Below are 72,089 nucleotides of genomic sequence, written 5' to 3' on the forward strand. Positions count from 1 at the left end.
CCAAATCCCCCATTGCTGCCCTAAAATCATATCCTCAGTTACCACTGGATGCCTCCCTGGCACCCTCAAGTACAACATATCCAATGCTGGCCCTTTTGCTCAAATCAGTTCTTCCTCCTAACTTGCTCTTATTTTCCTAAATAACCATCCCCTCAGCTACCCAAGAGAAAAAAACAGGACCTTGTCATATCCAATTTTTTATCACCAACATACAGCACCATACCTGACACATAGTAGATACTCATAAATATTTCTTAATGGAATGAACAAACACATTCGTAAGCACTCACAAAAAAAAAGCAAGTAAAAGAAAAATTCAAAAGGAATTGTAGCTCAAGGAGTTAAAGATACTTGGAAGTTTTAACCAACAGCCAAAACATCAATTTAATTGAACACCTACTATCCTCTATTGGACACCTACTCTTCCCCCATTAGATGTTCAGAACTACAGGAAATAGAAATCTGGGGAAGATGTGATTTCTGCCTTTAAGAATCCAGTTAGGGAATAAAAAATAGACCCTTGAAACAATCCTGATCAATACAAGCCATGATCTGCTACCAGCTAAATCTCATAGTACAGACTCTATGTTGTAGACTATATGAGCTTCAAAGAAAAGGAAGTTTTAATCAACAGTAGAAGAATTTGAGAATTTGAAGAATAGACAGAGGGTGTGAACTAGCAGAGCGGGGTAGGAAGCATTCCAAAAGAGGAAATATGGAGAAAAGCAGGACTGAAAATGCAGATACAGGCATGGGTGTGAGAGCGGCACATGGTGAGAGTTTCAGGGGACTGAAGAAACCAGTTAAACTAGCCCATCTCAGCCCTAAGTCATCCTGATGGTGGTATTGCAGGATAAACCTCCTCAGATGAGATGACCAGCCTACTTGGAGGACATTTGGGGAAATCTGATCATCTCTATACCAATAAACACTGGTAGACACTTCTTAATTTTCTAGAAAAAGAAATGGAAGCCTAGCTGCAACTTTCTCACACTCCCTCCTTATAAAAATCTTTAAAATCCTTCTGTAGAGAGAAAATGTTGACTGTATTTATCTTGGTTCCTCCAGGTAATAGCAAACATTATTTGGGCATTCTGATAAATGCATCAGGCCTCATTGGAAATAATGCCATCAGTTGTCAAGCAATGTTAGAGAGGCAACAAGGAATGATTTCACTAGAAAAATTAGTTTGGTATCATTTTCAAAAATGTAAAATAAGACAAAAGGAATTTATGCTGTTTCTACTGCTCCATCAAAAAATATTTTTAGAATGTCCCTGTGCCTAATAAACTTGGAAGGGGATTTGTTTTCTCTTAGAAATATAAAAAGTTGACTACAACTTAGATGGATTTGGGGAAAGTGCTATGCTATTATTGGTTCAATTGTGTATTTCACTTCTATGTATTTTGCCATATCACATTTGATTGAAGGACAACTTTGACATTTAAAACAATTACTCTTCCACTATCTCAATTTATTATTTTGAAATGTTTTATATCTTACCCCCCCACTCTCCCCAGCCCCCCGCCTCCCCTTGTTCTAGCCTTCTAGCCATCATGACTTCCACTCTATCACCTCCATCTCTGATGAAAGGCTGAATTAGTTAGGAAGCATGATTGGATGCTGAACTAGACGCAAAGTAAAAGTGGATTAAACAAGAGAAAAGATTTTCTCATGCTTATGTTTGGGTATAAGTCAATAATATTGAATTTGATGTAGGTTTGATCCAGCATAATCATTGTATTGAAACCTCAGGCACCCTCTCTCTTGAAGCTCTGCTATCATTAAGTGTCAGTCTGGTCTATATCTTCAGAGCTAGTCTAATGCAGATCTGGGGTATTGCCAGTGGGAATGGAGGAAAAGAGAGACCATGCCCCTTCCATTTAACATTAGGATTGAGACGTGATATGCATATTTCTGCTCATATTCAATGGGCCAGGATGTTACCCTTAGCTCCAAGGAAGGCTGGGGAATGTAAAGTTCAGCTAGGTGGCTAAAAATCTTATCACCATGGAAGCAGATGATCAGGGGAAATAACTTTCATAGAGTATGTTGAAAGATTCTTTTCCTAAATATCTAATCATACCCTTATCTCACGCTTACGTTCCAGGTGGATTACAAATCTACATTCATTGTCACAAGATAAAATAAGTTGAAAACTAAAAGGAAACAAATGCAATAATATTTAAAATATAATATATCCAAAAGGATCTCAAACTGTGTCCTGCCCCCTGAAGTAATCTCGAGAATGACATTCAAATTGTCCCAGGGAAAGGGAGACTTGAAAGAGAAAACTATCACTGGGGGGTTACAGCTAAGGATAAGGAGAAAATTTATGAGGGAAGAACTAGCCTTACTGTGAAAGCTTGGCTGACAGATTTAAGGAATCTGCTATCCAGTTGTTTTCCTTTCTTGTTTTGTAATTCCTTGAGTCATCCTCAAACTGTAATCCTCTGTACTTGAGGAATAAAGGATGGTGGAAGGTTATAGTTTTTAACCAGTTAGGAGAAATACTTTTTAACGGGGCAGACATGAATGAGGGGCTGGCCTGGAGCAGGGACCCTGAAGGAGGGATGACATGCAATCATCAGGAGGATACAAACACTCTTGGGAAAGCCCAGAAATACTTCCGAGAGGACTTTTTTCAAGTCATGCAGGTGAAGGACTGGTTTTATTGTTGTTGTTGTTGAGTTTCGTCTTGTTTTTAGAGAAATTATAGGTTTATAGAAACATCATGCAGAAAACAGAGTTCCCATATATCCCCCACCATTAACACCTTGCATTGGTGTTGGTTACAATTGATGAAAAGAACAATATTCTAATTGTACTCTTAACATAATCCATGGTTTACATTGTTTCCCTGTTTTGTAAAATCCTGTGATTGTTTGTTTTAAGTTTTATTCTAGTAACATATATCAACCTAATAGTTTTATTAGGGACCAGTTTATTGCTAATTGCACAAAAAATAAGATAAGATAGAGTTGGGGGTCAGTCATGGTACACAAAACACAGTGAAATAATTATGCACTTACTACAGGTAGATTGCAAATTCAGCATCACCCTTAGGCAGAGCTGCCAGTCTTTTTCTATTTCTTTCATCACCCCACCTTCTGACCATTTTATGCTCTGGGCTGAATTGAGACTGATAAAGCCACAAAATAAACACCTCTTATATGGATTCCATGTCTGGTGGATGCTGCAGTGCCCCCCACCCCCACCCCCGAGATCTCCCTCACTAGGAGGGAAGGTATGCATGACTGGCACATAGGTACAAAATACTGGGTCTCTTGCCCCCAGATAGAACCTGTTCTGTGGGGCAATTTATCCTCCAGGTTCCCCATGGGACCAGGCTGAAGCTAGTCTCGAGCTGAAACCACATCCTTGCTTTCCTTTCTCCCTCTGGTCTTTCCTGCTTCTCTCATACCCCCTTTCTTTTAAGAGCCATATAACACAGGTCACAGCAGGAAGAGAATGGAATCTGGGCAGGGTATATAGGGAATGGAGGAGAGACAGGAGGAATTTTGAGGCTTGTTAAGAGGCAGGGGATAAATAAGGCTCAGGGGCCAGACAGTTGGCTGAAAGGCAGTGGGAGCTGTGAGTGGAGAAGAAGGGAATATCTGAAATCAGCAGCACCAGAGGCACCATGTCAGCAAAGCTATTTCCTCTGTAGCCCAGGTCTCCACTGGGGACACACCCTCCCACTGTCTGGTAGGTGTTGTTCTTACCTCCCAACAGAACCAGACATTTCAGGGACTATTCCTGCTTGAACTTGTCTGTTCTGTCACGGTAAGAGGTCTCCAGCTGATTCATTTGTTAATCCCCTGGATTAAGCTCACATAAAGAGTGAAAACACCACTAGGAGAGAATTCCTACAGCTTCCTGCTTGCAAACAAGACTTGCCTGCAGCTAATGGGCATGCCCACTCAGACAGCTACTATAAACCCTGAGTAGAGTTTGCAAGAAAAGAAAAGGGAAAAGGAGAGGGGAAGACTTTGAGAGGGAGCAGCAAGGGGAAAGACAGAGGAAAGAAGTTGGGGGAGAGGGTCTCTATCTCTTTTCTACTTTGTCCTAGATTGCTTTCTCTGCAATGAAGATGGAAGGAAAGTATTTTTTGATCTTGATCTTTTAGCACCCTTGATGGTCAGAAAATGGAAAGGAAATGCTCAGTCCACTTGATAGTTTTAGCAGAAATGATTTGAGAGAGAAGGGAAGCCTCTTTCCATTTCTTTATGACATGAGTGATCTTTCTCCGCAGCCTTTGTGATATAAAGAAAAAAAAAAACATGGGGAAAAGTAATCATCTATTTTTAAACTTTTGTTGGACTCTAAATAAGAGTCACCCTTAGTTCTGCCATACACTAATGTATCTCTCCATGAATTTTTGCAGTCTCAAACTCAGGACTTAAATGCTAAGAAAGAGTCTCCATGAGGTGTCTTGCTTTTGGGGTGGGGAATGTTAATCAATTTAGAGAACACTGGAGGTAGTAGTATGCTCTCTTGCAAGTTCAGACCAGATTAGTTATTTTAGGTAGTTAAGATTCATTCATTCATTTAACAACTATTTATTGAGCATCTATTCTGAACTAAAATTGTACTGACTAGCGTCAATACAGAGATATGTGGACACAGTTCCTATCCTCCAGGGGCTCACAGTGGAGGAGTGGCACGTAAACAACAGATCATGCTGAGGTATCTCTGAAGCTCTACAGCTATATTCACATCCAGTCACACAGGACTGCTGAACTTCCCACTAAAATGGTAGAATAATCTAGGAGCACAAGAGAAGGCAAATTCTTCAAGTATCTGTGACTGGCATGCCCAGCAATAGGATTCGAGGGAAATACAACTCTATACTGTTCCATGAAGACCTGATTTATCCCACTCTGCAGTTCCTACTCCCCCAGAGAAGTTTCACCATGGTAGAAAGTCATGAAGAAGAAGACACAACACTGTAAGTAAGCCTAGTCCATCCTGAGTTGCCATTGATTTCCCTCTCCTAGGGGTAATGATGAGAGAATCTGACAGTTGGATGGGATTATACATGATCTAATCTATCTCGCCTCTCTTCCATCTCTTATCTCATTAGCCCACCTGCTGCTTGAATGTTGATTTCAGTATCCCACCAGGAAACATTTATCTAAACACTTTCAGGAATGGGGAACTCAGCATTCTCCAATGTAACACCAATCCATTTTTTAATTGGTACCAATGTTTTAAAAGTATACTTTAGATTTAGATGAAATCTGTGAAGGTTCCATCACCAGTTTATTCATGATGACCATCTTTTTCTTCAAGTCCTTGAATATATTCATCATAGCTTCTTTAAAGTTCTTGTCTGATCATTTCAACTTATGAGTCATTTCATGGTCTCCTTCTATTACTTTTTTCTTGATTATGGTCCTATATTCCTTTTTCTTCAAATGTCTAGGAATGTTTGAATGTTTGATTAGATGCTAGATATTGTGAAAGATATACTATTAGATATCTGGATTATATCATCTTCCTTTAAAGGACATTGATTTTGTTTTACAGAAAATTCAATTACTGGAAGATTTTTTGATCATGTTATGTTTGGTTTTATTCTTTAATACAATGGTCTATTCTAGTTTTGTACTCAGATCTAGGACATAGAACTTAGTCATAGGTATGTTTTCATTCTTTTATAAAGCAAAGCCTTTATGGGGTTTCACCTGAATGCCCGAGATCTCTCCCCTGTGGCTGGGTCAGAATTCCAAAATTTGCTAGCACTGTATCACTATTCAGTTTTTATCTCCATGACATAGAGATATTTTTTATGCCATGTCTCGTGGAGTCTCAACCTTCATCTATACAACCCAACCCTCCACCAAGGAACTTTGGTAAATCCACCCACTGACTTCTGGGCCTCCCCTCTGAATAACTCCCTTTTATCTAGAACCTACCCAAGAAATTCCAGCTACTTCAGGAGGCTGGAGCTCTGATCTCTTCTTCCTCTGCTCAGACCATTGTTCTATTTGTTCTCTACTTTCTTATAGAAAGGAACTGTGCAGACAGAAATATATGGCTCATCTTGTGTGCTCCCTTCTCCTAAAAATTACAGTCCCATGACTACAGTCTAAAGCCTGAAAATAATTTCCTCACATCTTTGTCCAGTTTTATAGTTGCTTTTAGTAAAAAGACAAGTTTGGTACCAGTTACCTTTTAATGGTCAAAACATGTCAACTTGCATTATTTTAATAATAGATGTTATTTTCCACATATCCTGACTAGAATGTACCACTGCACATTGAGGAACTAGGGACAAGGCAACATCCTAAGGGAAGATGGCAGAGAAAAAGAAGGAAAGGAACCTAAATCTTTAGCTTAATTTACCAAGCCAGGTATCTCTCACCTCCAAACTTCTTATTAGATGAGAATGTAAATTTTCTCATTGCTTAAGCCACTTTCTGTTGCACTTTCAGCTATTTGCAGCAACTGACACAGTAACTGATACTGTGAGTCATATCTATCTGAGATTTCTATTCTCTAGTCTAAACAGCTCTGGCTCTTTAGTTATTTGTCATATGATATCACAGGAATTCAAGCCCTCTTAAGTTTCTTGTCTCAGTGATAATAGTGTACCATTAACTGAACAGTATGATTGATTCCAATCTCTGTCAGAGAGAGAGAGATAGAAAGAGATATTTTGGTCACTAATAATAGTAAATTCAAATAGACAATAGAATCATATACTTTTTTACCTAGGATAATCCAAACTAAGAGATCATTTATTTGAGGATTCTCAGCCTGGAGTCCATTGACTTCAAGAATGGACTTGGGATGAAATTATATATAATAAATTTGTATGTGCACTTCATTAAGGGAAAGATCCATTGCTTTCATTTTTTGTATGTTTCTCTAACTCCCATGCCCAATAGTTAGAAACCACTGATCTAGATTAAACTTTTCATTTTCTAGGCAGAGGTTATCCAAATTAACATGATGACTTGCCCAAAGTCACAAGGCCTGTGAGTTTCAGAATTGAGACTTTAATCAAGGACACCTGCCTCTTTCAAAGTTGTGTTCAGACCAATCTTACTTTCTGGTACAGTCTTTTCTTCCCTGCTTGCATGAAAGAGATAGATAAGAATATGGGCTCTCCTCTCTCTCTTTCTCTCTCTCTCTCTCTCTCTCTCTCTCTCTCTCTCTCTCTCTCTCTGTCTCTCTCTGTCTCTGTCTCTGTCTCTCTCTAAGTCCAACTCTGCAGATAAAATCATTACCCTCCCCCCTACATGTGACATGACATCCAAGGTGAAAATCTCCCTGGCAATGTGGGATATGACTCCAAGGATTCAGCCTTGTCCTGGCACCATGGGATCAACAATGCCTTCCTGACCAAAAGAGGAAAAATAATTGTAACAAATAGTATCAGTAGCTGAGAGAGTTCAAATAGAATGGAGAGGCTATTCTAGAGGCTACTGTTATGAAAGCTTCAGCTAGATATTGCTATTTACCATGGTTTATCAAATCCCAACTGAAACCATTCCTGCCAACCCAAAAGAACACTTAGGTCTCTATCTGTGATTTTACAAACATTCCAGGCTTTCCAGAAACCTACAACATCCGGATGGGTTCTGTGCTGGTTTGAAAGGATTTATGTACCCTAGAAATAATTGATTTCTCCTAATCAATCTTCTGGGAGTAAGTGCTTAATTTAATCCCTAATCAATAAGGTACATTGGAAACTTGATTAGGTTATCTCCAAGGAAATGTGACTCACCTACTTCTGGGTATTAACCTTTCATTAGAGGGGGATATGACTCCATCCATTCTGGGTGGGTCTTGTTTAGTTTACTGGAATTCTTTAAAAGAGAAACATTTTGGAGGAGGCTTGAGAATAACAGGAGAACAGCAGAGCCAAGAAGCAGAGAGCCCATGCCACCAAGACCTTTGGAGATGAAGAAAGAGTATGCCCCTGGGGGAGCTTCATGGAGCACGAGGCCTAGAGAGGAAGCTAGTAGATGTCATCATGATTGCACATGCTTTCCAGATAAGGGAGAAACTCTGAACTTTACTGGTGTTTCTTGAGTGAAGGTAACCTCTTGCTGGTGCCTTAATTTGGATATTTTTATAGACTTGCTTTAATTTGAACATTTTCATGGTCTTAAAACTGTAAATTAGCAACTTAACAAATACCCCTTTTTAAAAGCCATTCTTTTTCTGGTATATTGCATTCTGGCATCTAGCAAACTAGAACCAGATTTTGGTACCAGAAGTGGGGTACTGCTGCAGTTTGCAAATACCACACATGTTGAAATGACTTTTAAATGGATAAGGGCAAGATTTTGGAGAACTTATGAGAAGCCTGATAGAGAAGGCCTAGAATGCTTTGAAGAGACTGTTAATAGAAATGTGGACTCTAAACATAACTCTGATGAAGCTCTAGACAGAAATGAGGTGTGTGCTATTGCAAACTGGGAGGAAGGTGATCCTTGTTTTAAAATGGCAGATAATATGGCAAAATTGACCAGTGGCTTTGGCTGGAAGGCAGATTTTAAAAGCCATGCACTTAGATACTTACAGAACTAATTAAATGTGGAAAGTGCAGCCTGGTTTCTCCTCTCAGCTACTAGTGAAATGTGATAGGAAAGACATAAACTGAGAACTGAACTCTTGAATACAATGAAACCAGAAATTGCTGATCTGGAAAATTCTGGGGACACCCCAGAGAATAGTGCCCCATGTGAGGATCTGGCCAAATATCGAACCAGTCAGTCATTTCAGATAAAGCCAGGATTGAAGATGGAGTTATCCAGGAAGGATCTGTAGAAACTCCTTATGTCTGATTGGCATGATCTGAGTTTACTACATAGAAAACCAGCAAGAATGTTCAGGATCTGTATAAAGAGAACCACTGCCAGTCTGGACTGAGAGGGACAGAAAAGGGACCCATTGGAGGAAAAATAACTTCAGAGGCAGAACTACAGAAGATAAAGTCTAAAGTCAAGAAACCTCAGGTTAGGAAAGTGGACCCTCAGGCTAGGAGAGGGGACCACAAGTACTTGGAGAAGGTGAGTTTGCCCCAAAGGTAGAGGTTGGGCCTTCCACCTCGTTGCAGTGGAAGAGTTGTGCAGCCTCAGGCCTTGGAGACGGTGGAGCACATTCTTTGGGGATTGAGGAGAGCCTGGTTGCCACCACATGGAGGGGTTGAACATGTACCCTGGAGAAGACAGAGAGCCTGGGTACAGCCCCAATGACTGGAGCAGGTGGAGCTGAGAAAAAGGTGGTCTCCCCAATGCCCCCAAAGTTGCACACTGAGAGAGTTGGGGCACTGCATAGGCCCGTGGAACGCGTGGGACAGCCCTGAAGATAAATGACTCTCAGACTTTGAAATCTAATGGACTTTGCCTTGCAGGTTTTCGAAACTGCTTGGGTCTAATGACCCCTGTGTTTCTTCCAATTTCTACCTATGGAAATGAAATTATGAATCCTATGACTATCCCACCCCATCATATGTTGGCAGCAAATAACTTGTTCTGAGTCTTACAGGTCCAGAGCCAGAGGAGAGTTTTGCCTTAAGACAGATCATGCCTGTAACTGACTTTGATGAGACTTTGTACTGGTTTTAACTTTGTATTGCATTTGAATTGTTATTGAGATGCTTTAAGCCTTTCTGATATTGTTATGGGATGAATGTATTTTGTATATGGGGGAAAAACATGTCTTTTTTAGGTTCCAGAGGGTGGAATGTGCTGGTTTGAAAGGATTTATGTACCCTAGAAAAGTCATGTTTTACTCCTAATCAATCTTCTGGGAGTAACCGTTTATTTTAATCCTTATTCAATAATGTAGGTTGGAAACTTGATTAGGTTCTCTCCAGGGAGATGTGACTCCCTGACTTCTGAGTATTAACCTTTCATTAGAGGGAGATATGACTCCACCCTTTCCAGGTGGGTCTTCTTTAGTTTACTGGGTGGAATCCTTTAAAAAAGGAAGCATTTGGAGGAGGCTTGAGAAGAACAGGAGAACAGCAGAGCCACAAAGCAGAGAGCCCATGCCGCCAGAGACCTTTGGAGATGAAGAAGGAATGCGCCCCTGGGAAGCTTCATGGAGCAACAGGCCTGGAGAGGAAGCTAGTCAAAGTTACTATGTTTGCCATGTGCCTTTTCAGTTGAGAGAGAATTTCATTGGCCTTTCTTGAGTGAAGGTAACCTCTTGCTGGTGCCTTAATTTGGACATTTTTATAGACTGGCTTTAATTTGGACATTTTCATGGCCTTAGAACTGTAAATTAGCAACTTAATAAATTCCCCTTTTTAAAAGCCATTCCATTTCTGGTATATTGCATTCCAGCAACTAGCAAACTAGAACAGGTTCCTAGGCCAGATAAATCCTGAAACCCAGAGGGGCCAACCTCTCCAGAGCATCAACTAGTTCCATTGCCCTATCCCATACTATTGACAGCCCTTTCCAACATGAAAAAGTTAACATGGGGGCAGAGCCCACATATCCCTAAGGATTGGGAGAAAGAACAAAGGAGAAGGTGGTGTTATAACAGAAAAGACAGGTTTTAACAAGTGAGTATGACTGTTGAACACTTATATTGATGCTTCTATTTAATCTGCAGTATCTCGGAGCAGCTAGAAGGAGCCACCTAAAAGTGTGGAACAGTAACCCATATCAAACTCTGAAATCTGTTCTATAACTAATTATTGTGGTATGCTTTGGATTTTATTGCTTTTTGCATATGTTATTTTTCACTAAAAATAATAATAATAATACAGTTGCTCACACACACACAAAAGAATATGGGCTCTCAAGTCAGCCTGACTCTACTACTATCTGCTTGGCTTTGCACAGTGTGTTTGTTTCTTTAAGCCTGGTTTCCAAATCTGGAGAGTAAAATTTAAAATCATGTCTTGATACCTGTTTTAATTTGTTAAAGCTGCCAGAATGCAATATACCAAAAATGGGTTGGCTTTTACAATGGGGATTTATCAGCTTACAAATTTACAGTTTTAAGCCCATGAACATGTCCCACTTAAGGCATCAACAAGATACCTTCTCTGAAGACAGGCTGCTGGAATTTGGGACTCCTCTATCAGATAGCAAGGCACATGGCCAGCCCCTGCTGGTCCTTTCCTCCCGTGTTTTGTGGCTTTCAGCTTCTTGTTCTTTGGCCTTCTCTGAGCTTTCATGGGTCCTCTCTTAGCTTCTCCAGGGCTTTTCTCCCTAAATTCTCTTGAATTTACCTTCTTGTGTTAGTTAGATTCAGTTGTCAACTTGGCCAGGTGAGCATACCTAGTCTTGTTGCTCGGACATAAGCCAATGGTACGTGAACCTCATCTGTTGCCAATTACATCTGCAGTCAGCTAGGAGGCGTGTCTGCTGCAATGAGTGATGTTTGACATAATTGGCTGGTGCTTAAATGAGAGATTGCAACGTAGCACTGCTAAGCAGCTCGGCATTCCTCCTCTCAGCACTCGCAGCTCAGCCCAGGCCTTTGGAGATGCGGAAAGAAGTCACCCCGGGGAAAGTTGTTGGAACCCAAGGGCCTGGAGAGAAGACCAGCAGAGACCATCTTGTGCCTTCCACGTAAGAAAGAACCTCAGTGGAAAGTTAGCTGCCTTTCCTCTGAAGAACCAACAAAATAAATCCCCTTTAATTAAAAGCCAATCCGTCTCTGGTGTGTTGCATTCCGGCAGCTAGCAAACTAGAACACTTCTTATAAAGGATTAAAACCTACTGTAAATGGGGCAGGTCACATTTCAAATTGAAATAACATAACCAAAAGGTCCTACCCACAATAGATCTGCACCTGCAGGAATGGACTAAAAGAACGTACCTTTTCTAGGGTACATAACAGCTCCAAACCAGCGCAACACCCATTAGGGCTCTTTATTTCCAGGATTATAAACTAACTGTGACCAATGGGGACAATAGGGAGTTTATTGCAAGGATATCAAGGAGCACAAGGATAAGACTGGTACATTGCCAAGTGTGAGGAACAGCACAAATATTGCATTTCATGTTTAACAATCATCAGAAAGTCTGGAGAAGCAGACTCAGAAATGACAGAAAGAAAGAGGTCTAGGCAACAGCCAGAAAGACAGCCAAAATGACGTCACAAAAACAGTCTGGTGGGGACTCTGTCCCTGGTGTTGCTGACATAACAGGGCTTATCTACCATTTGCCAACTGGCCCAGGACCCTGTATGCACAGAAGACACCACAGCCTCTGCAGACCCTGGACATTGGTCCTTATAGCCATGTCTGCCACCACTACTTGGGAAACAAATTCCTTATTTTACTGCTTTTAGCATCTCTGGCTACCAATTTTAAGTCTGCTGCATGGACTTCTGCTTGGTGGGGTGCAGGTCATATGTTCACAGCCTAGTTCTAAGGGGGTTGAGGAGGCTGGGAATACAAGTATCTGACATTTTCCTATACCGGGAGTTTCCACCAAAATTTTCATATCTTAGTAAAGCTCTCAGAATAGGAAAAAGACGTGTAGGCTGAACAATACTTCCATGTATTCCATGAATCTACTCTACTCCAAAGGATTGGCATGAGGATTATATAAGCAATGAAGATAGGGTGCCTAGAAATAATAAGTGCGCAGTTAATGTCAATTATTAGTAGTAGTAGTAGTAGTTGTAATATTTTGAGACAAGTCATCTGTTCTTCACAGTTGTCCACAAAATCTGCTGCTGAGAAGCATAACGGAGGGACTTTGAAGTGATATTTTTAACGACTGGAAAAATATAGTGAAAATTAAGAAAATCAGGAGTCATGTCATAAGGGATGAAGATAGAGAAAATGATAGAAAGAGTGGAAGAAGGAGAGGAAATGGACATTGGCTACAGGAGTACTGATTCCTGGGAAATAAATGAAGACTTAGTAATGAGGAGAGTCATGCTCTTCAGAGCAACTCGGGGCTGTAGGGACGACCTTTTGTATCCAGGGTGCCTGTGCGAAAAGAACACCAAGATTAAAGACAAACGGAGAGGCTTAGAAAGAAATGTTCTTAGTCCTTCTTGGAATTAAAGCCCTCATAACTTGCATCAGTTTAGTGCTGTGTGTGCGTGTGTGTTCTAGTTTATTCTGTTTTGTTTTAAATTTACAAAGAATTAGAATTTGGATTTTAAGAGAATTTTGATATTTTTTTGTTTTGACAGCTCCCTTCCCCAACTCTTCATCCTTCCTCTTCGCCCACTGAAGGGCACATGCACACAAACCACAATTGGGACTGGCTGCAACTACAATGCCACTGGATTCATTTTTGGCTTAACAGACTTCTAATACCTGATAGAAGGTCCTAGGTTAAACATTAACAACAAAAAAGTAATAATTCTAAAACAATGGCACCCAAGCTTTAGAAATGCGAGTTAAATCTGAGACCCCCTCTAGCAGTGGATAAGCAAAGCTTATCTGTTTATCATCTTCTCTTTCCTTTGGAAAACTGTCGCCCTCCCAGCCCCTCTCTCTCCATGTGATTCTGGTGGGACTGTAAATCAAGGAGCCGCACTTCACCTTCCCCCACAGGGGTGAGTATGAGATTTACACCAATAACCAATCAGATGCCTTATCAGCCTTAATGCCCTGGTTGGTGTTTCAGTTCCCTTGGCTTCTCATGAAATAGGTTGGGTTATACATTGGGAATTTATTGACTCACGATTTGAGGTTAGGAAAAAGTCTAAAGTCAAGGTGACGCTTTCTCCCCAAAGACAGTGGTGTTCTGAGGCTGGCTGCTGGTAACCTTAGTCCTTAACTTGTCACATGGTGAGGCCTGTGGTGGCATCTCCTGGAGTTTCCCTTCTCTTCTGCTCCCACTGATGTTCAGCTTCTGGCTGCTCTCTCTGCCTTTCTCTCCCTATGTCTAAATTTTATAAGAAAAGGACTCCGGTAATAGGATTAAGAACAACCCTCACTCTGTGGGTGTGGGCCCATTACTTCAGGTAAAACATGGTTTAACTGAAGTAGTCTCATCAAAAGGTCTACTTACAATGGGTGCACACTCACAGAAATGGATTAAATTTAAGAACATGCTTTTCTGGGGTGCATAGCGTTAACCCAGAAATGGATATATAAAGTAGGGCATGCCAATCTAAATTATCTTTTGGAGACTTGCATGGATGCTGGAATAAAATCTCTCTTGAGTAAACAACCTTAAGGACCCCATAGCACGTAGCAAGGTCCAGGTCCACCTCACCCATGGACAAAGCCTGCCTGAGAATGAAGCTGGGCAGAGGCAAACTGTGCTCAATATACCTCTGAATTACATGAGCCAATAATTTCTCCGTTGGGCTTCAATTAGTTTAAGTGGGGATTTTACTACCTGGCAATAGATAGAGTTCCATTTCAAACCTTCCCTCCAAAAAATGTTTCAGACTCCTGTATTATATGAGCTAAACTTTTAGTGGGGCTTAAGAAAGTATATAAGACAAAAATTATCATAAGCTCAGTAAAGTTTTTAAAATAATTTGATATTATTAATCATAATAGCATCTACAGATGGTATTTTTTAAAATAATGTATGCGTGAGACATTACTGATTCAGACCCTAGAGAATGCTTACACAGCAAATGGACTGATGGGTCCCTCACAATAGCTTTATTGTCCCACCATCCAAAGTCAGGAATCACTATTTTCAAGCTCTTCCACTTCCAATACAATACTACAGAAAAAAAAACACTTTTAAGTTTCTCTCTATTTTAAAGAGCTATAAACCCTCTGTCCACTTTTGCAAAATTATAACATCAAAAGAGTCTTTTGTTTTCAGAAAAGCCAAGTTTGGTCTGAAGGCTCCAAAGCCACTATGCCAGCACCGTGTAGACACAAGATCCACTTCAGAGTGGTGAGAGCTCAGGTACTTGCCTGGGAACCACATCTGGGTCACCCCCAGAGGAAGTTGTCAATATTCATGGAAAATCAGATACTCAGAACTGCTGTGGCATGTGGGTTACATTCCCAGCATAAAAACTGTTACTGAGGTTTAAAAGTGGTGCCAGGAGCCATTCATTGGTGATATGTTTGACATTTTATCAGAAAATCCCACCAAAGCTCCCTTTTCTATTAAAAGCAACACCAAAATAAAAAAATTTAAAAAAAGTGGAAACGCCAACAGTAAAAGCAACCATTTACTAGGAAGACCAGCGTACTGTTTTAAAAAGCCGACTGGATGGTATAAAACTCACTAGCTGTTCAATTTCCTTTTTGACCTGTTTTTAAAGTTACAACAATTTTCAAAGGTATTTATATAGCTGAAGATCTCTATAAAAACTTCTACACATTTTCAATTTAACAAAGAGCAGACTGCTAGACCACAATGGGGTCAAAAGGGACGAGGAGCGAGGTGAGGGAAGCCCATTATACACAACTTCAATTTAGCCATGAGAAAAGGGAGTTCTACTGCACTGGGAAAACATCAATCTTTCAAGCAAAAACGTTAGCAGTAAAGTAAAAGGCCAATAAATGCAGGTCCAAGTCCTGTGGCCATTTCATCAAATGCTACCTGGGCCTTTGACGTCTCAGATGATTTGAAAATGGCTCCTTTCAGCCAACAGTAGCTTCAACCAGTCTGCGTTGTGCCTCTTTTCTGCTCCTGGCAACACAATGTGCCAATCTCTGACTTGAACCACCACGGTTTCTGTTGTGGGATCAAATGTTGGGATTTTTAAAACTAAAGTTTGATGTGGATGAACAACTGTCCATAAAACACATTAAGCTCCTTCCCTGTAATGTATTTAATTTCACACCGACTGCCAGTATTGCCCCTGAATGGATTACAGCAGGGGGCTACCATTGTCCCACTAAACCACATGGGCTAAATAATGCTGGGTGTCAAGAACTGCTTCAGGACCATTTCATAGGGCCTAATACATGAAATGAATCCCCAGCTTTTTTGCAAGCAATTTAGCTTTGTTAAAAATAAGGACGCATTGAATTGGTTTGCCATGCGAGATCATTTACGGCACTATTTGGATTGTACTTTTGCCTACAGTAACATTTGCACCTGCATTTTGCCATTCTCAGCAGCAGGGCATAATCACACACTTACTACTCACAGGCAGTTGGTGCTCAGGGTCTATTTATTTAACAGCCCCGGGAATAATACACCACTCCAGGGTCAGCTGCTTCAATTTGGCTCTGTGTTTAGATAATGATACTGCACTTTTTTCCAAATAGGGGGAAATGCTATAGATAAGCTCCAACATCGCCTGCCAGGCTCCAAGTTGATTTGACTATTTTTCAAGAGCACTTTCAAACTTTAAGCACATTTCCAAAGTTATCCCCTCACGTAGCCAGGATAATCACCGAGTTTCATGAAGCACTTCTCAGGCCATAGACACTAGAGTCATTTGAGTCTGAGCCAAATGGGGCCAGGAGGAGGTTTTACAGTGAAGTGGTATTTCCCTCTGTCCTTCAGCTGCACCTGTAACATAAACAGCCACAGAGAGGGAAGTACTTTTAAAGCCACTTAGCTGGGCCTCTGCTACCATGAGCTTAACTTCAGTGTCCACTTTGGTCTGTGACTTGGCCTGGCACTGGGAAGCAGAAAGAGCATTCTGGCACAGGCTTAAGACCCAAGGCAAGCTCACCTTGGGGCTAATTATACAATTGCAGATGCTTATTTTTAAAAGAGGTCTCAAGTGCAAAGAAGTCAAAAGGTTCTTTTATTTCTTCTGTATTGATGTAATAAAAAGAAAAAGTTAGAAAAGTATTGAACCTTTGCTTATCTTTTTTTTTTTCCCTTCCCTTTGCTTTTTGAGTTAGAAAAGAGTGCTGGAAGTCATCGGAGGCCTGGTTGGAATAGAGAGTGTTAATTCTTCCATATCTAAGCCTCTTTGTCGAAATTCCCTTTGTCTCCTGCCCCAAGTCATTAAACACTAATCCCATCACTCTTCCTAATCCTACGCACTGGAGCTGGGGTTCAGTTTCCGAAACTGTCTTTGTTGCTCTCCTAATAGACAGCTCCTCTGGATTGCAGTTGGTTCAGGCGCATTTAGAGCATCCCAGTGCAGCTCCTTAATGAAGTGCCCTTAATGAATCTTTTCCTCCTTCATGCAGTGAGCGCGGCCATCAATTGGTTTAGTGTTAAGTAGGGTAAGATGTCGAGTCATCTCAGGGGCCTTTGCAAAATATGACTATCAAAGGCAAAGCCTAGGAAACATGCCATTGAAGGCTACAGCCACTGAAGTGCTCATTTAATTACTAAGGATTTACAAAAGAAAATCTGCCCTTTGTCACTAACAAAGGGCAAGGAACTAAGAAGAGATAGTAAAGGGTTTTCCCAACAAATGATAAAAGAGGAAACACGGTTGAGTAGAGCCATCAGGGCGTGCAGGGTGCTCTCTCCTGTTTGCTACACAGGCTTATCTTTCTAAATATTAGGTATGCCCAGAGATGAAATAGTCTTTTCTGTCCTGCCAAGTGATAGAGACCAGAGAGTGAGCCTGATAAATTCTTCATGGGCAAAAAGCCACTACCCTGACAATCCACTCCACTAAGTTTAAAACAAAGTATTGTTCATGACATGGTGGTAATCCCAGGGGACTTGAAAAGCAACGTGGAAAAGCCATGGAAAAAACATTTCCAAGGCAGTCCTGCTGCCTCCCTCACCCCCTCTATCTGAGTGAATTGTTTATAGTCTCAACAGTGAGAGTCAGTTTGGATCTAATACCCCCCAGACATGGTGGATTTAAATGAAAACCCCCAATGACACTTGTTCACTTTATGTTTTCAAAATACCTTGAGCCACTTTATGGATAGCTCAGCAATGTTTTTCCTTCAGTGGGAATATTCATTGTGTGTTAAAACCTAAAGGCATTTGTCAAATTATACTTTTAAAATATACATTCAAAATTCTATAGTATCATGTACTATGGCTTTTTTAAAGCACAAGAAGAAAAACAGTTAAGAGGGGAAACACCATCCTAATGATCATAGTTTATTCAGTATTAAAGACATAGGAAAAAATTGGCAACAACTAACATAACCATGATTGAATTCTTTGGTCAGTGTCTACAAGTCAGCAAAATCAAAGCATTAAGTATCCCAAAAATCATCCTCACATATAGTAGACGCTCAATAAATAGTCTTTGTCAGATTAATTAACAGGTTAATTGGGTCAAGCAGACTTACAGATATCTCAGGGTTTTTTAAATAAATGTATAAATGAGACCTAGACTTCATCCTGAAAGCATTTGATAGATTCAATGAAATGAAGATCACCAGGCACAAAAGGCTTACGTTCTGATTTGGCAACCCAGGATGGCCTTGTAAAGATGCTGTCAGAATCTGAAAGCAAAGTCCAGGGTTTCTGAAAACCCAAGTTTCCCTCATTGCCAAGACCCCAAACTCTCTTCATTGTACATGGCAGGTGACATCTTGGCTTTATCTTTATTGAGCATTTCAGTAAAGTTTTGTTTCCTTTTATTCTTATAAGACCTTATAGATAGAAAAAAAAAAAAACCAGAACTTCCAACTCCCTAATGAAAACACAAATCGGATACATTTACTAACCAGATAAATCAGAGCAACGGGATCCATCTCAGAATGAAACTACAACCTTCTCCTCACCGAAAAAACTAGTGCATTTAGCACTTGGGCTGCTTTTCAAATTCCAGAGCATGTCTACTGTTGACAATAAAAGTTACACTTGGACATGGTTAAAATGTGCTCATGTGCGCAGTGCTTCTACTTCCCGTGTAACTGACTTGCCAAATCTTCGTCTTTGGGGAATCATACAGCTCTTACACGCATTGAGGAAAAATTTCCTGTGTCACACGTTTTAAAAAAAATCTAAATCACATCAGTTGAGTTTATGGGAGACATCGAGGCAATGAGAGGCCCACAACATGACCAGCTGAGTGCCAGCTGTCCTTGGGAGTTCCAGTCCTTGGAAGTCAGTATTCCTTGAAGCTGGACTGCCCATGGTGAATTAAATCATGACAGCTACATCCTAGCAGAACTCTTTATTTAATCCTTCTCTTCCTTTCCAGGCCCTAACTTTTTTTGTTGGCTTTTTTTTTTGCATGAGTAAGCTGCTTGAATCTAGTTTCAAATGAAAATAACTTTAAAAAATGGAAATGGAATCCGAGTGGTATATTGGGAAGATCTCCAAAAGCTCTACACTGAGGATTTTTTACATCCCTCTGGACTTCGGTCCCTCAACTATAAAATGAGGGGGGTTGAATTCAATGGCTGCTCTTTTTTTCTAGGGAAGTTATATTTTAGTACTTAGGATTTTCTTTTTAAGAAAAGATGCCTCACTGGGCTTTTGGGTTAATATGGATTGGAGGTAGTAGGTTTTTCCTTTTGTTAGTTGTTAGCAGCATCCATCGACCTAAGCCAGTGTTCTATAGCTCAAATATATCAGAGACACTGTAAAAAAAGGAAGAATGCGAAAGGAATCTTATCAATTATCAAGCTCACACCTTGATGTTTACCCTTCCCAGATAACAGATCAGAAGAGAAAACAATGAAACCCTGACCTATCCCTTCTATCATTTCAGAAACACCATGAGAGCAGGTGCCATGTAACTTATATCCTCTACATCCCTAACACTTGATGCAGTGTCTGACATATATTTCTGAAATGAAATAATGAATGAATGAACATATTAGGCCCTAGGTAGCCAGCAGCATTATCTAAAGAGAAGTTTAAGTTGGATTCCAAAAAGAACTAAGCTAAATCTTTTCACACTTCCTGCAGGATTTCCCAAATGGAAGGTGAGGAAATGGAATGCTCTGCTCTTCTGCATTTGAAAGACAAGCAATTTCATAGAAGGGGAAGTTGAGTGGCTAAGACAGCCCTTAGAGATGACACACTCACTATCAATCAGAGAAATGGGAATTAAAACAAAAGTGAAATTGTATTTTCCACCCATCAAAATAGAAAAGGAATAGAAACATAAAATTTCAGTGGCTTAACAGTAAAGGTTTATTTTTTGCTCATGTAACAGTCCAATTCTGGTAGAACAGGTTGACTGGAGGGCTGTGTGCCATGAATTCATGCAGGGACCCAGACTGTAAGATGCTGTGCAATCTTCAAAATGTATTTTCTAAAGGACTCCCCAGAGCCTGTCTCTATTCCATCACTTGGAAGGGAGAAAGAAAGTGAGAAGTATATAGGCAATGTCTGTTAGACACTTCGACTCACAAACTATTAGCTAGAACTCAGTCAGATGGTCACTGCAAGGGATCCTGGTAAATGTAGTCTAGCTGTGTGCCCAGGAAGAGGAGAAGAAAAGGTAGAGTTTGACCAGCAGGTAGCAGCCTCTATCACAATCCTTATGCGTCATCAGTCAGGCACGAGGCGATCCCAGAGGCAATTGCATGTGTGTTTGAGCTAGTGAATATCACTTAGTTGGTTTTAGAATCCAAGAGAGTAAAAGGAAGAAACAGAAGTGAAGAGGAGAAAGTTATCCCCGTGAGGTTAGTTTCAGTAATGAAATGGAGATTTTATAAGGGGAAAAGTCCTTTTTTAAAAAGTTCAAATATTTTGTAACAATGAGAACTTCAAAATCCACACCTTGGTAACCTGAGTGCCTTTCTGTAAGGCAATATGCGGTACACATCCAAAATACTGAAAGGTTCATAGCATTTTCCCTCCCAGGACACCTAAGCAGGGAAGCTTCGTATCTCAGAATGTGGACTGTGGGGACTACTAGACACATGTTTAAGCCTACGTACTTTCCTCCCAGCTTTAAGGTTTTTTTCTATAAAATAAGGGTAGTGAAAAAATAAAGATAATAAATAAGATAATGCATATAGAGTTTAATGCCTGACACGTAAGGAAGAATTAAGTACATTTCTGAAGAAATGCTCAAGGATATGTGCAAAGATTAGTCTCCAAGGCTATTCACCAGAGATTTGTTACTAATTCTAAATATTAGGGAAATTTTTAGAATGTTCTAAAATAAGAGATTGGTTAAATAAATAATGGCAAATCCGTAAGCATCCCTGAGAAGATATAGAAAACAACTTAATAACATGAAAAGTATTTATATTGTTTTTTTAAAAGATTACAAAACAGCACATAACGTGTGATCCACATTTATAAATAAATGCATGTGAATTTTAATATAGAACACTGACTAGGATATACCCCCAAAATATTGATAGCAGTTATCTCTGAACGGAGGATGGGAACTCACTATTTTTGTGCCTTTTATAGACCAAAACTTTCTAGATTCTCATCAGTGAATAGGTATTACTCTAGATAGAAATAGATTTTTTTTTAATTCTAGGACACACTTTTACGGTAATATGATTTTTCACCCTTTTTGTTAAAAATCCTAAAATATGCAAAAAAGTAGGGAAAACAAATAATATAAAAATCTTACTTTCCCACAACCTACATTTAATAATTACTTTTATTTTATTTTTATTTTACATTTTGCTTCCTCTTTATTCCCTGAAGTATTTAAAAACAGATTATAATTATGAAATTACAGGCTATAAGCCTCTGCATGAATCTCTAAAAGGAAGGGTATTTTCCAACATCATCACAACAAAAAATATTTTATGTTTCTATTGTGTAGAAAAGGTATTTGGGGGAGGGGGGATGCATGGTCCGGGAATTGAACCCGGGTCTCTTGCATGGAAGGCGAGCATTCTTCCACTGAACCATGTGGAAATGGCATTTTTATTTTTTTAATGAATTCTATGAAAATTTAGAAAAATTAAAAGGCAGGGAGTAGAAAACCTAGCCTTTAGATTGACCATGCATAGACTTGCTACACACCCACTAAATATATTGACTCCTTTTTTCTCACTTATAAGACAGAAGGGATTGAGCTGATCCTTTCCAGTTTGAAAAATCATACTTTGAGGACAAAGAAAGGAACAGGTAAATTTCCAAAATTACAGAAATTTGAGAGTGGTAGCAACACCACAGTACTAGCATAAATCACTGAAGTGAGAAAAACTTGAAATGCAGGAATTTGAGACAAAATCCTAATAGATTTTTAAAATTTATCCAATAAATACACACTTGTGACCTTCTATTTAACTAAAGTTAACTCTTGAAAATACTGCCATATCCAGATTTTAAATCTCTGTATTTTTCCCAGTCTTTGCAGAGCCCCTTGACTGCTTCATCCTTGTAATTATTTTTTCCTGTAGCAGGGCAGTCTGGGCAGACCTTTGCTAAGAACATAACCAAGGAGCCTCTGACATTCAGTGCAATCAAAAGAAAAGCTGGGCCAGGGCCCCTTTCTCTGAATTTACATCACAAAGCCCAGCCTTCTTCCACACAGCCCCTCTCAGTAAGAAACTCCCAAGGAAAATGTTAGTTTCAGACTGGACTTGGGGCACACGAACAGGGGCCCTCATTCTTGTTTACCCCCAGGTAGGACAGTGCCCTTAATTCCTCAACTTTTCTACATCCAAAATACAACTAACCTCCCCCCTTCAGAGAGTATGGCAAGAAGTCGCTGTTTTATGCTTTATTCATTGTTTAACAAAGAAAAGTTATAATTTCAGTGTAATGATTTTACTCATGTGTCAACTTGGCCAGGTTATGGTGTCCCATTGTTTGGTAAAGCAAGCTGACCTGATTGTTACTTTGAGAATATTCCATGGATTTAAATTATTAGTCACATGATTGCATCTATGGCTGATTACATCTTCAGTAGATTGCCTTCAGCAATGAGAGAACTAATCTCCTCAGCTGAAGGTCTTCAAGGAAGAATGGAGGATTTCAGTATTCAGAAAGAATTTCTAGGTTTTCTCCAGCCAGCCAGCTTCTTCTGGTGATTTCATTGAAATCCTGACCAGAGTTCCCAGCTTGCTGCCTGCCCTATGAAGTTCTGGCATGCCAATCCCCACGGTCACGTGAGCCAACTCCTACAACAAATCTCATAATATTTACATTATATATATCCTGTCCATTATGTTTCCCTGGAGAACCCTGACTGGTACATCCAGCTTGGGTAGAGATGGTCGTAAACTCTTACTGGACACATGTCACCTCTGTATACATGCACAACTACTATCTACTTCAGGATGGAATGTGTTTCCAGGCTCCTACTATGGAATAACACTGATGAGAAATCTAGAAACCTGGATTCTCATTTATTTTCTGCTTTGAACTGCTGTGTGGATAAATCCCTGAACTTCCCAAAACTCAGTTTCCTCATTTATAAAACAGAACAGCTGGCCCTAATGACTTCTAAGATTCCTTCAGATATACAATTTAACGTTTCTAAGCGTAATTTTTCCCTTTTTGTGGGAAAAAAAATAGTATACCACATGGTTTTAAAAGCTCTTTAAGTGCTTTGAAAACTGCTGCTTCTCTTTCTTTGTTTTGTATATATGTTATATTATACAATAAAAAAGTTTTTTTTAAAAAAGCTCTTTTTAAAAGACTATTTGGAAAACATGCATTCACCAAATTTCCCTCCCAAGAGGCAACTACTTCACTAGTTCTTTGTTTGCATTTCCAAGTATAGTCTATCAAATTAAAAATACACATATTCCAAAATCTCCAGTTTAACATCTAAGAATTATTCTACTGATAGAGTTGAACATGTGGATATATATCGAAGGGCACTTGTTCCAGTACAATTAGTACTAGCAACAACTGAAATGTTCATTGTGATGCATTCATACTAAGGCCATTCAAAAGAATGGGGTAGATTGATAGGTACCTGAATCAGTTAGGAGTCTTTAGGGTGCAAGTAACAGAAAATGCACTGCAAACTGGTTTAAATAACAAAGGAGATTGAGCCACATCTCAAGAAAGGGGAAATGCTCAAGGGTTTAGTTTTTTCGTATCTCTCTGCTCAGCCACGAAGCATGTTAGCTTCATCCCAAGCCCGGTTCTCATTTGGTCGTGGGAGAGTTAGCCATTTTTCAGGGTGATAAGCCTCTTGTTCCATTCCAGGGGAGCAGAGAGCGCTTCTGCCCCAGCATTCCAAGCAAGACTCCATTTCAACCTGACTGGACAAACTTAGATGACACACCAGGAGAATGGAAAGTGTTGATTAGCTATGGTCTGTTGGTTCAAAGTGGCATGCTTCCTGAAGCACTGTATGAAAGCATGGGCAAGCAAATGAAAATCTACGTAGTTCAGGAAAGAAGAGAGAGATTGGATACCAGGTAGATAGCTATCACAGGTCAACTAGAATATGAAATTGTCTCTAAGATACTTTGATAATTATCTCTAAGATAATTTTAATCTCACTCACACATTCACTCATATACAAAGAAAGGATAATGAAAGTACTCAATGGAAAAAGGATAATAATAAAAAGATAACTGAAAAGTGCTAGAATTTGACCATATGTTGAATATTTTCAAATACTAGCTTGGGACACAGGATCTTAAAACACCATCAGAATGCAGAAATTTGAGACCAATGGAGGACTGTCTCCCAACAATAATGAGCACTCAATAAACATTTAACATTTGAGAAAAAAAAAAGGTGGTGAAAACTGAGACTTTCCCCTGTTAGCCTCTAATTATCAGCGGGGTCTTGGGAGCCCGAGAGGTGAGCCTCTATCAGGCTGTTCCACAAAACAGGCATCGTAGTTGGTGAAGGTGAATATTACTCAAGGTGGACAGTGTTTGTTATAACTAAGATGAAATCCTGGGTTTTAAATAAGAGATACTCCCTAAACAAGTAGCTCTCGTTCTCTTGTGTTTTTCAGGGAAGGCACAGCAAGCAATGTATGCATTTAAACCTGGATTTAAACTTGGACCTGGCCCACCCACATATCCCACATGTCCCCTGTTTGCTTGCATATGAGTGATTTGGAACATTTTCATAAAGCTAGTTTTGAAGGAGAAAAAACAAAACAAAACAAAACACCATCAGCAATACATTAACAACCTTACTACCAGTTTTGTGTTCCCGCTCTGAATGATACTATTTTTCAAGGTTCTCAGGGAATGAAGAGCATTCATCAGAAGAAAACAAATTCATCATTAAATGACAAGGTAATAATATACATGTTTTTGTACAAACCAATTTGCAAATGTCACTTATCCTAAAAGAGTTTTTAAACAATGTCCAGTAGTTAATCACTGGGAACTCTATAAGGTGACGTAGATCCATGGATATTTCCTTTCATACTGATTCTCAGGAATACCTAAGATTTCTAAATCAGTCATTCATTCAAAAACTGCAAGGAATCCTGACAATTTCTGATAGTTTTCTGAATACCTTTTATTTTGTGGGTATTAATGCATGCATGGAGTTAGATCATCAGTGTAAATTCTTCTGAAGAAGAACTGGAAAACCATTTATACTGAAGATGTGGCCCCCATCTCAGGGAAGATCGAGAGAACTTTGCATAGCCTGCAGAGCTGCTGAGCAAGAAGCTACTAATGGCTTCAAAAACCCATTGCAAACTCTGCTACCATTATATTTGCAAAAAATAAAATAAATATTTATGTTTGTGTGTGTGTATAAAGTGCTAGACTCAGTATCTTATTTTAAAATAGATTAAAGGATTTGAGATGTTTTTGTAAGTTTCAATAAAGACAAGTTGAGTTAAAAATACGGTGTGGTCAAAACAAATGTTTCCCTTTGACATACAAGAGAGAAGGCTGTGCTTAGAAATAACTAGGCAGTCATTCATTGTTGAACATTCATTCAACAAACTTCTGATTTAACACCTGTTATGTGCAAAGTACCATGCTGGGAGCTCCAAGGAAGCACATATATTAACCACATAGAGGGAAGTACAAAAAAACATATTTAGAAAATTTCTATCTCTACTTCAGCCAGCCAGCTTTTTCTGAGGAATTCATCAAAACCTTCATTGGAGTTCCTACGTTGTAGCATGCCCTATGGATTTTGGGCTTCTCAATCTCCACAGTTATGTGCACCAATTCCTATAATAAATCACTTAACATTTACATATCTCCCACCAGTTCTGTTTCTCTGGAGAACCCTGAAAGAAGCGACATAAATGCAGATGCCCCAAGAGAAGCCAGGAGCTGAGAGAGCTGACACAGACTCAGACATGTGGAGATGCAGAGTCCAGCAGACGTCACTATGTGCCTTTCTATAAGATGCTGAGCAAGCCAGAACCTGAAGAGAGCCAAGGGAAGCCAAGAGATAAAACCCAACCCTGGAGAAGCCAAGCAAGGCTTGTTTCCCCACAGGAAACAAAGTCTGAAAGCAACAGGGTCCAAGAGCAAGAGACCAGCCTTCCCAGCTGACAGCAGTGTTCCAGATGGCATCGGCCTTTCTTGAGCGAAGGTAATCTCTGTTGGTGCCTTAATTTGGACATTTTCCAGGCCTTAGAATTATAACTTAATAAACCCCTTTATAAAAGCCAATGTATTTCTGGCATATTGCATTCCGGCTGTCTTAGCAAATTAATACAGATTTTGGCACAAGGAGATACAATGGTCTATGACTAAACATGCAATTTTTGTGTTCAAAGAACCTGAATGCACAGTCAACGTGCCATTGACAAGCTGTGTTACCTGGTGAAGTTACTTAATCTCTCTGTTCCTGGATCTATATAAGATAAATGGAAACAATACTTTAGCATTGTTACTGCTACTGTTACTACTACTACTGAAGTTTAGTTGTGTCTCTTATTAGCATAATCTGTTTGCCTGCTTTATTTCATTAGACATAAAACAGGACAGATCATTAAAAGTCTTACCAATAATGATTTTTTAAAATATTTTTAATGAGAAATATTCACACACGTTCAGTCCAACCATATTATACAATCAATGGCTCACAATATCATCACATAGTTGTGTATTCTTCACCATGATCATTTTTAGAACATTTACATCTCTCCAGAAAAAGAAATTAAAAAAAAACTCATACATCCCATACCCTTATCCTTCCCCCTCATTGACCCACAGTATTTCAATCTACCCAATTTTTACCATTCATCTCCCCCATTATTAACTTATTTTTTTATCTTTTTTTTTTAACTCATCTGTTCATGCCCTGGATAAAAGGAGCATCAGACACAGAATTTTCACAACCATAGTCACATTGTAAAAGCTATACAGTTATACAGTCTTCTTCAAAAGTCAAGACTACCGAAATACTGTTTCAGGTACTTCCCTCTAGCCCCTACAATACACCATAAACTAAAAAGAGTTATCTGTATAATGCATAAGAATAATTTCCAGGATAACTTATCGACTCTGTTTGAAATCTCTCAGCTGCTGAGACTTCCTTTTGTCTCATTTTTCTCTTTCTCCCTTTTGATCCTGAAGGCTTTCTCATTCCCAATGGTGCCAAGTCCCGTCTCATCCCTAGAAGTCGGGTCCCATGTTGCCAGGGAGATTTACACCCCTGGGAGTCATGTCCCACGTTGGGGGGGGAGGGGGGGAGGGCAGTGAGTTCACCTGACAAGTTAACTTAGAGAGAGAGGCCACATTTGAACAACGAAAAAGGCTCTCCAGGGGTGACTCTTGGGCATAATTATCAATAGGCTGAGCTTCTCCTTTGCAGGAATAAGCTTCACGGGGCGAGCCCCAAGATCAAGGGCTCAGCCTATTGAATTGGTTATCTCCACTGCTTGCAAGAATATCAGGAATTCCCCAAATAAGGAAGTCTAATATATCCTCCTTTTTCCCCAGACCCCCAAGGACACTTTGCAAATACTTTTTTGCAATTATTTTTATTTTTATTTTTTTTTAGGAAGATGGGGAAAGAAGGAAGATTGCTGAGAAACTATCTATTTACATTAAAGTTGTGTTTACATATATTTGTTCGTTAGAAATCCAGCAATTTTACCTCTTTGGTATCACTCTGGTCTCTTAATGTCGACCCTGAGGCATTTTAATGAGCTATTTGGCAAAATGGCTGCTTATAATTTAATTACTCATTTGGTTTCTTCCTACTTTAATTTTGTTTCAAATACGTTGTGTGATTTTAGTCTGATGTTTCTCCACCCTTCAGGTACAATTCCTACACTGTTTTTGAATGGTATTTGCTTTAAAATACAACAAGGTCTTGATGGGCGTCTTTGGTAGGAGTTATGGGATAGAGAGAGCAAGAAAGAAAACTTTGGAAGCAATTTGGAAGTAAGTCAAAGTATTTATTTTCCGGAAGGCTGATTTTATTATTTTTTTCTCTGCATTGCCTTCCTTTTATGAAGCATATAATAAAAAATGTCCTCAAGTCTCCCTAAAGAACACCTTAGAACAGAGCACAATTCAGTTTGGAAACTAAAGGATGCAAGATGTTTATTAATGAGATACAGGCACACTTACAGTGCACTGATTTCCAAGAGAAATGATAGGAAAGCTCCAGAGCACCTCCTCAGCCCTATCACCTAAAAGACTAAAGAGAACAGGAGAGTGTGGAAGAAAGCGCTAAGCATAGGAAATAAAGGGATTGAGAAGTATTCCAGCTGCCCTGTGAATGACAGATGCCAAACCTCGTAAAAAAGTGCCTGGTTCAGAAGACAAATTTTTTGTCAGCCTGAGATTACATGTAAACAAAACATGAGATGACTCATGATCATTTGATTAATCACACCGATTAGGCACATACAGAAAGGAATGAATCTGAGGTTTTTAGAATGTGTCATTTACAAAAATGGTGGGAAATAGTGTGCAAAAAGGGGGGCCATCATGCATCTATGTGATGATGTTAAGAATTACTGATTGCATATGTAGAATGGAATGATTTCTAAATGTTGTGTTAATTTCTTTTTTTTCTTTAATTAATAATAAAAAAGGGGGGGCCAGGATTGAATGGAAATGCCCCTCCCAACACACACACACTTGCACACATCATTGGCACTGCATTTGTTCCTCTGTGTCGTAATTTTTTTCTATCCTTGCTTCGTAGCCTCACTTGCATATCTCTCAATACAGAGAGAGACACAGAGAGAGAGAGCCACGTCATCTGGATCCATTTAGAGACTGAATTTCCTAAGTGTCAGTGAGATAAACAGATTCTATAATATACTTGTCACCTGAACAAACCAATGTTTGATCAATGGTCTCTTTGCCTGGTGGAGTGTGAACTTTGCCTGAGAGCTGAAATGACAAATATTAGTAAATTATTATCATCAGCTATCATCAGACAGTTGGTTCATTATCCTGTGTGGAGTGAATTACAAATGAAGAATCTATATGTAGCTATAAATGATATGATTGGATCATTGAACAATTGACTCAGCTGTTCCATGCTTTCCAAACAGATCAAATTCCTCTTCCAGACCCTTGAATACACAGCAGCATCTCTCCTCCAGAAGTTCTTAAGCACTGAGGTCAATGCCAGTGGTCTTCAGCTTTTTTTTTTTTTTCACATGGGCAGGTACAGGGAATCGAACCTCAGTCTCTGGCATGGCAGGTGAGAACTCTGCCACTGAGCCACCATTACCCACCTTCTTCAACCATTTTTAATTGTATAAACTTATCATTTAAAAAACTCAGTGTGCACCAACAATGTATGTATACTGGTTAATTTGTAACTTTAAAAATCATACACTATAAAACATACATAAAATAGAAATTAGAAGAGGATGAGCTAAGATGAAATAAATACTATGTTATTTACAATCCATAAAACCTTTTACCTCTTACTTAAAATATTAGTATGCTTAGTTTGTAGTCGAACATTTCTCATTAGTTTTCAATACTTTGGTTTATTTTTAAATATTTGCCTTTATTGTCTGTCAAAACTAGAAAAAGTACTTCCCCAAAACATGTAGATCTGAATAGAAGGAGCACATCACTGGTTACACTAACCAAGTCAGTATGTTTAGCCTTAGTTTTCAATCACACCCTCCAAGTATCAACGAGTTTTTGTTGAAATCCTGCAAGTAAATTTCCATCTTCTCTGTTTTGAACGAATCAAAACGTGTGATACATTAACCTCCTTGACACACTGGTCCAAAGCTCACTGAAACTCTATATGGAAGATACTAAACAGGTTAGAAAATTCTAAGTTTCAAACTATAGAGATACACAAGTTTTTAAATAGGAGATATATATACTTGATTCTAAATAGGAGCTATATACATGATTTTGTAGGAATAAAGAAATCCCATAACATTGGAAATATTTCCAAAAAGCCATTTTCAAAATGTCACCTTCAGTACACTGAGCTTCTTTCAAAAGGAAGTTTCTTCTCCCTTAGTGTTAAAAGCATCTTAGCTAAACGGGAGGTTCAGAGTGGATATAAATATGTATTTCAAATCATCTTCCTGATCATTCTGATTCTTTTTTTTTTTCATAAAGTCTGATCAGATTTGAGTAGATCATCATTAGTAAGACTGAAAGTTTGTTGAAGGAGACGAGCTATCCCCAATCCTTGCTCACTTGTGAATTCCTTTTTCATGCAACATCATCTTCACTGTACGGTTTCCTTCATGGAATTTCTTTAAGCCACTTTTCCATTTAATGAGAATTAATTTTAAATAGATATCATTGGCTTTAATTGGTACTTAGGACAGCACAAGTAAACTTCAATATGTGTCTCAGTGCTGAGTGAACAACTAAGGGTGGTGTGGATGACCCAGAGGTTTGAGGAGCCTCCATTCTTTCTTCGGGGTCCTTGCTTACCACACAGAACTGTGGTAATGAATGAAAAGGGCCACCTGTGTTGGTCCATGTTTTTAATACTATTGAAGCTTTCCTTCTTATTTGTATTTAAAGTACTTATAAGTTTTTATTCTTTCTCCCTATAGCTAACTCATTGGGACATCTTACACAGCCTGTTTGGGGACTACTGGTCTATGCAATTCATTTGCCTTCAAAGTTTCTGCACAGGCTATAGTCTGTTGGAACCACTCTGCCCTCCCCACCCCCTTGACCAGTTGAATTATGACTCATCCTTCCAGTTTCACCTCCAACATCACCTCCTCATGAGGCTGTTTCCCAAACCCTCCTGTTCTCTTAGATTAGGCCAAGTCTCTGTTATAAGCTCTCATAAAATTTTATTGCTTTCTTTGTGAGCCATTCATAGCACATAGATACAGATTTACCTTTGTGATTAATAATGGCCTCTTGGTTCTCAAGAAAATGAAAGTTACGTTACACAAGGGGCTACATCTTTTTACTATATGCCAAGCTTTTAACATAGTGTTTCACAAATATCTAGCATCCCATTAATATTTGTAGAATAAATGAATGAACGAGTAATAGATTGTGAATCTGGGACTTATTCATATACAGAACATTATAGATCGTCTCATTTCCCCCCTTATTTTGTTCATAGAAAGCTTATAATATAAGTAGTCCATGTGGTATGCCCCAGGTCACACCGTTAGTTCCTAACAGCATCAGGAAGTAAACCTGAGGCTTTTGATTCCCAAGGCCAGCACATTTTCTATCAATTCCAGAAGATGGGATTCATAGAAAAGCCAATATTAGAAACTGTCTTCTTTATTCAGATTGTTTTTGGTCTGAGACCAAACACTCTCTTGAAAAAACATATAAAATAAATTCATGAAAATAAAGATTTTAAAATAACTAGGCAAGGAACCCAGTAGAAAAATATAAAGTCCATGAACTGGAAATTCATGGAAGAAGAAATATAAATGACCATTTCACATATAAAAATACATACAATGTAAAGGATGTATAATCGAAATTAAAATATGACATTTTCCCCCATCAGAATGATAAAATTTAGAAAAATTGATCATATCCTGTGTCAGCAAGAATGTTAAGAAAGGGGTCCTTCATATACTCTGTGAGGCTACAAATCGTTACAATCGTTTTGAGCCAATTTAGCAATCTTTATTAAATTTTTAAATGTCCATCCCTTATGACCTAGCATTCTTAGGTAGTAAACATACAGATATACTTGAGTAGGTATGAAAAACTATATTATGAGATACTCATTATAGTAATGACCATTATATAACTGGGAAATAACCTATATCCACCAACAGGAAGATCATTAAGTAAATTACTGCTCACCCAAACTATGAAAAATTATGCAGCCATTAAAAGAATGCAGTAGATATACATATATTATTGTGGAAAACTAAGTTACCTTGCTAAATTTAAAAATATATGTCATAATATCCCATTTTTGTTTTAATTAAGCACTAAATTTTAATAACAGTTACCTCTGGAAAGCAAAGTAGTGTGAGAAGATAGACCAGGAGGGACTTCCAGTTTTTACTATATATATTTCAAGATTATTTCCTTTTTTTAACACACATATGTTCCTTTTATGATTTAATTTCAGACCAAATCCTTTATTGCTATTGTTTAGAATCTCCAACTGCAGTTGAGAGAAGAACATTCTCATTTCCTGATTGAGGCACTCATGGAAGACACTAACGGACTGTCACATCATGTCTGCTTGGGTGGTGGAGGACACTGGCTACGTTTCTGCACCTTCTTACACCAACACAGTCAACTACAAAGATGGCAGAAGGACAACTTGTAGCTTCCAAAACTGACAATACTTTCCGTCAACTGGGTCTAGACAGAACTATATATATGCTCTACAGAAGCAGGCAGTCTGCCCACATGGTTATACTTAGAAGATAAGTGTACTCCCTACCTGGGCCTCCAGAAAGTTATAGAGAACTTTGCAGAGGTCTCTAATGCAACTTTCAACATCCCTTTCCACCCAGTGGGTGGGATAGAGCAAACCATGGGAAGCCTGTATCAGGGGTTTCTTAAGAAGCAATAGAGAGCTCTATTATAAAGTTAGTATGCCCGAGCCCTGACAGTGTCGAAGTTAGTACCACACAATAAGAATTGACGTCCCTTAAGACTTTTTTCCTTTTCTTCTCTCCACAAACCCTACACATGTCCATATACAAATCCAAGTCTAATTCCACTGACTCTAAAACTTTCCTGCTCACCTCAGCCTGAAGTAACCTCACTCTCCTGTGTACCAAAGCCATCAACGTTGACTCAGTTAAATTGACAAGTTATTGCTTTGTGACATCTTCTCTCTTGCTTTATTCGATTTTTAAATCTTTGCTTGTTTAAATACATATTCATTTTCTTTTCCAGACTGGGCAGGAACCTAGTTAAACTGCTCCGTACAACCCACATACAACCTTGCCATAACAGACTTTTTTTTTTTTTTTTGGTATGCTGTATGGCGAGGTCACATTTCATTATTTTTCCATGTGAGTATCCTATTATTGCAGCACCATTTGTTGAACTTTTGTTTTGCTTGTTTTGGGGGAAATGCATAGACTGGGAATCGAACCCGGGTCTCCTGCATGGCCATAACAGACATTTAATAAATATTTGTAGATTTGAAAAACTAAGAGCAAGAAGTTCATGAATTCTATTTTTTTTTAGTTTGGTGACACATGCATTTGTGTCTTCACTCCTCTTTCAGAGTTTAATTTTTACTGTTTATAAAAAGGAATTTGACTTTTCAAATGAACGGTGAAATTCATAAATGTTTAGATCAATAAAAAAGCCCAAGAATAGCGAAGACCCTAGAGTAGCCAACAGTGCAAAGTAACAAAGAAAACTCATTTCAACTAAAGAATGATACTCGTTTTTCATATCCAATAAAACATCATGAAAAAATGAGGTGAAAATTTTAAATCATAAGTGGTCTTTCCAAATAGAAATAGGTGGTGTGTGTGTGTGTTTGTGTGTATCTTTAATTTTAAAATGAAATCCAAGCCTCCTCTGCTTAACGAAGCCAGTTCTTTCATCTTTTAAAATGACAGTTAAAGTAAAAACTGGAATTCGAGTGGGGGAGGAGAGTTAGGACCTCCCTTCAGACATTAATAAACACTACAACACATTCTAAAACTATTAAACATAATTTGCCATAATTGCCAATCTTTCCCGAGAAAAGGCATGTTAGTTGTTTTAACTGCTAAGATCTGTTCACAAAGAGAGTAATCACCTCAGTTCGGGCTCAACGTTCATGCTTCAAGAGAGGCACTGTAATGAAACACATCCCTAGCCTTGTTTACTAAAAAACAGAATTTTTATTTTCTCAAACTCACTTTTGGAGTTGAACAGAGACACGGATTTAGTGAGACCAAAAGATATTTTCTGTGATGCTTTCTGTATTGAAGAAAATTCATGCAAGGTAAAGGAAGACATTTGTTTTTATCCCCTCTTAGCCAAATCCCACTCTATGTTTGTTGAATCTTGAAATTGCATAGACCTCAAAAATATTTCACTCTGTGGACATATGCTGCTTTCTTACGGTGAATTTCTCACTAGCTTGTCGCATCTGTCTGATTTAGATCTTAACTCAAGACAGACACCATGTATTTTATAGTGTTTTCTTTAGAGCAATATTATGCTGATGAGTTCAGTAAATCTTAAATAGCAATACATCTTCCATTGCCATTCTCTATGAAATCCTGTTTGTCTACTTTGACTTCTTAATTTTTAATTTCATTGTGTGTGGCTCACTGTACTTTCCCCAAACTATTGGCATGGATAGGAATTTTCTAAGTTTTTATTACTCATTTAAAATCTATTCCCTAGTACATAGCAAAAAGGAAGGAAAGGAGGTAGGAAGAGAGGGAAGGAGGGAAGAGGGAGAAAGTGACGGTCCTGTTGATCAGTATCGATTATAAAGAACTAAAGATACACTTTGTTTCTTCATTGGACCAGACAGAGCCTGTTGAGTGCCACCAATATTTGAAAATAAATAATATATAAACTTTTATAATCTCTAATATATTTATAAGCTATCCTACCTCCTTACCACACTCATCCAAAAATTAACCAATAAATTAAGATATTCCAATGATGAATAAATTTCTTTTTCAAATGTTTGGTTGGAATATTTTTTAAAGTTGCTTTATTCTTATATATACTAAGAAGCACCCAAATTAATCAGAAAAGAAATGCAGGAAATCTTTCTAGGTTTGTAGAAGGCTGTTCTTGTCATGTAAACTTGTTGACAGATGTGTCTTATGGATAGCTTAAGAAACTTCACAATAGAAAATGGTAGCCCTGTGCCAACTATAGTACTTACAATGAATCATAGAATAAATTATTATCATGCACGGAGGCTGCCTCTTTGGATAATTAGCAATTTCAATCTAAGAAAGACACGGTAAAGTACCCTTCAGCTTCGACATCAATAGACAAAACGCTGGCTTAAGTAGCTAAATTAGACTGCTCTTAATACTATCTAGAACTTTTATTTTCCATGATATGCTCTTGGACATTTCTGTTTGAGACAGAATTATGCATGATCCTTCTAACCTATAGTTGCAAACGGAGAGTTCATAAAACAGAAATGAAGTTTCACTATAATTTTAGAAATCATTTGCCAAATAAAATACTTTTTCAAAGTGGAATTTACTGCATAAATAAATAGCATGTAGATATTGTGTCTACCATTTTCATACCTCTCTTTTTTCTGGGGTTGTGTGTGCACTTATAATAATAAGAGATATGGAACATTTCCTCTAATCACTAATTTGATTATATCTCTGTCTATGAATTTAAAGTTGATGGATGTATTTCATTTTAGAAACCCAGTGCTCTAAAGCTGAAATACAGGTTTTATGACCTATGAACCAATTTCTATTTTGTACCTTAAAAAGAACTCTGGAACTTTAGCGATTAGTACTAGGCAGAAGATTCTATGAGACTTTTGATTTCTTGCTACCATGTGACTAAGACTTAAACAAGTAGAATATAATCAAATGTTTTTCAAGCTCATATTTCAACACAATTTCTTATTACAAAGAGTTATAATCAATTATATGTAAATGATCTCACTTGTTATTTCATACCTACACAAAAAAAAAAACAGAAAAAATGAAACATAAACATAATTTGCCCGAGATTTGGAATCAATCAAGAAAAAAATCTTCTCTTAGGCATAATCAAAAATAGACCTAGATAAATTTTAACTCATTGACTTCTCTTTTCTTTTTAGCCTTTCACAAATAACCAGGAAAGTTTCAAACTTTCAAAATAATTACAAAAGAAAAATAATCATTTAATCAGATTTTACTTTTTAAAAAATATATTATTATAAAATATAAAGCAGAAATAATTATACATATACATAAATAGAACAATATTACTTTAACCATATAACATTCTCCAAAATGGATTTTTAATATTAGAACCTTATAATTAGCATTGTAGAAAAGTAGGTGTCCTACATTTGACCATTAGATTTTTTTTAAAGAGGTAGTTTTTTAAACAGCTTTGTCTTCCACTCTTAGAAATGTATTTTAAAATTAAGTGACCAGAAGACATTACCACTGATAAAGTATTAGCAGGAAAAGACCTTGATAAAATTAGCAGTGAGACACTGAATCATTTCTTCTGTTAGTGAAAGTCATAGACAAAAGTTCTAAAATTATACAATTACAAAAATAAATCAAGTCAGTGTGTCATTTCTGCTTTTCTACATTAATAAATTAACCATGTAACATTGTTCAAAATTATGTCAGTTACGCATATAATAATCTTTTAAATTAATGAAGTGATGAAGCAGTTTGATGACACCCATGATTTACAAAGCTGCTTTTAGCTAATGTTAAAAGCCTTTTGTTTAATAAATTGCCCCCTTGAGAAATTACCCAAAATGAATATTTTCCATGCTAAATTTTTCAAGGTTTACATTTTTTCAATGTATTAACAAATGGCAAGGGAGATATACTTTTCAAAATATATCTTCTTTTACATATATTTAATTGAAATTAATTACTATATTACTTCAGAAGGAAACAATTATACAAGATCATTTATGAGAATTTTTGTGAAGTAATAAAGCTGAATTTAAATAATAAAATCAATCATATCCTTATAAAATTTGTATGATAAATTGGGAATCATTGCAAGGATTCTGGAGAATCTATGTCTAAAAATCTAGCTAGTGCTCTTAACCCTTTGTTTAATTATGGCCTCAATTGTATGTTTGCAGTATCTATTAAAATTGAAACTAATTACTAATAAGCTTCAAAATTTCACTTCCATCTAACCATTTCTTCATGAATTTTTATATGTGATTTTAACTCCAGTATATTTCTCAGTTTCATCATGAATAGCAATAATCAGACCTTACAATCAAAGTGTATTATTCCCATTGTATTTTTTACATTGTGTGTTTTTATGGTTCTGTGTGGTCTCAGAGATGTGCATGAATACAAAAGAAATGACATCTTGTACATAGACAGTGTATAAGTTTGCTAGTAAAGCAAAATACTTTTCAGTAAGCCCAGGATATGTTTGCATGTGATAGCGGCTAAATACAACTAGCAAAGAAAGTCTGAAATTGATGCACCTTGTGACTATGGATTCGTTTTTGTAATCCAGAGACTGGTATTTATTAGACCTCTGAATTAGTAATGTGCCTAGAATACAGGGCTGATTTCTTTTCAAAACATTTGCAGCTCTATCCTTGAAAACAAGAATAACTAATTGGTGCTTTTTGAGTCCAGTGGCTGTGCTTTTAGGCATGTAGATGTCAAGGAAATAATTCTTAGAATTCTTATAATTGATGGCAATGTAATGAAGAACTACCTTTTGGCATTTCAAATGGTTTTAAGGAATTTTAAACTTTCATCAATGAATTTTAATGCATACTTATAATGGACACTCTCATGGATTTGCAGTCTATGCTACAAACAGAGCTTTAAGCTTATTATTTTTCTTTAAAAACTGTTTGAAGAAAGTAATAAAAGTATTAGGAATGCAAGACTTTCGATTTTTATAACATATAACTGCATCAAACCAGTCATGAAGGTAGTAATTTTTATAGCCACATTGTCAAGAGTTAATAAAGAAAATTGAAAAATATATATGCTTTTCAAAACCATGTACTCCATGTATGAACATTTGCAGAAGACCTCTATTTACTATTAGAGCTATTTCTAAATTCCTGACTAACACTTTCCCTTAACTAACCTGCATAATCTGCAAAGGTCTCCCCGTACTTTGGAGAAATATTATATAAACTTTAGGGCAAGAAACTGCAAAATATCAAATATCTCAAAGTTTGAAATATCTGATATTGTTAGTGCTTACACTGAACTCTTTATTATCGTTGGGATTATTTCCAGGAGTAACTTCAATGTGTACAAAACTATGTAGATACAGAAACTGATAAAATCCTTGTCCGGATGAACTAAAACCTACTGAAATAACAAGAAGAAAAGTGGAAGGGAGGGATATTAAGAATTCTCAAGGGATCTAAAATTACCAAGAGAAAGGCAGCTGACCCTATTTAAAGAAGGATAAACCTTCTCATGGATCACACCTCATATTCTAATTCCCATTAAAACTATGAGAAATATGATTTTGCATCACTGGACCTTGATTGTAACTGTGCACAAAATGGAATCACTATCTATGTTTAGTGAAAATTACAGCATCTTTTATTTCCTATCTCTGTGGTACTGTAGAAACTCAGTGAAATTACACACAAAATGATTTTTAACGGTTTAAAAGAACTGTGCTATAAAACCTGAGTTTCAAATAACTTTTGATTTTTCCAAGTTTTTGAAAAATAATGATACATAAAACCTACAGATTAAAAATGTATTTATATATATATTTACATATAAATGGATTCAAAATTTTTACACGATTTTTATGGAAGGTTTCCTTTTTACAGTATATTCACCTGAGCTAATACATTTCCATCCCCTGCACACACCCCAGCAAACTGCCAAGAGAAGGAGGACAAGAACTACCTGAGCAGTGGAGGAGGGTCTTTATTCCCTCATGTTGGAAACTTTACATCTTAAATTTATTTCTCATAGAAATAGATGCACAGTGGCTGAAAGGCGTAAACATGTATCTGTATTCTCTACATTTTCAAAAGTGAACTTCGGAAGTCAGGCAAATCTTTTACTTTTTACAACATAGAAAAGAGCAAATCTACCTCTGTTTTTCACAGTGGAGTACAGCGCGCCTCACAGACATAGCTCCAATAAAATTCTTTACTTTTTGGCTAAGCATTAAAAACGACTCTTATTTTCCTCCTGTAACCCCCTTTGGCAGTTAGCTACACATTGCAATTAAGCAGATGCCACAAAAATATCCCTTATGTATACAGGGAAAGAGAAGAGCCTAGCTGGCTGTGTGCCTGTCCCTTCCAGCTCACCTTGTGTCACAACACACGGGCTCTCCGTTTGGCCTAGGGGCCGAACTGGGCAGGGAGGCCAGGGGCAGGCCAGGTTAAGCCTCAGGGTGGAGGTCAGTTCCCTAACCCAGCCAGAATCATCACTTCCAGGATCGTAGCTCCCACAGCTTCCATTGCCATCACTGGAATCAGGGTTTCTCAAAATGCAGTGCACAGAACACTGGGTGCTTCCAGAACAACATTTATTACTTTGTTCTTATTTTATTTATTTTTACTATTATCTTCAATTTATAGAGTGTCACTGTAATCCCATTTATAGTAATGACATAAAATTCCCTTTTAAAATAAATGCACTATATTTTGAAGAAAATTATGTAAATAGTAGCAAAGCTATGAGAATAATTGTGAAGTGATTTGTGCAACCCTCAAAAAGCAGTATTTTAATACCCTTTCCAACCGTACAACAGACATAATAGGAAAATTCCTTTTGAGTAGCGTAGGAAATAAGTCCACATGTCCTAATCAGTTCACAGTGATTTTAAGAGGTTAACTATCTGATGGTGATAAAAAACACTTTATTGATAGAAAAATGCCAGATTAAATACCAAAAATCACCATTATTTATATCACTATTCAGCATTTATATTCAAAATTAAAGGTAAATAAAAATTATCACTATCATACAGTTGCCATTCTTCAAATCAGTCCTGGGAGAAATGATACTTAATCCTGTCTGTCCCACCTGTGGGGATTCCGGCATTCATCAGCGAGATGGGTTAGACAAATAGAGACAGGTAAATATATTAAGGAGATGCTTCCACTTTATTGTTTTACAAGAAAGGAGTATTACTAAAATAAACAAACAAACAAGAAAATCATCTTGGCTTGTCACCGTGTTTGTTAAAAAAAAAGACAAATCATGATTTCTGAAAGCAGAATTTGTGCCTTCAATCACATATTTAGTCATCTGAGTCTGTACAGTGAAACCACAAATTGTGTGACATCCTCAATATAAATGGTTCCTTGGAAATGTAAATATTTCCACTTGAAAAGGTATATGCTCACCCCCCGAGGCAAAGTTATATAAACAATAAACATACAGAGACAGCTAAGTTGTCTCCCAATATCACCAGTCAGCCAAACACCTTCAAGATTTCAGCTTGGAAAGCCAAATATTCTGATAGGCAAAAAGCAGATAAAGAAAGGTATATGCTATACTTGAGATTTTCCAATAAAATAGTCAATCTGAATGGTTTGTAATAGGAAATTTGATTATCTTTTTCAAAGGAATACTGTTTTACAGTAGCATTTTAATTTTTTCAAAAGAATAAAAACCCCATTTGTTTTAATAGTTCGCATTTCCTAAGAGGATATTTCCTTTAGAGATACAGGCAATATCATTTTGATACAAGGTAGACATGTGATCTGAAATAAAGTTCTGAAGTGGAAGGGAATGTAACCTAAACTCAAAGTGAAAGGCTCGAGACCACTTATCCAAGCATAATTATTTGAACCCCTGACCTTTCATACTGAAATTAGTGAGCATTTTTCATTTTCCATATGCAATCACTTACTGTCCTTTTCCCGCTATTAGTGTTTCAAGAAGCAAAGACATTTAAATGAAAAAAGAAAGAAAAAAGCCCTTTGCTAATTTGAAGCTGAGAATCTAATCACTAAAATTGACAAAAGGATCCTTTTGATAAGCTCCATTTTCCAATAAGCTGTAGTTTCACAGGAGTGGAAAATACTAATGAAGGAAACAGTTCTGTGATTGTATTCTGTATTTTTTGCTTTGAAAGTAATGTCTTTTCATTATTTTTTAAGATCTTTAAAACAAGGGTCCTCTTGTAGATAAAACTATACAGAAAGTTTGTTGGTAAACAGCTTCATCTGAACACTTTTCCATTTGCTTCAGTGGTATTTTGGCATTGTATGAGTACTCTTAAAAACTCCAGATGATGTCATGCAAACAGCTCGGAATCAGCTCGATTTAAGAAAGTTCACGACAAGCAACCTGCCGTCCCTAAGTCTCCCACTTCTGATTAGACAAGGAGAAAGTGAAAGGATTAAAAACTGTCTATGCCACATGTCTATGTTACACTTACTTAAACTAAAAGGGCTAAAACTGACTCAGTCAGGCCATAGCTTTTACTTGCCAAGTCAGGACAACAATCCACAGCCTGACTCCTGGTATAGTAAGGGGAGGCAGTTTTCTCCCCTCTCAAAGTAGCTAGCAAATTCCTCGAAATGACTGCCTCTTACAAAGGAACAGCCAGCCACTGGCTGTTAAGCTGTCAAGCCTATCCACATACACGAAGGTGAAAAATCCCACTGAAATAAAATACAACTATGGTCTTGCCTTGAGGAATCAGGCAAGGCCTTGATGCTGCCGCATCGTGGTGCCCAGGAGGCAGAAGCAAAGGAGTCTCAGAACAATAAGAGCACATAGTTTTCTGCCATATTTTACCTCTATTCCTTGACACACAGAGTGAACCTGATTGCACTACATTTGCGTTAAGAGCAGGGCAGACCAGAACACGTTTTAATTCAGTTGGATGAGCTTTCCTGAAGCTCAGATGCATACCTCAGCCTCTGATACCACTTCCCCTCTCCCCCCTCCTGCCAGTGTCAGTTCCACCAGCCCACCTCTCTGTGCTCTACCAGGGCACCTCAGAATGCTTTAAAGAAAGTGGCAGTTGAAAATCGGAAGAACTACTTAACCTTGGCGTGGGAAAAGGAAAAGCTCACGGGGGTACCAACCTCTTTTTGCACATCCATCTCCTCTCCCCATTATAGCCAAACAATGACAGTTTAATTCAAAACAATTATTGACCAGCTCCGATCACAGGGCCCTGAAACTAAAGAGCAATAGAAAAAGCATCAAAATGTGAGGAAAGGAGAATAAAGCTATTGATTTCTTCCAACTCTGCCAGGATAACTTTAAGCAGAAGTTGGGGAGGGAAAAAAAGTCCAAAATCAAATAGTTTGCCTTAGATTAATCTCAAAGGATGGGTGAGAAACAAAAGCATCACTTATTAATAACATTCACTAAACTTGAAAACAGTGGTTCTCAACCAGGGCTGAATTGTGGAATCATATATATAGGGGTTCATTCTAAAACTTCTGCATCAGATACCCTGGGGCTAGAAACAAGACAGAACTTTGAAAAAATTTCCAAGGTGGTTCTGGTATGCATCCCCGACTAAGAATAGGTATGAACCAGTAGCTCTCTAACCTGGCTGATTAATCATAAGAATCACCTGAGAACTTAAAAAATATGGATTCCGGTCCCTATGCTGCACTGAGAATCTTTGGACGTGGGACCCCAGAATGTGTGTTGTTGAAAGCCCCACATGTGATTCTGATTATCAGCCAGTTTTGTAAAGACTGCTTTATACCACACACTCCCAAAAGTCTCAACATTTAGTTAGCCTTACAGCCCAACTGAATAGATAGATCCACGTGGGGTCCAGGAAAGTGTGTTTTCACAAACATCCAAGGCGATTATACTGTGAGTATTGTGACAACTACACTGTGAGACACTATGAGGAAATGGATATAGGGTTGCAAATTTCAAACTTTATTTGAAGTCTCTGTCCTTCTTGTCCAATTCATTAAGTTATATATTCAAAAAAATGCATTTACTAAGCATCATCTATGTGCCAGTCACTGCTTTAGAACCTAAAAAAAAAAATGCATAATCAAGTGACAGAGAGAAACACAAAAATCATTGTAATATATTATAGCAAGAACAGAAATAAAGATTGCATATTAGTCAGGATTCCCCAGAGAAACAGAACTGACAGGATATATATTTACATATGTATGTAAATATCATGAAATTTATTATAAGAATTGGCTCACCAATGCAACTATGTGATGATATTGTGAATTACTGATTATATATGTAGAATGGAATGATCATATGTTAAGAATGTTTGTGTTTCTTTCTTGTCATATTTTTTTTTAATTTAAAAATTAATTAAAAAAAAAAAAAGAATTTGCTCACCAACTGTGGGGATCGACAGATCCAAATTCCATAGGGAAGATCACAAGTTGGGTGCTCCAATGAAGGTTTTGATGAGTTCCCCAGAAGTGGTTGGCTAAAGTAGATACAGAAATTCTTCTTTCTGACTGCTAAAATCCTCAGTTCCCCCCTTTAAAGCCTTCAGTTGATTGGATGAGACTTCTCTCTTTGCTGATGGCGATCTCCTTTGTCAATTGTAGATGTAATCAGCTATAGATGCAATCACATGATTAAAGATTTAAATCCATGAAATGTCCTCACAGTAATAATCAGGCCAGTGTTTGTTTGACCAAACAAGTGGACACCATAACCTAACCAGGTCGACATAAACTTAACCATCATAGCCAACCCTGTGTCAACTTCACCCATATATATGTATATCATGTAAACCATTCCCTACTCAAACACAATGTGCCATACTTTTACCTAAGATAATTCAACTGCTGAGATACAACTGCTGAGATACACTCTCTCCCCAGAAGAGGATACAAGTTCTTAGATAATGTTCACTCATAAGTGTGATATCCTGTAACATAAATAATATGAAATAAAGTAATACAATGTATTTACATAAGGAGATAATAAAGAAGAAAACAAAGATATTTGCTTTAGACATATATACAAACATTTGCATAACAAAGCAAGGAAGAAGTAGTCATAACTGTTAAAGCCCTTTTTTCTGCAACTGGTCATGTAGACATAGCTCGTATTTATAAACACCTTCTTCCACTACCCATTCCATATTTCCTCTTTCATCAAAAAGCGCCTCAGCAGGTGGTGCTTTGTCTGGTGGGTTGACCAATCCTGAAGAGTCTGGGCCTTGAGTAGTCCTATCTGGATCGCGTTGTTGCAATTTTCCATTGACTTTTATCAAGGGCAAGGTAGTACTAAGAAACAGCCTGAGACAAAGGCACGTTTATTTACTTAGGTTGGATTGTATGATGTATGAGCAAAATTCTTTAAAAATGAACAGAGAGAAACAAGTGTTAGAGAAAACATGGAGAAAGAGATGTACCTATTCATTGTTGGTAGGGGAAGCTGAGAGGTGCGGCATCTCCAGAGGGCAGTGTGGTAGTTCCACAAGAAGCTGGGGGTGGGGTGCTATATGATCTTGTAATTCCATTGCTAGGAATATTCCTGGAGGAAATGAGAGTGGGGACACGAATGGACATTTGCACACTGGTGTTTATGGTGGCAGTGTTCAGATTAGCAATGGATGAAGATGCCTAAAGGTATAACGACTGAGGAATGGAAGGAGGGTCTGTCATGTTTACTGAATGGCTGCAAGAAGGATGGAAGTTGTGAGGCATGCAACTAGGTAAATGAACCTTAAGGACAGTAAGTTGAAGAAAATGTCAGAAACAGAAGATGAATATCATCATGCTTCACTCATATGGATTAACTATAATATATAAATTTAAAGAGTTGAAATCGAGAGCATGGGTTATCAGGTTGGGGTCTATTGTAAAGTTTCCTAGATTGTAAGCTCTTACAGAAGTCACATGCATTTAGTTGTAACTGATATTTCTAAATTCTGAGATAATGAGCTATTTGTATATAACCTGGTCGTCCCTGAAACTTCAGGGATTTATGTGACACCTGAGACTCAGAATTAGAGTGCTGAAGCTATGAAAGTCAGTATTACCCCATTTAGCAACTGTTTAAAAAAAAGCTGAAAAAGTGATGAGATTTCATCTAGGGATATGAATGAAGCTGATCTGGATAGGACTAAGGTAAATCAGAATACTGGGTAAAGGATGATATGGCCCATATTTTCAAATTTCAACCTCTATGCAAGATCAAAAGGAGAGATTTTTATTTGGTGCAAAATTATATTTTGTATAGCACATTATCTAATTTGTATGATCAGTTTAGTTGCACACCATAATTACATGGAATCTTGAATAGGGCGTGAAATCTTGCTGGTTTGTACAGGTTCGTGTGATGCCCCAATATATCCCAGAGTAATTTGGGCAGAGAATAAAGAAGTATTTATAGTGTCCCTTTGGGGGACTGGGGAGAAAGGAGGAAATATCCAACTTTCCCATCTGGGGAATTCATGATATTCTTGCAAGCAGTGGGGACAACCAGTTCAATAGGCTGAGCCCTCGATCTTGGGTTTCACCCTTATGAAACTTATTCTTACAAAGGAGAAGAAAAGCCTACTTATATTTATGCCTAAGAGTCACCCCCAGAGAACCTCTTATGTTGCTCAGATATGGCCTCTCTTTCTAAGCCAACTCGGCAGGTGAACTCACTGTTCTCCCCCCAACATGGGACATGACTCCCAGGGCTGTAAATCTCTCTGGCAACATGGGACCTGACTCCCAGGGATGAGCAAGGACTTGGCATCATGGGGACAAGAAAGCCTTCTTGACCTAATGGAGGAAGAGAGAAATAAAATAAAATAAAGTCTCAGTGGCTGAGAGATTTCAAACAGAGTTAAGAGATTGTCCTGGAGGTTAGTCCTATGCATTAGATATCCCTTTTGAGTTTATGGTAAAGGGAAGTACCTGAAACTGTTGAGCTGTGTTCTGGTAGCCTTGATTCTTGAAGAAGACTGTATAACAATATAGCCTTACAATGTGACTGTGTGATTGTGAAAACTCTGTCTGATGCTTCTTTTATCCACGGTATAAATGAGAGGGAGGAGTAAGGGGTCTGGGATGCATGAGTTCTTTTTTTTTTCTTTTTGTTTCTTTTTCTGGAGCAATACAAATGTTCTAAAAATGATCTTGGTGAAGAACACACAACTATGTGATAATATCATGAGCCATAGATTATATAATATGGCTGGACACTATGTGTGCGGATATTTCTCAATAAAATAATTTTTGAAATTTAGAATTGCCATAGCCCAAACACCCCTAAAGAGAGGGATGGAAAGATCAAAGGTGATGGTGGAATTATACAGCAAAGATAGAATTTAACAAATGAATATGAATGCTGAATCATTAAACTGATATCTCTTTTAGTCTCCAGTATCTTAGAGTAGCTAGAAGTAAAACTTAAAATTGTGAAGTTGTAATTCCTGTCAAACTCTGAAGTATGTTCTACAGCTAATTGTGGTGCTGCGCTTTAAAATTTATAGCTATTTTATATATATGTTATTTTTCACAATAAAAGAAGGAAAAAAGCTTAAATATTTAAGCCCTCTACCCTGCTATATTCTGGAACAGCTGGAAGGAAAAATGAGAGGATCGTATGGTAGCTCATGACAAACTCTGGGATCTGTCCTGTAACTAACTACTTGTTGAAGAGTGTTTTGAAAACAATTGCTTTTTTATTTCTTTGCTTTGTATATATGTTATATTATACAATAAAATAAGTTAAAAATAAAAAAAGAGGATGAATAAATTATTGAATGATAAAAAAAAATACCCTAAGGGATCTCCTTTGTTCCAGCAAAGTCTTCTATACCTCCCATTGTAAAGGAGCAGCCCTAATTTCCCTTGATAATCATGATCAATCACCCCAGCCAGTACAGTACAGTAATTGCCTTCTTTGCCTGTATATTCAGAGGCATGAGGAGCCCAAAGTGGCCAGGTGGTGGACTTAACTTCCAGTTCAATGGAATCACTGTTGTGTCTCCTGGTAGAAGCACTCCTCCTTTTGGAACTAAGACCTATAGACCTATAAAGCTTAAGGTCATGGGGACAGGAGGCAAACACTTCTCTAGTAGATCACTAGGGATAATAGTGAGAAGTGCCGTTCTCATTTTCAACCCTTGGTTCCAGGACCCATGAATCTTGGCTCTGGGAAAAACACACCACAGTCATTTCACCACTCTATCAATCCAGTTGCTTCAGGATGATGGGGAACATGGAAGACCAGTGAATTCCATGAGCATGTGCCCACTCCCACACTTCACTTTCTGTGAAGTGGGTTCCTTGATCAGAAGAAATGCCATGTAGAATAACATGATCATGGATAAGGTATTCTGGAAGCCCATGGATGGGAGTTTTGATGGAAGCATTGTGTCCAGGGAAGGCAAATCCATATCCAGAGTACATATATATTCCAAAGAACAAATGCTGCCCCTTCTCTGACAGAAGTGATTCAGGTAGCAGGCTGGTCACCTCAGGGAATGGTACCATATGGGGGACTAAGTGTTGGTGTCAGCTGCTGACAGACTGGGCACTCAGCAGTGGATGAAGGCAGATTGGCCTTGATGAGTGGAGTCTATGTTGCTGAGCCCAGGCATAACTTTCATCCCTATCATCATGGCCACTTTGTTCATAGCGCATTGAGCAATGACAGGAGTGGCTAGGAAAAGAGGGCAACTGATATGCACAGAATTGGGTCATCTTATTCACTTGATTATTAAGATCCTCCTCTGCTGAAGTCACCCTTTTGTAAGAATTCATGGGACACAAATATCTTCATATTTTCACCCACTCAGAAAAGTCTATCCACTTACCTCTTCCCCAGACCTCTTTATCACTAATTCTCCGATCAAGTGCCTTCTAAGACCCTGACTGTCCAGCCAACTATTGGCCACAACCCACAAATCAGTATACAAATACACCTCTAGCCATTTCGACTTCTAAGCAAAATAAACAACCAGTTGTATTTGCTGAACTTCTGTCCACTGGGAGGATTTCCCTTCACCACTGTCCTTCAAATGTGTGGTAGTTTGCAAGTTGCTGGAATGTAGTATACCAGAACTGGAACTATTTTTAAAAGGGGAATTTAATAAATTACAAGTTTATAGTTCTAAGCCTATAAAAATGTTCAAACTAAGGCATCCAGATAAAGAGACCTTAATTCAAGGAAGGCTGATGGGTCAGGATCACCTCTTTCATCTGGGTAGTCAAGCAGCTTGCATCTGCTGGTCCCTTGCTTCTGGGCTCCATTGCTTTCAGCCTCTGGTTATGTGGGGGTTCCTCACTATAAGTCTCTAGGACTGGTTTTCATCTCTTGGCTCTCTCCAGGTTCTGACTTGCTTTACATCTCATGGCAATGTCTGCTGGGCTCCAAGTATTTCCAAACATCTATGTCCCTGACCTCCACATGTCCACATCTATGTCAGCTTTGCTGTCAAGTTTCTGTCAGCTCTGAGGCTTCTGTCATTTCCATTGTTTCTCTGCAAAATGTTTCCTTTTTTAAAGGCTTCCAGTAAACTGATCAAGACACACCTGGAATGGGTGGAATCTCATCTCCATTTAATCAAAGGTCACACCCACAACTGAGTGAGTCACATTTCCATGGAGATAATCTAATCAAAGGTTCTACCCTACAATACTGAACCAGAATTAGAAGAAACGGCTGCCTCCACAGGATTGAATCAGGATTAAAACTTGGCTTTTCTGGGATACATAATATTTTCAAACCAGCATGAAGGATATCCCAGAAAGGGGCTGCAATGCTGCAGCTGTCCACTTTCAGGTGGTACCTGTATGTCATGTAGGGTCTGTAAACAGGTCCAAGTTTTCTCTTCCTCAGTCAGCTTATTGTAAGCCATAGCTCTAAATGAGAAAGAGAAAGTAATGTGGAAGGTGAAGGGTCTCTTCCTTATATAACTTATTTGTGCCTTCAGGGCTGCTTGAGCCCTACCATGTATTTGATGATGGAATGCTGCTTTGCATGCCCAACTTTACAGCTTGGCAGGTCAGAAAACACCCAGTTCATGATAGCCAACTCAGGTAAGTTGGTGGTCCAGGGTTAAGTATTCAGTCTCTATCAAGGCCCATCAGCAGACCAAAAGCTCTTAATCAAAAGGAGAGAGTAGTTATTTGCAGAGGATGGCAGGGCTCTGCTCCAAAATCCTAAGCTTCTGTGCTGTGATTGTCCTATAGGACCTGCCAAAGGCTCCAGACAGCATCTCTATTTCCACTGAAACTTCCAGCACCATTGGATCTGCTGGATCATATGGCCCAAGTGGCAAAGCAACTTGCATGGCATCCTGGACCTGTTATAGAGCCTCCTCTTGTTCAAGTTCCCATTCAAATCCAGCACATTTTTAGGTCACTCAGTAAATTGGTCAGAGTAGTACACACAACTAAGGAATATGTTGCTTCCAAAATCCAAAGAGACCAACGAGGCATAGTGCCTCTTTTTGGTTGTAGAAGGGGCCATATGGGCCAGATGCAATGGCTTATCTCAACATGCTCCACATCAGTAGACACTTAAAAATTTCACTTTAGTAGAAGGCCCCTGAATTTTTGTCAGACTTATCTCCCACCCTCTGACTACAAATGCCTTATGGCTAAGTCTACAAAAGTTGTTACTTCTCGCTCACTAGGTCCCGTCAGAATAATGCCATCAATATAATGGACCATGTGATATTGCATGGAAAGAAAAGGCAATTGAGATCCAGTGGACTAGATCATGACATAGTGCTAGAGAGTTGATATACCCCTGAGGTAGGACAGTAAGGTGTATTGCTGGCCTTGCCAACTAAAAGAAAACTGCTTCTGGTGGCCTTTACTAGCAAGTATTGAAAGCAAAGCATTTTTCAGATCAATAGCTGCATATCAGGTACCAAGGGGATGTACTGATTTGCTCAAGCAATGATACTACACCTTGAATAGCAGCTGCAATTGGAACCATCATCCGATTAGGTTCACAACAATCCAATGTCATCTTCCAAGATCCATATGTTTTGTGCACAGGCCAAACAGGAGAGTCGAATGGGGATATGGTAGGAATCACCACCCCCTGCATCCTTCAAGTCCTTGATGGTGGCACTGATCTCTACATCCTTCTAGGACTGTGATGTTGCTTCTGATTTACTATCTTGCTAGGTAAAGGCAGTTCTATGGTTTCCACTTGGCCTTTTCTACCATAATAGTCCTCACTTCATAAATCAGGGAACTAACATGGGGGTTCTGCCAATTACTGAATACGTTTATATCAATTACCCATTCCCAAACTGGGGAAATAACCAAAGAATGGGTTTGGGGACCCACTGAACCCACTGTGAGACAGACCTGAGCTAAAACCCCATTGATCACCTGAATTCCATAGCCCCTATTGTGACTGGTAAACCATGGTGACATTTTGGGAGTCCTGGAATTAACGTCAGTTCAGAGGAGTGTCTAATAATTCCTGAAATGTTTGATCATTTCCTTTCCCCCAGTACACAGTCACCTGGTAAAAGGCCATAGGTCCCTTTGAGGAAGGCTAGGAGGAGGATTAATATTATACATTTTTAGTGGTATATCAGGGTCCTTCTCAAGAAAACCCAGCCTTACCTTCATTCAAAGGGTTCTAGGTCTGTAAACTGTGTCAAGACTGGGAACTGACTGAGGGGCCATGACTTTTTTTGTGATTCCAGTTAGATTTTTGTTCACTTGACCACGAGCTCTTCTAAGCCTATACAGATCTAATAAGAATTCAGTAGCCCACCATCTATTTCACTTCTAGGTAATCATACACAATCAACTAGCCAATATCGTGTGTTTCTGCAAGTCAGACTGTTCTGATTAGTGCTCTGAGTCTGCTGTCTCTTACTGTAGCCATGCCCACCTTAGCTTTAGTGATTAAGTGCAGTCTCTTGGTGTGTTAGTTAGATTCAGTTGTCAACTTGGCCAGGTGAGCATACCTAATCTTGTTGCTGCGGACATAAGCCAATGGTACGTGAACCTCATCTGTTGCTAATTACATCTGCAGTCGGCTAGGAGGTGTGTCTGCTGCAATGAGTGACGTTTGACTTAATTGGCTGGTGTTTAAATGAGAGATTGCAACATAGCACTGCTAAGCAGCTCGGCATTCCTCCTCTCAGCACTCACAGCTCAGCCCAGGCCTTTGGAGATGCAGAAAGAAGTCACCCTGGGGAAAGTTGTTGGAACCCAGGGGCCTGGAGAGAAGACCAGCAGAGACCATCTTGTGCCTTCCACGTAAGAAAGAACTTCAGTGGAAAGTTAGCTGCCTTTCCTCTGAAGAACCAACAAAATAAATCCCCTTTTATTAAAAGCCAATCCATCTCTGGTGTGTTGCATTCCAGCAGCTAGCAAACTAGAACACTTGGCTTCTGCTAACCTGGGATATGATCATTCGCATTGTTTTTAAGGAGCCAAGTTCAGAGGCAGCAGTTGCAACTGTAATATTTGACCTATGAAGAAGAGTGATGCAGGGTTCTTCAGGTATGATGGAGCTGCTCTGACTTCATTGCTCACAGCCTTGGTGAAAGGTGTGTCTTCTGGACATTGCTTGGGTGAATGAGCAGATCTTACCTGATAATCCTAACATTCCAATATCTCTAAGCCATTGGATCTCTTCATTTACATTACACCAGGGAAGTTCTGGCATTTTGACTTCAGGTAATATGGACCAGCTTTTGGTCCATGGAATAGAAAAAAAACATTAGGTAAAAACTAAGGTAATATGAATAAAGTATAGACTTTAGTTAATAATAATATCTCAATGTTTGGTTCATTATTCTTACAAATGTACTATTCTAATGAAGAGGTTAATATAAATGAAACCAGGTACAGAATATATGGGAATTCTGTCTTTAAAAAGACAAAAAATAATGTCCTTTTAAAATTAAAAAAAAGCAAAATGCTTAGGGAAAAATCTAGCAAAAGCTGTCTCTGAAAAATGCAAAAAATTGCTGAGTAAAAGCAAAGACAACCTAAATAAATGAAGAATGAACCATGTCTCAATATTTTAGATACATCAATTCTAAGTTCTATAGAATCAACAAAATTCTAATTAAAATTTCAGCAGGTTGGGCAGGCCACGGTAGCTCAGTGGCAGAGTTCTCGCCTGCCATGCCAGAGACCTGGGTTTGATTCCCGGTGCCTGCCGATGTTAAAAAAAAAAAAATTTCAGCAGGATTTTTGGAAGAACTGACAATTTGATTTAAAAAGCCTATGGAAATGCAAAGTACCTAAAATAATTTGAAAAAGAAGAACAAAGTTGGAGTACTAAAACCATCTCATTTCATAACTTGTTATAAAGCCAGATAAATCAAAACAATGTGGCAGTCACATAAAGACAGATCAATGAAAAATAGAGAATTCATAAATAGACCCAAGTACACATGGACAACTGATTTTTGGTCATTTTTGACAAAAGCAATTCAATGAAGAAAAATAAGTCTTTTTTTTCCAACAAATCTCGCTAGAACAAATGATTATTCATATGCAAAAAAAATGAACTTTAATCTATACCTCATATCATAAGAAAATTACTAAAAACTGGTCATAGACTTAAAGGTAAAAACTGAAAAAATAAAAATCAGGAGAAAAATCTCTTTGCACCTGGAGTAGGCAATGGTTTCTTAGATATAAGACTAAAAGCACAAGGAACAGAAGAAAAGATAGAAAAAATGAACTTCATAAAAATTAAAATTTTGTGCTACAAAAGACACTATCAAGAAAATGAAAAGATAAGAATGGGAGAATTTGCAAATCATGTGTCTGATAAGAATGTATAAAGAAATCTCATAATAAAGAAATAAATAAGACAATGTTTAAATGAGGAAAGGATTTGAATAGGCACTCTCTAATAAAAGTATACAAATAGCCAAAAAGCTTATGAAAAAATGCTTACTATCTTTAGTCATTAGGGAAATGCACATTGAAACCACAATGAGATACTTCTACATACCCATTAGATTGAGTAAAATTGAAAAGATTGACAATAGCAAATGCTAACAAGAATATGGAGGAACCTGAGCTCTCATATACTTCTGGAAGAAATGTAAAATGATACAACCTCTTTCTTAATAAATTAAACATGCAAATAATCCAGTCATTCTACTCCTTGGTATCTATCCAAGAGAAACTAAAGAATATGTCTGTATAAATACATATATTTAAACAAAAGTTTTATTTAAAATAGCCAAAAACTGGAAACAACCCAAATGTCTATCAAAAGGTGAATGGATAAACAGAATGTTGTATAGAACTATTACTCAGCAATAAAAAGGAACAACGTGGATGAATCTCAAAATAATTATACTATGTGAATAATTCAGCCCCCCCAAAAAAGAGTACATAATGTATGATTCCATTTATATAAAATTTTAGAAATCACTAACTAATTTATAGTGACATAAAGATCAATAGTTTCCTGGGGTCAGGCAGGATGACAAAAGGGCATGAGGATACTTCTGAAGGTGATGGGTAATTTATTCTCTTGATTGTGGTGATGGTTTTACAGGTTTATACCTGTCAAAAAGTTATCAAATTGTAACCTTTAAATATGTGCTTTTTATCTTATGTCAATTATGCCTCAATAAAGTTGTTTTTTAAAATATAATTTTCACAGAGAGGTTTATTTGGATGAACCTCAGATTGGAGAATGACATTCTTCTCTCAACTTTCTTCTCTCCAAACTCCTTACAGATTGATATCACATAACTTTGGGAATGGCTCTTCTGACACATATTCCTGTTTTCAAGGTCTTCAGGACATAAGATCTTTTGTTCCCACTAAGGACTCAAAAACAAGAATCATATTCCCTAGGACAATAATAATCTATCTCCATTTCTATAATTCTTCTTATACTCCCTGTGCCAGTTTGAGGATATTATATACCCCGGAAAAGATATGTCCTTTAATCCTCATTCAGTATTTCTGGATGGGACCTTTCTGATTGTTTCCATGGAGATATGACCCACCAAACTGTGGGTTGTAACTTTTGATTAGATGGTTTCCATGGAGATGTGCCTCCACCCATTTTCAAGGCAGGGTTACTTACTGGAGCTCTTTAAGAGGGAACCACTCTGGAAAAATCTTTAGAGCAACCAGAGCCACCAGAACTAACAGAGCCAACAGAATGGACAAAGCCAAAGGGAAGCCATTGAAGATTTCTGGAGAGAAAGCTAGCAGATGTCACCATGTGCCTTTCCAGCTCAGAGACAAACCCTGAACATCATCTGCCTTCTTGAACCAACATTATCTTTCCCTGGATGTCTTAATTTGGGCATTTTCACAGTCTTAGAACTATGAACTTGCAACTTAATAAATTCCCCTTTTTAAAAAAAGCCATTCTGTTTCAGGTATATTGCATTCCAGCAGTTTAGAAACTAAAACACTCCCCAAAGCATATTTACACATATGATCTAATTTTTGCCCTTATATGTCTATGATGCAGTAAGGTGGGTATTAGTCAATATAGCCATTTGACAGCAAAGGCAAAAAGACAGAAAACAAGAACATTCAAGAAATTTTCTCAGAATTGTATGGCAACTTAGCTGGGACTGGAATTAATATTTCCTGGCTAGATATAGGACACTGGCTGCCATGAGAGTTGTACCATCTTCTCACTCACAGACCCAGTTTTGATCTATAATAAATGGAATATAATTCAGAGAACGAAAGCTGAGCAAAGGGTCTCACCTTACCCTCCCTGCTACTTCTGCTACAGGGAACCCACTAGTCATTTCACGAACTCAGTACAGTGCTTTAACACAATTACAATACATTACATGAATCATGTTTGTTTATTGTGGACTCCTAGGATTGAAGCAAATTGAATGATAATTTTATTGATAGCTAACGCTTGTTGAGTTATTTACTGAGTTAGCGTTTATTGTGCTATTACATGTTTACTGACAAGAATATGGGGTATTACCACTGTCACTCTCTCCATCTGATAGATTAGGATGTGAGACTCAGAGTTTCAGAAACTTGTGCAAAGTCATATAGCTGCTGAGTGGAAGAGATAGATGGGATTAGAACGCCAACTGCATAGCCTCAAAACTCCTATTTTCCTAATCCTGCATTTTATATCAGATATGCGTTTTTGGTTTGCTAAAGCTGCTAGAATGCAATATATCAAAAATGGACTGGCTTTTCAAAGGAAATTTATTATGTTACAAATTTACAGTTCTGAGCCCATGAAAATTTTCAAATTAAATCATCAACAAGAAGATGCATTCACTTAAGAAAGGCCAATCATTTTCTGTGCTTCTCTGTCAGCTGGGAAGGCATGTGGTTGGCATCTCCTGTTCCTTTGCTCCCAGGTTACACTGCTCTCAGCTTCTGATTTCAGTGCCGTTGGCTCTCCAAGCATCTCCAAATATCTGTGCCTAGGATCTGCTCTCTGTGTTGCCTCACTCCAGATTCAGGCTATTTTTGTGAGGACTTGCTTAGTATCCAGCATATTTCTGTCTGCATTCTCTCCACCATGGGTGAGCTCTCTTAAAGGACTCCAATAAATGGATGAAGACCCACCTGGAATGGGTGGGGTCACATTTCCATGGAAACAATTTAATCAAAGGTCCCACCCACAATAAGCCTTCACCTACAAGATTGGATCAATATTAAAAGAACATGGTTTTTCTTGGGTTCCTAACAATTTTCAAACAAGCACAATGTGTAAATTAAGACATTCCCATATTAACTGGATTTTAAATAGATCAATAGAGCTTTAAATTAGATCAATAAGAATAGAAATCTGTCTGATCAGAAAACTTAGAACCTGCTCACAACACAAGCAACCCACTGTTGGAGCGAGGCAGAGGGAAGGTGATAGTTGTAAGAGGACATACACAGAGTCAAGAGATTGATAGAGAAGGGAGAGGGAAAACCAACCTTCCTAAACAGCTTTACTCGCCTCCTACGCTTTTGTTTTGCTCTACTCTTATTTTAATGGTGCCATGGCCTTCAGGGAATCATAATTTACATAAGATGAAATACTTGAATTGCTTCAGAATCCTAATTCTGCATTCTACCCAGTTGTTTAGCAAAACAAGTACATTTTTCGAATTCAGTCTCCACAAAAAAATGAGAGCCAACTTTTTAAAAATCACTCCTTTTAGTTTAGCAACTAGCCGAATAAGTGGGCCCTTTGGCAACTAAACTTTTCGGAAGCTCGCTTTCCTTATCCATAAGTAAAATTTGCCTGTCATGCACCCTGAGATGCTATTCTAGTTTTTAAAAATATAAATGTTTCTCGATTTTTCTTCCTATCTGTTTTGAGTATAGCAATTTGAACATTCTCAGTTTATTCCTCACAGATGAAAGGATTTTTTACCAACGACCACCACCTACGCCCCCTGCCACCATCTCTCCCTCCCTCCCCCCCTCCTCTCACCTCCTTTTGGTATTTGTATCCTATGTTCTGAACAAAAGATTCCAATAGCTTCTGGCTGCCCCAGGTCAGAGAGAACCAAGGCTGAACTGCTGCTCAACAGAAACAGTAGCGGAAGCTAGGAGTGGTGGAGAGAAAAGCAGAGGGAATCATTCACTTCGAGGACACAAATCAAGTGACTATAAATTCAGAAGAGAGAAAGGAGTCCATGCCTTTTCTTAGAAAACCTCAAATGAGCAGGCGCATTTTGTTATACTATGTGTTAGGTCAGGAGGACAGGGAAGGTCACCGTGACTCGAGCTGTGCAAAACGTGCCGCCCCTTCCGGATGGCACCTGACTCCCTTGCTTAAACACTGCCCGCATCAAGACCCAGGCGCAAAGTCACCACCCTCTACCTTGGGTTCTGTGAGCTCTACCCAGGAGCGCAGAAACAAACCCCCTCACTCTAAGGTCTCTTTGTCTGCCTTTTCTCTCTTTCGCCTCCTAAACCTTTCATCTGGTGCCGGAAACCCGGGAGGAGAGCGCGGGTGCCACCCACCTGGCCAGGGGCGACCCGGCCTCCTCTCTCCTCTGTCCTCCGCATATCCAGCTACATGGGATCTCTCGGCCCACTGCCACCCCCACCACAGATTGGGTAAGTCCCTCCCCTCCTAGCCCTGCTGCCGGGTCTCACGGTTCCGAGAGAGCCTGTCCGTTAATTACCCTCCGAAAGTGAATTCACGTCAGGTTCTCTTCCGAGGGCTGAGGTGAACGGGGACGCCCGCAAGCCTCACAACCCTTTCCCGGGACTCGAAAAGCTGTGGGGACACCCCGCTTCTCGTTTCCCTCCCAAATTCAGGTCCAGGACCGGAAAGGGCCTCAAACCAGGGTCAGACGTCCCCTGGGGAGATGAGCCCCCACTCGTAAGCGCTCCGAGGACTCTCTCAGGGCGCTGGGACGCCGACACCCCCTGGGCCTGTCCTTTGAGACCCGTCAGTATGGGCAACAAGTCCTCGAAAACCGAACCTTGTGCTCCTCTCGGTTGTCTTCTGACAAACCTACCCACACTGGATTTACTTCCAGACATCCGGCCAGAACGCCTCACTTACTTTTACAATAAGGCTCGGCCCCAGTATCGATTGGACACTGATTCCCATGGGCCTGAGGCTGGGACTTTTGATGTTAATATCCTCACAGACCTCCGCAACTTCTGCCAGAGGAACAACAAACGGGCCGAGATTCCTTACGTGTCCAGGCTTTTTATTTTCTTCTGCGCTGCCGCCCCTCTCTCTGCAGTTTCTGCTCCACGACCCAGGTTCTTCTAGCCTAAGAGACCCCCAAGCCGTCGCTCCTGGACAAACAGCCCGATGGAGTTTCCTCCTTTTCTGACCCCTTCGATTCCTCTTCCCTTAGACGACCAGGGCCTCCACCATATTTAGGGAAACTATCCTCTTCTCCTCCACTCTACCCTCCTCTCCCTCCTGCGGCTCTCCAGCCGCCATCTTGTCCTTCTCTTCCCCCTTCCACCCTGGCAGCTCTCCAACTGCCACCTTGCCCTTTTCCCCCTTCACCGGCCCCTTTGCCACTGCCTGGTCCTTCACCATCCCCAACAGCCTTGCCATCCTCCCCTGAAAGCTCCCATACCCGCTCAAATGGTGCTTTACTCTGCCCCCTCAGGGAAGTTGCAGGACCTGAAGGGTTAATTTGAGTACACATTCCCTTCTCCCTGGCTGATCTCTCTCAGATCGAGAAACAGTTGGGCTTCTTCTCCAACAATCTAACCACCTATACTAAGGAATTCCAATATCTGGCTAACAATACGACCTTACCTGGCATGACATTCATGTGATCTGCTCTTCTTCCCTGACTCCAGATGAGATGGACCGCATTTTCAGTGCGGCCAGGGCTCATGCTAACCAGGTGCATATAACCGACCCCACCATGTCGGTAGCGGCCAAGGTAGTACCAGACCAAGAGCCAGGGTGGGTCTATCAGGTTGACACTCCAGCAGGGAAAAACAGAGGGACTAGACAGGACAAAATGCTAATGCGCCTCACAGCCGGCATGCAGAGGGCTTCCCATAAAGTCATAAACTTTTATAAGCTGAGGGAAATTACTCAGGGTCCTGAGGAAAATCCTGCCACTTTTCTAAACTGGCTCACAGAAGCCCTCTCCCAATATACCTGCCTAGACCCTAACTGGGAGGCTGGTAAGACCATCTTAACCACACATTTTATATCCCAGTCGGCTCCGGATATAAGGCGCAAACTTAAGAAAATCGAGGACAGTCCTCAAGTCCCTATTAATGACATGGTAAACATGGCCTTTAAAGTTTTTAATACTCATGATGAGTTGGAGAGGGTGGAAATGTAGTCCCGGGACCACCAAAGGGCAGACCTACAAACCCAATGCCTGATTGTGGCCCTGCGGCCCACTTCAACTGACAAGAGGCCAGCTACGACTAATCCAGAGCCAGGAAAATGCTTCAAATGTGGCCTCGATGGACACTGGTCCCGCCAGTGCCCCAGTTCCCAACCACCCAAGGGACCATGCCCTCTCTGTGGAAAAAAGGGACATTGGAAAAATGACTGCCCCTCGGCGCCTGGCCGTGGAGGGGCCGTCCTTCCAACCCCTAACCCACGGCTGGCAGTCCTGGGCCTAGCCACTGACGACTGACGACACCTGGCCTCAGCGACCCCGATCACCCTCGTTGAGCCCAGGGTAACAATCAAAGCAGTGGGTAAGTCCACCTCCTTTTTAGTAGACATGGGGGCTACCTTCTCCGTCCTCCCCTCTTACTCGGGTCAACTTCTCCCTTCCCAGGTCACAGTTATGGGCATAGATGGCCATCCTTAGCGCCTCTTAACTACCAGACCACTTACATGTTTAATAGAAGGCTACCCCATTACACACTCTTTCTTAGTGATGTCTTCTTGCCCCAGCCTACTAATGGGGCAGGATCTTCTTACCAAGTTGGGGGCCTCACTTCACTGGATACAAAGACCTCAAACAAATTTACTATGACCCTTATGTGTGGCCTCCACCTCCACCCAGGTTTCCACCCTACCCTCACCTCCCCTACCGCCTCACCTAGTGAACCCAGAGGTATGGGATACCTCAACTCCCCTAATAGCTTCCCATCATAAACCAGTTCTAATCCAGCTTAAGGACCCCATCGCCAGTGGGTGGCCTCCCTGCCTCTGAGCACTGGTTATGGCCGCCACCCTAACTTGTGAAGCTCTTAAACTTAGTCTGGGTAGGCCTCTCCAAGTCCTGTCACCCCACCATTTACAAGATCTTTTATCCCATAAATCTCTCTCCCTGCTCAGTCCTTCCTGCCTCCAGGAGTTTCACTTGCTCTTCCTAGAAAACTCGGATGTCACACTCCCTGTCTCGCCTGGCCTCAACCCTGCTACTCTTCTCCCTCACGGTCCCCTATCAAACCCCTCTCCACAGCGCACTCACCTGTGCACCGAAATCGTGGAAGAGGTCACCTCCCCATGCCAGGGCCTCTCAGACACACCCCTGTCACAGGCAGTGACAGAGAAAACAGGGAACCAACTCCGCCCTGAGCTGGTTTTCTTCTCCCCCTGCAACAATGACTCCTCTCGCTACTAGGACCAGTTATCCTAATCTGTCCTTTCTTTCTCCTAGCTCCATGTCTCCTCAACTTCCTTCAAGGACACATGAAGGAACGGTCATGGATGGCAATCAACCAAATGCTTCTGCATCGTTATCACCGCCTAATTTCCTCACCAGATTCCCATAGCCAACCTGTCCCCTCTCCTGACTATGACGATTCCAGCCTATCACCCCACACCGCCCCAATACAGCAAGAAGTAGCCAGAAAGATCTCCGTGCCCTATTATCACAAAATGGCTGGAATGTTAGGTCGGGAGAACAGGAAAGTTCACCATGACTCAAGCTGTACAAAATGTGCCGCCCCTTCCAGACGTCACCTGACCCCCTTGCTTAAAAACCGCCCACATCAAGACCCAGGCGTGGACTCACCACCCCCTACCTTGGGTTCTATGAGCTCCACCTGGGAGCACAGCAGTAAGCCCCCTCACTCTAAGGTCTCTTTGTCTGCCTTTTCTCTCTTTCGCCTCCTAAGCCTTTCACTTCGGTTCCACTCGCTAAGGAGAATTGTTCCAAGTCAGAGATAGCTACACTCCTCAAAAATGATTTATTTGAATTAAAAATTTATGCCTAGAGAAGTAGATTCTAAATGCATGAAAAATCCAGAAGATGACTTTCAGCTAGCTAATACTGTGGGGTTTAGGGAGGAACTTTTAGCAGTTTAACCACAGAAATTATGTTTTAAATTTCCAGTTATATAAAGAGGTCATCAATAGAAAAAGTAAATTACAACAAACAATAATAAAAATAATAATCAAGATTAGAAACTGAATTTACATGTGATTTGACTTGCTTTTATTTATCTTCTGGTTTTTCTTTTTCTAAATAAAGAATAACCAGAATGATAGAGAAACATAATTCTACTAGTTCAAAGTTTCCTCACTAGAACTAGAAACAAAGTTTCTCCTAGTTCCTCACTAAAACTAGAAACAAAACTAGAAACAAAGTTTCCTCACTAGACTGCACAAGCACAAGTTGAAAACCTATGCTGTTCACATGACCCAGGAAATAAAGATTTGAAAAGGGGGAGGAGGTGCTCAAATAGAATTTCTTTTCCAGTTTAAAATGATTTTAATTCTTTCTTTGAAAATGTGAGAAGATTTATATTCTGTGTTGTTGACATTTTTATATTGAAATTTTCAACCTTAAAACTATATGACAATTTCTTTAAATGTTTGTTAAATGAATTAATGAACTTTATTGTTCATATGAAATTTATAAAAATCTCTGAAACTAGATTGAAAATATTTAACTCTTTTACTCATACTTATGATTTATCTAGGGAATGATTAATTCTCCATTTTTTTATATAAAAAATAGACTGATGCCTTTTGGAAAATAATCCTTAAATTAAGAAAAGAACGTAGAGGAAAAGGTTTATTATATTCTTTATAAACAAGTAATATGCAATAAAAATGAAAGATGCCCAGGGAGAAAAAAGTTGGAGTGAACTAAGAACACAATACCTATTAGAATCCAAAAATAAAATTAAACAGTGAAATTAGAATAAACACTACACTTACCAAAATTAAATAAAAAACATTAGTATTATTTACAGTTTTAGTGATATAATTTCATGTATGTATGTATGTATGCCAGTTCATTTAAAATAGTTTCTTATCAAAATAATAGGGTTTTTTATGTTTTTAAATAGGAAAAATAAAAAAATATGGAACTAAAGCAAATAAAAAATGACAAGTCCTGGCAAAGATGTAGAGAAAGAGGCACACTTATTCACTGTCGGTGGGAATGTCAAATGGGTGCAACCACTGTGGAAGGTAGTTTGGTGATTCCTCAAAAAGCTAAATATAGAATTGCCATATGACCCAGCAATACCACTGCTAGGTATCTACTCAGAGGACTTAAGGGCAAAGACACAAACGGACACTTGCACACCAATGTTTTCAGCAGCATTATTTACAATTGCAAAGAAATGGAAACAGCCAAAATGTCCATCAACAGACAAGTGGCTAAACAAACTGTGGTATATACATACGATGGAATATTATACAGCTTTAAGACAGAATAAACTTATGAAGTATGTAACAACATGGATGAACCTTGAGAACATTATGCTGAGTGAGACTAGCCAAAAACTAAAGGACTAATACTGTATGGCCTCACTGATATGAACCGACATTAGTGAATAAACTTGGAATATGTCGTTGGTAACAGAGATCATCAGGAGATAGAAACAGGGTAAGATATTGGGTAACTGGAGCTGAAGAGATACAGACTATGCAACAGGACTGGATACAAAATCTCAGAAATGGACAGCACAATACTACCTAACTGTAAAATAATTATGTTAAAACACTGAATGAAGCTGCATGTGAGAATGATAGAGGTAGGAGGGCTGGGGACATAAATGAAATCAGAAAGAAAGATAGATGTTAAAAGATTGAGATGGTATAATCTAGGACTGCCTAGAGTATATAATAATAGTGAAATGTACAATGTACAAATTTTAAAAATGTTTTTGCATGAGGAAGAACAAAGGAATGTCATCATTGCAGGGTACTGAAAATAGATGGTAATTAATATTTTAAAATGTCACCTTATGTGTGAGACTGAAGCAAAAAATATTTGTTACAAAATTTATATTTTGACTAGAGCATTTCCTAATACAACTTATGTAGATAGTTTGATTGAACATCATAAGTATATAGGACATGAGATTTTGTTGGTTTGTCCAGAGTGATGCCCCAATGAATCCCAGAGTGATTTGATCAGTGAGTGGAAACGTATTTGCAAGCCCCCTTCAGGGAATGGTGAGAGCGGGGAGAAATTCAACTTCCCCAAGTTGAATTCTTGATATTCTCACAAGCAGTGTGGACAACCAAAGCTATAGGATGAGCCCCCAGGCTTGGGGTTTGTTCATATGAAACTTAACCCCACAAAGGAGAGGTAAAGTCTACTTAAAATTTAGGCCTAAGAGTCACCCCCAAGAGAGCCTCTTTTGTTGCTTAGATGTGGCCTCTCTCTCCAGCCAACATGACGAGCAGTCTCACCACCCTCCCCCTCTCTGCATGGGACATGACTCCCAGGGGTGTGGACCTTCCTGGCAACGTGGGACAAAGATCCTGGAATGAGCTGAGACTCAGCATCAAAGGACTGAGAAAAACCCTCGAATGAGCTGAGAATTAACATCAAGGGATTGAGAGAACCTTCTCGACCAAAGGGGAAACAGTGAAATGAGACTAAGTGTCAATGGCTGAGAGATTCCAAACAGAGTCGACAGGTTATCCTGGATGTTATTCTTACACATTAAGTAGATATCACCTTGTTGTTCCAGATGTAGTGGAGAGGCTGGAGGGAACTGCCTGAAAATGTAGAGCTGTGTTCCAGTAGCCATATTTCTTGATGATGATTGAACAATGATATAGCTTTCACAATGAGACTCTGTGAATGTGAAAACCTTGTGTTTGATGCTCCTTTTATTTACTTTATTAACAGAAGAGTAGAACATATGGAATAAAAATAAATAATAGGGGGAACAAATGTTAAAATAAATTTAGTTTGAAATGCTAGTGGTAAATGAAGGTGAGGGGTAAGGGGTATGGTATGTATAATCTTTTTTTCTCTGTTATCATTTTATTTCTTTTTCTGTTGTCTTTATTTCTTTTTCTAAATCGATGCAAATGTTCTGAGAAATGATGAATATGCAACTATGTGATGATATTAAGAATTACTGATTGTATATGTAGAATGGAATGATATCTTAATGTTTTTGTTTGTTGTTATTTTTTTAATTAATAAAAAAAAACCTCAGAAATGAACAGCACAATACTACCTAACTGTAATATAATTATGTTAAAACACTGAATGAAGCTGCATGTGAGAATGATATAGGGAGGAAGGCTGGGGACATAAATGAAATCAGAAAGAAAGATAGATGTTAACGATCGAGATGGTATAATCTAGGAATGCCTAGAGTGTACAACAATAGTGAAACGTACAATGTACAAATTTTAAAAATGCTTTTGCATGAGAAAGAATAAAGGAATGTCATTATTGCAGGGTACTGAAAATAGATGGTAAAAAAAATATGGAACTTCGTGAAGCAGACTTTTCAGACATCTACAAACACTCATCGAGTTTTGCACAAATTAAATCATATGACGCTTATGCAATTTGCTTTTCTCATTTCAGGATACATAACTCTCCTCTTTCCTTTCAATACATATATATTGGCTTAATTCACTTCATGGTTAATATTCTATTTCACAGATAGACTATAATTTATTTAATGAATCCTTCATTGATAAACTTTTCAATATTTTGCTGCTTCACTATCACAAACAAAGCGACACCGAGAATTCTTTATATATCTTTGCTTGCTTGGCATGTAAAATCTTCAAAATAATCTCCTTGAACATTAAGTTCAAAGATGTTAACACTTAAAAAGAATACTCATAGGGTGGGCCACAGTGGCTCAGTGGCAGAGTTCTGGCCTGCCATGCCGGAGACCTAGGTTCGATTCCCAGTGCCTGCCTATGCAAAAAAAAAAAAAAAAAAAAAAAGAATACTGATAGATTGGCCTCAAATATTCTTCCAATTTAAATGCTTACTACTAATGTATGAAAATTCCTATTTCCTCTACCTCTCACCCATAACTAGGTCTTATTATATTTTTCATCTTTACCAACCTAATATGTGAGGTGACTTGTTGTTTTCATCTGTTTGAACATTTTTTCTTATGATAGTTATCATTTGGAAATGTTTTCTTAATCAGCTTACTCCTTCCTGGGTACACTTTTCTATTAGATTATAGCTCCTTCTCTTTCTTATTTGCAAGATAAATCATGTATTAATAAAATTAGCCTTTGTCTATATTGTAAACCATCATATTTCTAATCTGTTTTCTTTCATCTTTTGCTATGATCTTTGTGCAGCAAAAGACATTTCATTTTTATCCATATGTCACTCATTCATTTTTCAACAAATATTTATTGTCTTTACGTAGTGCTAAGGATGCAATGGTAACCAAAACAGACAGATATTAACCCTGCTTACACTTTTAAAATATAGTGGATAAACAAACATTAATCAATCAATAAAAAGCCTATAATTTCAAATGAAGGAAAAGAATCAGGAACAGTCTTTTGTAGTTTATAGATTATGTACAATGTATATTTCTGATATCATAATTATGGTTTGGGGGGTTGTTTCATTTTGCTTGTACATTTAAACAAATGTGGAATTTATTTTGAGATGAAGAGAAATATAGAAATCTGAGTTTCTTCTTTTTTTAAACATGGGTAGTCAATGCCATTTATTAACAAAACTATCTATTCCCTAGTAATTAGATATACCACATTTATCACACCCCAGTGATCACTTGGGTCATCTTGAATCGGTTCTATTCTTTTTCACATCTATCTATACTTATATCCATACTATACTATTCTAATTTTTTTTATTAGTTGCAATTGCTGGCAAGGCCAAATCCATTTTTTATTTTCTTTTACAACTCATCATGAATATTTGCACTTATTTTTCTTCCAAATTCTGTTGTTATGGGCATTTCATTGAGTTTATAAAATAATTTAGTGACAATGAATATATTGACAATTTTGAGTATTCCTATGCAGGAAAAAAAAATGCCTTCCCATTTATTCAAATCTTTTCATCTACTTCCAGTAGAACTTCAAGCGTTCTTTCTATTGATCTAGCACATTTATTCTTAATTTTGTACAAAAAGCTCATTTTTTAAATCATTGATATGGATGGCATTTTCTACTTTTATATGTTCTAACTAGTGTTTTTAGTATAAAGATAAATAAACTTATTTTGTATTTAGTAAGAGGAAATTCAAATAGCAGTGACTTAAACACATACGGGTATTTTATCTTAGAAAGAAGTTAAGGGGGTAAGCATTCAAGGTCTTGCAGCAATTCAAAACACCAACCAAGGAGAAGGCTTCTTCTTGAATAATATACTAATACCCATACCCAATTTTGGCAAATCTTGACATGTGGTCCTACTTGAACAAATCATTTTTAATAAGAAATAAAATATTATACATAGTTCGATCCCTTGTGGCTCTCACCACAAAGTTAAACACTATACTGACATTAGTACTGAGATTCTTAAGCATTGGTTACATTGTTTTCATATATCTGTGTGTCTATCCATCAGCAATATACAGTAGAGTTTTTTACAATTTTAATATTTATGTAAACATAACTTGACAATTTGTCTTTTCCTACCAACATCATTTAAAAGATATATCTGTGGGTAGGGTGCCCCGAATAGCTAAAAGTATCCTGAGAAAAAAAAATGAAGTTGGAGGTTTCACACTACCTGACTTTAAGGCATATTATGAAGCTACAGTGGTCAAAACAGCATGGTACTGGCATAAAGATAGATATACTGACCAATGGAATCGAATAGAGTGTTCAGATATAGACCCTCTCAACTGTGGACAATTGATCTTTGATAAGGCAGTCAAACCAATTCGCCTGGGGCAGAACAGTCTCTTCAATAAATGGTGTCTAGAGAACTGGATATCCATACACAAAAGAATGAAAGAGGACCCATATCTCACACCCTATACAAAAGTTAACTCAAAATGGATGAAAGACCTAAACACTAGATCTAAGACCATAAAACTGTTAGAAGAAAATTGTAGGGAAATCTCTTATAAATCTTACACTTGGAGGCAGTTTTATAGACCTTACACCCAAAGCAAGAGCATTGAAGAAAGAAAGAAAGAAAGAAATGGAAATTCCTCAAAAGTGAAAACTTTTGTGCATCAAAGAACTTCAAGAAAGTAAAAAGACAGCCTACACAATGGGAGACAATATTTGGAAACAACATATCAGATAAAGGTCTAGCATCCAGAATTTATAAAGAGATTGTTCAACTCAGCAACAAAAAGACAGCCAATCCAATTACAAAATGGGCAAAAAACGTGCACAGGTACTTCTCAGAAGAGGAAATACAAATGGCCAAAAGGCACATGAAGAGATGCTCAACTTCCCTGACCATTAGAGAAATGCAAATCAAAACCACAATGAGATATCATCTCACACCCACCAGAATGGCCATTATCAATGAAACAGAAAATAACAAGTGCTGGAGAGGATGTAGGAGAAAGAGGCACACTTATCCACTGTTTGTGGGTATGTCAAATGGTACAACCACTGTGGAAGGCAGTTTGGCAGTTCCTCAAAAAGCTAAATATAGAACTGCCATATGACCCGGCAATACCATTGCTAGGTATCTACTCAGAGGACATGAGGGCAAGGACATAAATGGACATTTGCATGCCAATGTTTACAGCAGCATTATTTACAATTGCAAAGAGATGGAAACAGCCAAAATGTCCATCAACAGACTAGTGGCTAAACAAACTGTGGTATATACGTACAAAGGAATATTATGCAGCTGTAAGACAGAATAAAGTTATGAAGTATGTAACAACATGGATGGACCTTAAGGACATTATGCTGAGTGAGATTAGCCAAAAACTAAAGGACAAATACTGTATGGTCTCACTGATATGAACTGACATTAGTGAACAAACTTGGAATATTTCATTGGTAACAGAGACCATCAGGAGATAGAAATAGGGTAAGACATTGGGTAATTGGAACTGAAGGGATACAGATTGTGCAACAGGACTGAATATAAAAACTCAGAAATAAGCAGCACAATACTACCAAACTGTAATACAACTACATTAAAACACTGAATGAAGCTGAATGTGAGAATGGTAGAGGGAGGAGGGTTAGGGGCACAAATGAAATCAGAAAGAAAAATTGACGATAAAGATTGAGATGGTATAATCTAAGAATGCCTAGAGTGTATAATGATAGTGACTAAATGTATAAATTTAAAAAAAATGCTTTTGCATGAGGAAGAACAAAGGAATGTCATTACTGCAGGGTGCTGAAAATAGACAGTAATTAATATTTTTAAATTTCAACCTATGTGTGAGACTAAAGCAAAACAATGTTCATTTGGTACAAAATTTATATTTTGACTAGTGCATTTCTTAATATAACTTATGTAGATAGCTTGGTTGAACACCATAAGTACATGGAACCTTGGGTAGGACATGAGATTTTGTTGGTTTGTCCAGAGTGATGCCCTGATAAATCCCAGAGTAATTTGATCAGTGAGTGGAAAAGTATTTGCAAAGTCTCCTTTGGGGAATGGGGAGAACGAGGGAAAATTCAACCTCCCCAAGTTGAATTCTTGATATTCTCACAAGCAGTGCGGACAACCAAAGCCGCAGGCTAAGTCCCCAGTCTTGGGGTTTGTTCATATGAAACTTAACACCACAAAGGATAGATCAAGCCTACTTAAAATTAGGTATATGTAAAAGGTATATTTAAATAAATCTATAGAGACAGAAAAAAAAGAGAGCCTCTTTTGTTGCTCAGATATGGCCTCTCTCTCCAGCCAACACAACAAGCAAACTCACCACCCTCCCTCTGTCTACATGGGACATGACTCCCAGGGGTGTGGACGTCCCTGGCAACGTGGCACAGAAATCCTAGAATGAGCTGAGACTCAGTATCAAGGGATTGAGAAAAACCCTAGAATGAGATGAGACTTGGCATCAAGGGATTGAGAAAACTTTCTCCACCAAAAGGGGGAAGAATGAAATGAGAGAAAGTGTCAATGGCTAAGAGATTCCAAACAGAGTTGAGAGGTGATCCTGGAGGATATTCTTACGTGTTAAGTAGAAATCACCTTGTTATTCAAGATGTAATGGAGAGGCTAGAGGGAACTGCCTGAAAATGTAGAGCTGTGTTCCAGTAGCCATTTTTCTTGATGAATGTATAATGATACAGCTTTCACAATGTGACTGTGTGATTGTGAAAACCTTGTGTCTGATGCTCCTTTTATCTACCTTGTCAACAGACGAGTAGAACATGTGGGATAAAAACAAATAATAGGGGGAACAAATGTTAAAATAAATACAGTCTGAAATGCTAGTGATCAATGAAAGGGAGGGAGGTAAGGGATATGGTATGTATAATTTTTTTTCTGTTTTTGTTTTATTTCTTTTTCTGTTGTCTTTTTCTGAATTGAGGCAAATGTTCTAAGAAATGAGCATGATGCATGATGCACAATATGCAACTATGTGATGATATTACGAATTACTGATTATATATGTAGAATGGAATGACCGTGTGTTAAGAATGTTTGTGTTTCTCTCTTGTCATATTTTTTTAATTTAAAAATTAATTTAAAAATTTTTTTAAAAGATGTATCTGTGTTGCTCTAGTTCATTTATTTTCATAGTTAGGGATTGTATGACTCTAGCACTATTTATCCAATCCCCTGTGGGTAGTCATTTAGGTTAACTCTAGTTGGTTTACTATTACAAACACGGCAGCAACGATCATTGTTGTTGCACATGTCACCTAATGTATGATGTAAGATATTCCCTAAGGTACATACAGGTTGACTTGCTGGACCCATAGAGAGGTGCTTCTTTGAGTTAACTACATATTGTCAAACTCTTCTCCTAAGCTGTGTACCAATTTAGGATTCCTCCAAGAGTGCATTAGAATTCTTTTTGGTCCACATCTTCTCCAGCATTTGGTATTGTTCTGTTTTTAATTTTTGCTAATCTGATGAGTAAGAAATGGCATCTCATCTCATTGGTGTTTTACTTTGCATTCTTTGATTAGCAACAGGTTGACACATTTTCATTTCCATGTATTTATTTTCCATTTGGGTTTCTTATTAGAAAATAATATATATATGAATTGCCTGTTCATACATATTGCCTAATTTTTACTATTTTTACCACCTGCTTACTTATTGATTTGTGCAGTGCTTTATATATTCAAAAATTATTCACCTTTTGTCAGTTTTATGTGGTACAAATATATTCTAACAGACATGATTTGTGTTTTCACTTTATGTTCCCTTGTATTATATGGATGCTCTTTATTGCATTAAGTATTCCAATATTTTTCTTTGAAATGTATGTCTTTGGAGTTTTGCGTAATAAATCTTCTGTGTGCACAGATCTTATAAAGGCATTTTTCTATTTTTAAATTTTGACAGAATTATGTCTATGGGTATTTTAAGATAAAGCTCTAAAATTATACTTTCTTATGTATATAACCAATGGTCCCAGCCCCGTTTTTGTAGGCCATCCATTCTACACTTCTAAGTCCTATTTTTTTCTGTGCTACATCAGGTTTCCATAAATGGATTTTCTGGTTTGGCCCATTGACCTGTCTGTCCTTTGGTTACTACATACTGTTAATTATGATAGCTTTATAATGAAATTTGAAATTTAGTAGGGCAAATCCCTTACCTTGTTCTTCTTCTTGAAAATTGTCTTAGCTATTTTTTTCCTTTGGGGAGGATTAGCATTTTTATGAATTAAATCTTCAGATTCATAAACACTATTCCATTTTTAAATTTTTCTTTTGTGTGTTTAAAAAATATAATTTTTGTCTTGAAGGTCATATACAACTTGTGTCAAATTTATATTTTATATATATTATGATGCTATTTAAAGTGCTTTCCTTTTCATTCTTCCCGGTATTTGGAACAGAATTTATTTTTTTTAACATTGATTTTGCATTGAGTAACCTTGTTGAACTCTTTTTATTCCCAATTATTTGACTATATAAGCCCTTGGGTTTTCTTTGTAGATAATTATGCATAATCTAACAAGATTTTTTTCCCTTTTCTTGCTGTACTTGTTATTGAATAAAGTAGTGAAAATTGTGTCTTTTTCCTGACTTAGAGGGAATATTTTTGTCTATTTGTATCACCATCAAATATACCATTTGTCATAGGTTTCACTAGATGAACTATATGAGTTTGAGAAAGTTCTTTTCTCTTCCCATGTTGTTAAACTTATATTTACTAAACATGAATGAATGTTGAATTTTATCAAAAGCTCTTTCTGTATCTACTAAGATTTTTTTTTTAATTTTCTACATTAGCAGGTGAATGTAAAGAATTATACACTAGGTTTTTAAATGTTAAACCATCCTTGCATTCCTGTGGACATAGAATTCCAAATGGGGAAACAAGAAAAAAAGGTCTTAAAATGTGAATGTACTTGGTATGTTTGAAGAGCAGGAGATAGTCCAGTGTCAACGGTGTGAAGAAATGATAGAGTAATAAGAGATGAAGTCAGCAAGAGAGGCAGACGTCTGTCTATAGATCATGATGAGGCATTTGTATTTTTCTAAACACAAAGTGAAGTCATTGGAAGTTTTTAAACAGACATGATTTCATTTACAATTCTGTCCAGCATATGGTGAATTAGTTATGTGGAAACAAAAGTGAAAGCAGAGAACATAGTAATGAGGGTATACCAGTTATCCAGACAAGAAAAGATGAGCATAATTTGGAATAGAGTGGCTTCAACAGAGATAGAAAGAAGTGGACCTAGTGAAGACATTTTGAAAGAATTAACCAATCTACCTCATGGAGTACATGCAAGTAAATGAGACAAAGGACAAAAGATGATGCCTAGAATTTGACTGTTTTTTAACCCAATTTTCACATGTTTTTATATTAAGGTTATTTTCCAGATATTCTGTTTTTGTTTCTTTGTTTTGGTTTGGTTTTATTTGGATTTGCTGTTTATACAAATTGTGTAACACACGCTTAAAATTTTATACTCCTTTTTTCCCTATTTTGTTTTTGATAACAATTTCTAATTATTACACTATAAGCATAGAAATATGGCCAGTCATATCTTTACCTTTTGGATTTTACTGAGATATTCATGGTGTGATATAGAATCAAAGTTTGTGGATAAACCAATGACGCTTAAAAAGTAGTTGTATTCTGTTATAACGCTATGAAAATCAATATTATTCATTACATATGCTTCTCCTCTTACATTTCTGGTTATTTTCCTTGTATTTCTTAGAGATTTTACTTAATGGAGTCTGATGCTGCATAATTTGATTCATAGATAGTCATAATTTTTTTCCTCCTGCTAATACCCTTTCATATTATAATGTAACATTCCTTACCTTGCTTAAACTTTTTGCATTAAATCCAAACTTGGCTGACATTTATGTTGTTACTCTTTTTTTTTTTTTTTCTATTCTATGTGTCTGTACCCATCCATTTATTTTCAACTTTTCTGAACCCCTAGGTCTGGGTTGTGCCTCAAATTTTACAGCATATAAATGTTTTTGTCTCCTGATTCAATTTGACAGGCATTATTTTAATAGGTGATCTCACTTACATATATTGATATAATAGATATGCTTCACCATAATTAGCTTTTTGTTGATGTCATTTCATTCTTGCTATTAAAACTCCCTTGCTTCTCAGTTTGTTTTTTTCTTTTGCAATGTAACCTATTTTCTTTTCTTTTCCTTTTCTACCCATATACTCATTTTTATGGTTCAGAATCTGCTTGAAGTTACTCCAGACATTTCCTTCATAACTTTAAATAATGCATTTATGCTTTGAAATCTTGATTATCACCTTGATTTATTGACTCCATTTCCTGAGACATCCTACCCTATTTCTCACCCTCCCCAATTACCCTAGGGAGTTCTTGGGATTTATGCCGTTCTCT

At 38.2% G+C, this 72,089-nt stretch overlaps 1 long non-coding RNA gene across 2 annotated transcripts; it reads right to left on the minus strand.

Annotated features, from left to right (window-relative positions):
* Positions 1 to 42,928: 42,928 nt before the first annotated feature.
* LOC143661582 (uncharacterized) lies at positions 42,929 to 57,419 on the minus strand. Of its 2 annotated transcripts, none has more exons than XR_013164704.1 (3): positions 57,163 to 57,419; positions 55,939 to 56,053; positions 42,929 to 43,155 (listed from the first exon to the last, which is right to left on the minus strand). It is a non-coding gene; the product is annotated as an uncharacterized LOC143661582 (long non-coding RNA). The 2 variants fall into 2 exon arrangements; XR_013164703.1 differs by lacking the exon at positions 57,163 to 57,419 and adding an exon at positions 56,475 to 56,633.
* Between the last annotated feature and the right edge of the window lie 14,670 nt (positions 57,420 to 72,089).

The sequence above is a fragment of the Tamandua tetradactyla genome, chromosome 17 (genome assembly GCF_023851605.1).
Source record: "Tamandua tetradactyla isolate mTamTet1 chromosome 17, mTamTet1.pri, whole genome shotgun sequence".
Classification (NCBI taxonomy): Eukaryota; Metazoa; Chordata; class Mammalia; order Pilosa; family Myrmecophagidae; genus Tamandua; species Tamandua tetradactyla.